Here is a 64,721-nt window from a genome sequence, read left to right on the forward strand (position 1 = left end):
ACTACACACTTGGTAGTACTCATAGACAATGTCCACAAATGGAAGTGTGTGTGTGTGTGTGTGTGTTTTTGTGCGTGCATGCTTGCAAACGTCTGTGTCTCTGTCTGTGTAGGTAAGGTATGTGGATCTAGGAATTCCTTAACAGATTGTTTCTCTCCCATGAGCACACCCACTCTACTCTGCACCTGCCCAGCTTTACCACTGGTGGTTTCCTGCTATTGTATTCTCATCCACAGAGGATGACAGCAGCTACTCTATATTTCCTACTCAGTACTCAGTTGTATCCTGTCCCTGGGTTTCCAATGGACCAGATGTTATTATTTGTAATGGAAATAAACCTCCGAAGCGGTTTGATTCTTGGACCAGTTTCCCGGAACCAGTTTGGCTTAGTCCTAGACTAAAAGCATGCTGCTTCTGTGTCCAGGAACCAGACCCCTTGTGTGCTACGGGTGTAACTGACAGAGTTGTTATGATCAATCTGACATAGTTGTTGTTATCTATCTGACAGAGTTGTTGTTATCTATCTGACATAGTTGTTATATATCTGATATAGTTGTTGTTATCTAGCTGACATAGCAACAACTATCTATCTGACATAATTTTTATGATCTATCTGACAGAGTTGTTGTTATCTATCTGACATAGTTGTTGTTATCTATCTGATGACAGAGTTGTTGTTATCTGACAGAGTTGTTGTTATCTATCTGACAGGGTTGTTGTTATCTAGCTGACAGAGTTGTTATCTGGCTGACAGAGTTGTTGTTATCTATCTGATGACAGAGTTGTTGTTATCTATCTGTTGTTATCTGACAGAGTTGTTGTTATCTGACAGAGTTGTTGTAATCTAGCTGACAGAGTTGTTGTTATCTGACAGAGTTGTTGTTATCTGACAGAGTTGTTGTTATCTGACAGTTGTTGTTATCTATCTGACATAGTTGTTGTTATCTATCTGACAGAGTTGTTGTTATCTATCTGATGACAGAGTTGTTGTTATCTATCTGATGACAGAGTTGTTGTTATCTATCTGATGACATAGTTGTTGTTATCTGACAGAGTTGTTATCTAGCTGACAGAGTTGTTGTTATCTAGCTGACAGAGTTGTTGTTATCTATCTGATGACATAGTTGTTGTTATCTGACAGAGTTGTTATCTAGCTGACAGAGTTGTTGTTATCTAGCTGACAGAGTTGTTGTTATCTGACAGAGTTGTTGTTATCTATCTGACGACAGAGTTGTTGTTATCTGACAGAGTTGTTATCTAGCTGACAGAGTTGTTGTTATCTAGCTGACAGAGTTGTTGTTATCTAGCTGACAGAGTTGTTGTTATCTAGCTGACATAGTTGTCGTTATCTAGCTGACATAGTTGTTGTTATCTAGCTGACATAGTTGTTGTTATCTAGCTGACATAGTTGTTATCTAGCTGACATAGTTGTTGTTATCTAGCTGACAGAGTTGTTGTTATCTGGCTGACAGAGTTGTTATCTGACAGAGTTGTTATCTATCTGACAGAGTTGTTGTTATCTGACAGAGTTGTTGTTATCTGACAGAGTTGTTGTTATCTAGCTGATATAGTTGTTATCTAGCTGACATAGTTGTTATCTAGCTGACATAGTTGTTATTATCTATCTGACAGAGTTGTTGTTATCCTCTCATAGAAGTGATGTCATCACTCCCCCCAGGCTAGCTTGTGTGTAAGCTCTGAGACTCTCAGGCCTAGGAAGGACTTGCTCAACCACATTCCTCACATACAACCCTGAGCTGAGTGGTCAGCCCCTCCCCAACCTCCCAAGCCACATCATGAGTCGCCGGGCGGAAAACAGCCAGCGCCTCAGACACAACAGAGGACATGTGTATCAGAAAACAGAACAATTAACTGACCCACTTATATCAAGACTTTATAGAGCATTCATATAGTCTTCATAAGCACTACATTGTTGATTCACAAATAGTTTATAAGACATACCACAGTTTACAAGACATACTTTACTACAGTGATTTATAAGACATACTTTACTACCATAAAAACACAACACAGTGGAGAAGATGTGTAGATTAAGTAGACTTTATTGAATGAGAGATTGAAGCTGCCTGGTCAACAGTATTTGAGGTAAAGGCTGTGGTTAAACTGCGTCTCTGTAGTTAAATAATAAATAGTTGATTAGGCATTAGTTTGTAACGGACGGTAAGTGTTATTGCAAAAAGCCCCAGTTATGGTATAAGTTATTATAACAAGGTAGCCTAAAGGAGAAATACAACTTAAGTGTTTGTGTGTTTATTTATTTTACCTTTATTTAACTAGGCAAGTCAGTTAAGAACAAATTCTTATTTTCAATGACGGCCTAGGAACAGTGGGTTAACTGCCTGTTCAGGGGCAGAAGGACAGATTTGTACCTTGTCAGCTCGGGGATTTGAACTTGCAACCTTTCGGTTACTAGTCCAACACTCTAACCACTAGGCTACCCTGCCGCCTCTATGCTCTAACCACTAGGCTACCCTGCCGCCTCTACGCTCTAACCACTAGGCTACCCTGCCCCCGTTTAGTGTTCACCAACATGGACTTTCCAAGATACTGTGTGTGTGTGTGTGTGTGTGTGTGTGTGTGTGTGTGTGTGTGTGTGTGTGTGTGTGTGTGTGTGTGTATACTGTATGTGTGTGTGTGTGTGTGTGTGTGTGTGTGTGTGTGTGTGTGTGTGTGTGTGTGTGTGTGTGTGTGTGTGTGTGTGTGTGTGTGTGTGTGTGTGTGTGTGTGTGTGTGTGTGTGTGTGTGTGTGTGTGTGTGTGTGATTACCAGATCTCTTAGAGTAACAGTCAGTTGGTGATGATCATAAATAGACAAAGCCATTGTTGCCTGTCGCCTATGACTTCAACTCAGTGAAACAACGTCTCATTGACAGACAGGGAGCTGTGCTGTGAAACAACGTCTCATTGACACACAGGAACACGATGACGTAGAACAAGCATAGAAAGAAAATAACATAGAAAAGCACAGAAGCTATGAACAATAACTACACTGAAAGAAGTGGGGAAAAAACAACACTAAACATGAACAATTGTAACGAATCCTTCTACAAGTTTTGCAGGCGTAAGAAAGAGCTGTGGTAAGTTGACAGCCAGTATGTTTGCATGAAGGTCAGTAAATGTGTGTGTCTGTGTGTGTGTGTGTGTGTGTGTGAGTGCTAATGAGTGGAGATAAAGTTGTGTGTTTAGTGGTTTACACAACAATGATAAGAAAACTAAACACACCTTGGTTATCTTATCTTAAACACACACAGACAGACCCACAAGTGTTTTCAGTTACACTTGCATAATCATTTACTGCATTGTAATCACAACATGATTTAACACAGAGACAGGGAGAGTTGATAAACTATGTATAAAACTATTATAAACCAAATACAGTCTTCGAAGGATAGATGGCACATAATCACAACCCAGTCCATTTACGTCATTTAGCAGACGCTCTTATCCAGAGCGACTTACAGGAGCGATTAGGGTTAAGTGCCTTGCTCAAGGGCACATCAACAGATCTCTTTTCACCTAGTAGGCTCGAGGATTTGAACCACCGACCTCTTGCTCTTAACCGCTAGGCTACCTGCCGTCCCTAAAGTTCCAGTTTCTCTCCCTGGCTCTGTTAGTAGTACCCTCTAGTCCAAACTTACTGGGTATAACCCACATTGTATCATCGCATTAAACACAATGATTAAGAAACACTGTGTCCTCTATCCACAAAGTCAAGGCCAATAGGTGCTTTACAATGGCTCTGGAAAACACAATGGTACGGGGGATCCACACCATTCACACAACAGAATCCAAACGTTGTCTCAACGGCGGCCTTCGACCGTGACTGGGCAGTGGTGGTGGTGCAGGCAGTGGCAGAAACTCCAGAGTGACATCATCATTCAGCGACTTCACAGAGAGAGCGTTGCACTGTGTAGAGGTGGCAGTGACAGAAACTCCGGAATGACATCGTCATGCAGTGTGTGTTGTTAGTGAGAGAGGAGAATAGAATGGAGAAGACAGGGAGATGGAGAAACTATTCACTCTGACACACAAAAGAGCAGACAGGAATAAGCACCATACTTCGTCTCACACACACACCATTACACACATCCACCAATACACACACACACAGTGCTATTTGTCCTGTGCATCCAGAGGTCTTTGTCACAGCTCTGAACATTACTCTTTTTCTTAGGTCATGGTGATTGATGTGTATCTGAAGCCTGATCAGACCGTCCCACGTCCTGTGCCATGGTCAGTCCAGTGGTTGTACTGCCTGTCACTCAGAGGTAGCCATTCCCTCTGCTGGTCACTGACCTCTCCATGGGGTTCTCTGCTTGCCCATTGTGCTCTGAGAACCTCTCTCCTCCCCAGTGTGGGGTGATGGGGGGGTAGAGGATGATCCCCAGTGTGGGGTGATGGGGGGGTAGAGGATGATTCCCAGTGTCTTTCCCAGTGTCTGTATGTGTCCTCTCCAGGCATCAAACTATGAGAGAGTCTCTGCTAAGAAGAGTGCTCTGTTAAAAGAAAACAGCAAGAGAGCTTCACGTTAGTCACGTGTGTGCAGAGTGATGGAAGCTGTGCTTTGTGCTCATTTGGCCCAGAGGAGCAGCAAGCCCAGCTCTGTCAGTTAGTTGGGAGAGGAAGCAGCAAGCCCAGCTCTGTCAGTTAGTTGGGAGAGGAAGCAGCAAGCCCAGCTCTGTCAGTTAGTTGGGAGAGGAAGCAGCAAGCCCAGCTCTGTCAGTTAGTTGGGAGAGGAAGCAGCAAGCCCAGCTCTGTCAGTTAGTTGGGAGAGGAAGCAGCAAGCCCAGCTCTGTCAGTTAGTTGGGAGAGGAAGCAGCAAGCCCAGCTCTGTCAGTTAGTTGGGAGAGGAAGCAGCAAGCCCAGCTCTGTCAGTTAGTTGGGAGAGGAAGCAGCAAGCCCAGCTCTGTCAGTTAGTTGGGAGAGGAAGCAGCAAGCAGGCAGAATAAGAAGGATAAGTGGGGTCAGGTTCTGGGGTCACATTGGGGGCACAAAGGTTACAAAGAGATTTCCTGGCTCTGCCATTTCAACTGAGGTAAAAAAAAACTGTTAGAAAGCTGAACTCAACGCTGGCATTAGCCAAGTAGTAGTAGTAGTAGTAGTAGTAGTAGTAGTAGTAGTGGTAGTAGTAGTAGTAGTAGTAGTGGTAGTAGTAGTAGTAGTTGTAGTAGTAGTAGTTGTAGTAGTAGTAGTGGTAGTCAATATGTTAAGTTGAACAAATGTGATATCTAATCACCTGTGCCTTTTAATTGTAACTGATTACAGACAAATAGAGTTAGATCCATAAAAGTCCATATAAACACAGTTGTAAACCATTAGATTAGAAAAACAAACCCAGGGAATAAGAACCCCCCCCCCCAAAAAAAAATAGCAGAATGGAACGATATAAAAGGTAAGCAAAGAGGTTCAGGTTCAGATCTTGACAATAGTTTTCCAGCTTTTCTTATTATGGTCTGATTCTGCTTATCTCTCTGGCTAAGAGGCACAGGTGCAATGACTTCTAAAACAGATTCCTTTCTCACCTGAGTCACAGTATATCTGTTAAGGTGAGCCTCCATACCTGAGAAAGATGGGCATAAGCTTATCTCTTGTCTTACCTTAAAGGGATACTTGGGGATTTTGGCAACAAAGCCCTTTATCTACTTCCCCAGTCAGATTAACTCATGGATACCAATTTTATGTCTCTGCATTCAGTAGTTTTGCAAACCAATGCTAACTAGCGTTGCTAGCAGTTACCATAGACGTCCAGTCATTGTGCTAACGCTACTTAGCATCTTCCTTCAAACTGCACGCAGAGACATAAAAACGGTATCCACAGGTTAATCTTACTCTGGGGAAGTAGATAAAGGGATTAATTGACAAAATCCTGAAGTATCCCTTTAAGCAGTCTTAGCTACAGTACTGTATGAGCATAGGGATATCTTTGCCCTAAATCAGTAGTCTCAACTATAGTACAGTATCTCTTCAGTGTATTTCTACTGTGGATGAAGTGAACCCATACTGGGTGTACCCTAAATGTAGCTCACCACTTTCCGGGGCTTATCCCGCTCCTCTCCGCTCTCCTGCTGTAGGGTATCGGCGTGGCTATGGGTGGAGCCTCCGTTGGAGGGGCGGGAAGAATGGGTGGAGGGGCGAGGGGAGGGGGAGGGGCGCTCAGCGGCTCTGAACCGCTCTAACGCAGTCTGGCAGTACGGGGGTAGAGAGTCTTCTCCCCGTGAGTCTAATACCAACTCCACCTCCCTGTTGCTAGGACAACGGCTATGGTGACGCTCGCCGCCACTGCCGCTGCTCTTCTTAGAACCCTTAGAACCCTTAGAGGGTGTGTCTGAGGGCGTGTCCTCTTCGCCACGCCCCCCTCCCCTGCCCCTATCACCTCCACTGTCACTGGCCCCACCCCGTCTGGTCTTGCGCTCCAAAAGAGTGCTCAGGAGTTCGTCATCGTAGTCCCGCCCCCGGGGGCTCTGGCGAGGAGGGGGAGGAGGGGCGGGGGGTTTAGGGGGGCGCTGCTCCAGCTCGTTGTCCCACGTGCCCCGTCTCTTCTTGGGCGAGGGTGGCGGACTGCGTTGTCGGTTTCCCTGACGATCTCCATGGCAATCCTCTTGGCGATCTCGTTCTCGCCAAGTCTCTACGCGGTCATCGCGATCTCTGTTGTCACGGTAACCACGTTTCGTCGTCTTGTCCCGGTAAGAAGGCGGACAGTATTCCCGATCTCGATCCCTATCCCGGTCACCTTCTCGTTCCCGCAGCTCCAGTCTCTCGTACTCCTGGTCGTTGTCTCTGATGTCCCTGACAGTGAGCTCCTCCCTGGGGCCTCTCTGTCTGTAGCACTGGGAAAACTCCTCCAGCTCATCCAGAGAGCCTGACTTCCCACCCAGGAGGAAGGCCTTACGCTGCAGGTGCTCCGAACGAGGGTTCCACCTGGACATAACATCTCATTAGGAACTTAGAACATGCAGAACACACACACATACACACACACAACCCCTATGAAGACACACACACACAACCCCCACTCCCCTCCACACACAGTCAGTCTAAAGGTGTTTCTGGCGACCTGCTGTTATTATCATGATGATGGTCCTCCTCAATGCTGCGGTTGCGGCGGTGCTGGTAGCGTGTGGAGCGACGGGGCTGAGAGGAGGACGAGGGATGATGGAGGTCAGGGATGTCTTCAAGGTCACGGTCGTGGTCAGGGATGGCTGGCAGGGCCTTCTTCTGTATCTGGCGGTAAGACTGACGGAAACCCCCTGCATCCACCTCATGGAGAGAACTGAGCTCTGAGATACTGCAAGCTGAGGAAGAGGAGAGGGAAGGGGGAGGAGGAGGAGGAGGGAGGAGGAGGGAGGAGGAGGAGGAGGAGAGAGAGGAGGAGGAGGAGGGAGGAGGAGGAGGAGGAGAGAGGAGGAGGAGGAGGAGAGAGGAGGAGGAGGAGGAGGGAGGAGGAGGAGGAGAGAGGAGGAGGAGGAGGGAGGAGGAGAGAGGAGGAGGAGGAGGAGAGAGGAGGAGGAGGAGGAGAGAGGAGGAGGAGGAGGAGGGAGGAGGAGGAGGAGGAGAGAGGAGGGGTGGAGACATGAGTACGTTTCTATATTTATGATACTATGAATCACAGTGTTAGTATCACAGTGACTAGGCCTAAGATAAGATGCCAGGTGAATGAAGAATCCAGGGGACATGCACAGAACATAGAGAGAGAGGAAGTCCTAGATGAAAAACCTCTGAAACAAACAGACACATTACAATAGGTCTTCTTTTACAGACTGTCTTTGACACACAAGGCCAACACATCCAATCGGAGAAAGAAAACAATCTACCAGCAGTTGATGAGGATTGGAGGAATTCGAGGAATGAATCATTAGATGAGGATCAACAAGGTGGTGATGTACAGATAGTGTGAGACTGGCTCACAAAACGAGGAAGAATCAAGTGTGTTGTCTTTATGAAGTAGGAATAATCAGGTGTGTTGTTTTTATGAAGTAGGAATAATCAGGTGTGTTGTTTTTATGAAGTAGGAATAATCAGGTGTGTTGTCTTTATGAAGTAGGAAGAATCAGGTGTGTTGTCTTTATGAAGTAGGAAGAATCAGGTGTGTTGTCTTTATGAAGTAGGAAGAATCAGGTGTGTTGTCTTTATGAAGTAGGAAGAATCAGGTGTGTTGTCTTTATGAAGTAGGAAGAATCAGGTGTGTTGTCTTTATGAAGTAGGAAGAATCAGGTGTGTTGTCTTTATGAAGTAGGAAGAATCAGGTGTGTTGTCTTTATGAAGTAGGAAGAATCAGGTGTGTTGTCTTTATGAAGTAGGAAGAATCAGGTGTGTTGTCTTTATGAAGTAGGAAGAATCAGGTGTGTTGTCTTTATGAAGTAGGAAGAATCAGGTGTGTTGTCTTTATGAAGTAGGAAGAATCAGGTGTGTTGTCTTTATGAAGTAGGAAGAATCAGGTGTGTTGTCTTTATGATTTCAAATCAAACACATTTTTATTGGTCACATATTTAGCAGATGTTATTGCAGGTGTATCGAAATGCTTGTGCAGTTGCAGGAGAAAAGAGAAGAGGAGCACTGTTGAAGCTAGGATTTCAGAGAGTAGTGTCTAGGCAGAGGTTATTTCAGAATGGATTTCAGAGAGTAGTGTGTAGGCAGAGGTTATTTCAGAATGGATTTCAGAGAGTAGTGTCTAGGCAGAGGTTATTTCAGAATGGATTTCAGAGAGTAGTGTCTAGGCAGAGGTTATTTCAGAATGGATTTCAGAGAGTAGTGTCTAGGCAGAGGTTATTTCAGAATGGATTTCAGAGAGTAGTGTCTAGGCAGAGGTTATTTCAGAATGGATTTCAGAGAGTAGTGTCTAGGCAGAGGTTATTTCAGAATGGATTTCAGAGAGTAGTGTGTAGGCAGAGGTTATTTCAGAATGGATTTCAGAGAGTAGTGTCTAGGCAGAGGTTATTTCAGAATGGATTTCAGAGAGTAGTGTGTAGGCAGAGGTTATTTCAGAATGGATTTCAGAGAGTAGTGTGTAGGCAGAGGTTATTTCAGAATGGATTTCAGAGAGTAGTGTCTAGGCAGAGGTTATTTCAGAGAGTAGTGTCTAGGCAGAGGTTATTTCAGAATGGATTTCAGAGAGTAGTGTCTAGGCAGAGGTTATTTCAGAATGGATTTCAGAGAGTAGTGTGTAGGCAGAGGTTATTTCAGAATGGATTTCAGAGAGTAGTGTGTAGGCAGAGGTTATTTCAGAATCGATTTCAGAGAGTAGTGTGTAGGCAGAGGTTATTTCAGAATGGATTTCAGAGAGTAGTGTGTAGGCAGAGGTTATTTCAGAATGGATTTCAGAGAGTAGTGTCTAGGCAGAGGTTATTTCAGAATGGATTTCAGAGAGTAGTGTCTAGGCAGAGGTTATTTCAGAATGGATTTCAGAGAGTAGTGTCTAGGCAGAGGTTATTTCAGAATGGATTTCAGAGAGTAGTGTCTAGGCAGAGGTTATTTCAGAATGGATTTCAGAGAGTAGTGTGTAGGCAGAGGTTATTTCAGAATGGATTTCAGAGAGTAGTGTCTAGGCAGAGGTTATTTCAGAATGGATTTCAGAGAGTAGTGTGTAGGCAGAGGTTATTTCAGAATGGATTTCAGAGAGTAGTGTGTAGGCAGAGGTTATTTCAGAATGGATTTCAGAGAGTAGTGTCTAGGCAGAGGTTATTTCAGAATGGATTTCAGAGAGTAGTGTGTAGGCAGAGGTTATTTCAGAATGGATTTCAGAGAGTAGTGTGTAGGCAGAGGTTATTTCAGAATGGATTTCAGAGAGTAGTGTGTAGGCAGAGGTTATTTCAGAATGGATTTCATGCAGATTATAGCTAGAGTATAAAAAGCATGTTGACTCTGTCCTACACAGGGGTTGTCTGTCTGTAGGGCTTACAGCCATTAGTCAGGTTGATTTCAGAGTGGATTTGATTTCACAGAGGATGTCAGAGTGTAGTAGATTATAAGTCCTGCTGAGTCGACACAGGGTAGGGTAACTATCTGTCTGTCTGTAGGGCTTACAGTCATGACACATGCAGAAGTGGATTTCAGACAGAGTAGAGTATAGGGTGTATAGAGTCTACTGTCTGTCTGTCTGTCGGGCTTACAGTCGTGGCTCTGGGCCTTGGCCGGGTGGAAAAGAGCCAGCTGTTTCTCTACGTGCTGCAACACCTTCAGAGAGTCCTGATCCAGAGAGGACTGATCCAGAGTAGACTGCAGCCGGTACACAGGCCGCACTGAGACGTATATGAGACAACAAACACTTGTCAGGCAGGAGAGGAGAAACAGGTCTCACTACGACAAACTGTTGGGACTCTGTATGAGCTTTCCACACGTTCAACAAGGTGAAGAAATGTCTGTTCAACTATATCAGTATGTTTCTTATATTGCTGCTTTAAATGAAGTTTAAAATGAAAAGGTAGTTTGTTAGATAACGTTTATAACATCAGAACATCAATAGACACCAGACCCAGTACCCACCTCCAGCTGCACTGTGCTCTGACACAGAGGGGGGAGCGGACATCATCGTGGTGTCCACCAGGGAGGGGGGAGCGATGGGGACCATGGCCGGGACCCCAGGTACGTAGTAGGGTGGATAGACAGCGATCTGGGGGGACGAAGCCCTGCTCCTCAACCCCTTTCCTGCTTCGTACACTACATGGAGAGAGGACAGAGAGATAGAAGACAGAAAGGACTGAAGGAGGAACATTCATCACTTCAGGTATTCCAGACTCCACAGGTAACACTTCAGGTATTCCAGACTCCACAGGTAATACTTCAGGTATTCCAGACTCCACAGGTAATACTTCAGGTATTCCAGACTCCACAGGTAATACTTCAGGTATTCCAGACTCCACAGGTAATACTTCAGGTATTCCAGACTCCACAGGTAATACTTCAGGTATTCCAGACTCCACAGGTAATACTTCAGGTATTCCAGACTCCACAGGTAATACTTCAGGTATTCCAGACTCCACAGGTAATACTTCAGGTATTCCAGACTCCACAGGTAATATTTCAGGTATTCCAGACTCCACAGGTAATACTTCAGGTATTCCAGACTCCACAGGTAATACTTCAGGTATTCCAGACTCCACAGGTAATACTTCAGGTATTCCAAACTCCACAGGTAATACTTCAGGTATTCCAGACTCCACAGGTAATACTTCAGGTATTCCAGACTCCACAGGTAATACTTCAGGTATTCCAGACTCCACAGGTAATAATTCAGGTATTCCAGACTCCACAGGTAATACTTCAGGTATTCCAGACTCCACAGGTAATACTTCAGGTATTCCAGACTCCACAGGTAATACTTCAGGTATTCCAGACTCCACAGGTAATACTTCAGGTATTCCAGACTCTACAGGTAATACTTCAGGTATTCCAGACTCCACAGGTAATACTTCAGGTATTCCAGACTCCACAGGTAATACTTCAGGTATTCCAGACTCCACAGGTAATACTTCAGGTATTCCAGACTCCACAGGTAATACTTCAGGTATTCCAGACTCCACAGGTAATACTTCAGGTATTCCAGACTCCACAGGTAATACTTCAGGTATTCCAGACTCCACAGGTAATACTTCAGGTATTCCAGACTCCACAGGTAATACTTCAGGTATTCCAGACTCCACAGGTAATACTTCAGGTATTCCAGACTCCACAGGTAATACTTCAGGTATTCCAGACTCCACAGGTAATACTTCAGGTATTCCAGACTCCACAGGTAATACTTCAGGTATTCCAGACTCCACAGGTAATACTTCAGGTATTCCAGACTCCACAGGTAATACTTCAGGTATTCCAGACTACACAGGTAATACTTCAGGTATTCCAGACTCCACCGGTAATACTTCAGGTATTCCAGACTCCACAGGTAATACTTCAGGTATTCCAGACTCCACAGGTAATACTTCAGGTATTCCAGACTCCACAGGTAATACTTCAGGTATTCCAGACTCCACAGGTAATACTTCAGGTATTCCAGACTCCACAGGTAATACTTCAGGTATTCCAGACTCCACAGGTAATACTTCAGGTATTCCAGACTCCACAGGTAATACTTCAGGTATTCCAGACTACACAGGTAATACTTCAGGTATTCCAGACTACACAGGTGCTCTGGGAATTCTACAGTAGTAGAAATGATATCCACTAAAAAGGTGGTAGTGGATTGGTAGAATGAGTGACATACAGTATGATATGCTACAATAACTGTAGTATGCTACAATATTAGTTTACTACAACAGTTGATCTAACGTGGTATGATCTCCAGTGGAAGCAGCAGGTCTTACAGTGTCGTGGGCAGCAGCAGGTCTCAGGGCAGCACCAACAGGACACATAACAGCAGCAGGACTTACAGTGTCGTGGGCAGCAGCAGGTCTCAGGGCAGCACCAACAGGACACATAACAGCAGCAGGAGTGAGGACAGCACTGGCACCAACACACACCAAACAGCAAGATGAACAGGATAATACCCAGGGCTACCGAGCCCACAAAGGCCCATTCTGGAAGAGAGAGAGAGAGAGATGAAAGTTACATTTCTATGTGAAAACATTCTAGAGTAGGAAGTGGTATTTGTTTTTGCTTGGAAGAGTATTCCCTCGCACTCTCCACACACACACACACAAACATCCTCTCAACTTTTCAGGAAGTCTGGTCAGGGGACTAGGCTACAGGCAGGAAAGGGAAAGAGTGTTTCCTGTTACAGTATGTCATGCAGAGAGTACATTGCTGATACTGATCTAATCGACTACCATCATTATGACAGAATGATGACTACACACAGAGACATATATTTGTATTCTATATACTACACACAGAGACATATATTTGTATTCTATATACTACACACAGAGACATATATTTGTATTCTATATACTACACACAGAGACATATATTTGTATTCTATATACTACACACAGAGACATATATTTGTATTCTAAATGCTACAAACAGAGACATATTTGTATTATCTCTAATACACACAGAGACAAACAATGCATTCGGAATGTATTCAAACCCCTTCCATTTTCCCACATTTTGTTTTTACATTACAGCCTTATTCTAAAATCGATTAAATCATTTTGTTCTTCATCAATCTACACACAATACCCCATTATGACAAAGCGAAAACAGTTTCAGACATTTTAGCAAATGTATTCAAATTAAAAAGCAGAAATACCTTATTTACATAAGTATTCAGACCCTTTTCTATGAGACTCAAAATTGAGCTCAGGTGCATCCTGTTTCCATTGATCATCCTTTAGATATCTCTACATGTCACACCCTGATCTATTTTACCTGTCTTGTGCTTGTCTCCACCCCCCCTCCAGGGGTTGCCCATTTCCCTCATTATCCCCTGTGTATTTATACCTTTGGTCTCTGTTTGTTTGTTGCCAGTTCATCTTGTCTCGTCAAGCCTGCCAGCGTTTTCCCATACTCCTGTTTTTCGCTATAGTCCCTGTTTTATAGTTTCCCCGGTTTTGACCGTTCTGCCTGCCCTGACCCTGAGCCTGCCTGCCGTTCTGTACCTTTGAGACTCTGTTCTGGATTACTGACCTCTGCCTGACCCAGACCCTGATCCTGCCTGCCGTTCTGTACCTTTCAGACTGTACTCTGGATTACTGACCTCTGCCTGACCCTTGACCTGTCGTTTGCCTGCCCCCGGTGTTGTAATACACTTTTGTTATTTCGAACCGTCTTCATCTGGGTCTTATCCTGAGGTCTGATACTACAACTTGATTGGAGTCCACCGCTGGTAAATTCAATTGATTGGACATGATTTGGATAGGCACACAACTGTCTATATAAGGTCCCATAGTTGACAGTGCATGTCAGAGCAAAAACCAAGCCATGATGTCGAAGGAATTGTCCGTAGAGCTCCGAAACAAGATTGTGTCGAGCCACAGATCTGGGGAAGTGTACTAAAAATGTCTGCAGTATTGAAGGTCCCCAAGAACAGAGGCCTCCATCATTCTTAAATGGAAGAAGTTTGGAACCACCAAGACTCTTCCTAGAGCTGGCTGCCCGGCCAAACTGAGCAAACGGGGGAACCACCAAGACTCTTCCTAGAGCTGGCTGCCCGGCCAAACTGAGCAAACGGGGGAGGAGTGCCTTGGTCAGGGAGGTGACCAAGAACCTGATGGTCACTCTGACAGAGCCCCAGAGTTCCTCTGTGGAGATGGGAGAACCTTCCAGAAGGATAATCATCAATCAGGCCTTTATGAAGAAGGACAATCACCAATCAGGCCTTTATGGTTGAGTGGCCAGACAGAAGCCACTCCTCACAAAAAGGCACATGACAGCCCGCTTGGAGTTTGCCAAAAGGCGCCTAAAGTGCTCTCAGACCATGAGAAACAAGATTCTCTGGTTTGATGAAACCAAGATCGAAATCTTTGGCGTGAATGCCAAGCGTCACATACGGAGGAAACCTGGCACCATCCCTATGGTGAAGCATGGTGGTGGCAGCATCATGCTGTGGGGATGTTCATCAGCGGCCGGGACTGGGAGACTAGTCAGGATCGAGGGAAATATGAACAGAGCAAAGTACAGAGAGGTCCTTGATGAAAACCTTCTCCAGAGTGCTCAGGAGTTGAACCCGATCGAACATCTCTGGAGAGACCTGAAAATAGCTTTTCAGCGACGCTCCCCATCCAACCTGACAGAACTTGAGAGGATCTGCAGAGAAGAATGGGAGAAACTCCCCAAATACAGGTGTGCCAAGCTTTCAGCATCATAACCAAGAAGACTCGAGGCTGTAATCACTGCCATAAAGGGTCTGAATACTTGTGATATTTCAGATTTTTTTAAATAAATTTGTCAAAATATTCTACAAACCTGTTTTTGCTTTGTCATTATGGGGTTTTGTGTGTAGATTGATGAGGGAAAAACTATTTAATCAATTTTAGGCCGTAACGTAACAAAATGTGGAAAAAGTCAAGAGTTCTGAATACTTTCCAAATGCCCTGTATATTAATATTTTACCTACTACAAACACAAACACTACAGTACGATGTGGGAGCTGCTAAACACAAACACTACAGTACGATGTGGGAGCTGCTAAACACAAACACTACAGTACGATGTGGGAGCTGCTAAACACAAACACTACAGTACGATGTGGGAGCTGCTAAACACAAACACTAACACTACAGTACGATGTGGGAGCTGCTAAACACAAACACTACAGTACGATGTGGGAGCTGCTAAACACAAACACTACAGTACGATGTGGGAGCTGCTGTTGAGAAGAACACGTACTAATGCAACATCAACATTTGAAATGAGAGTGAATGAGTCCTCACTGAATAAGCCATTTCCATCTCACCCAAATCTGTCAACAACCTCCAAGATGAGGAAACATCTGAATTTGGGGAATGTGACAGAAGACAATATCAACTCCCTTCTCTCTGACTCCCATAATGTCCAGTTCAACCATCCTGTAAACATCATTACTCCATAATGTCCTGTAAACGTCATTACTCCATAATGTCCAGTTCAACCATCCTGTAAACATCATTACTCCATAATGTCCAGTTCAACCATCCTGTAAACATCATTACTCCATAATGTCCTGTAAACATCATTACTCCATAATGTCCAGTTCAACCATCCTGTAAACATCATTACTCCATAATGTCCTGTAAACATCATTACTCCATAATGTCCTGTAAACATCATTACTCCATAATGTCCAGTTCAACCATCCTGTAAACATCATTACTCCATAATGTCCTGTAAACATCATTACTCCATAATGTCCTGTAAACATCATTACTCCATAATGTCCTGTAAACATCATTACTCCATAATGTCCTGTAAACATCATTACTCCATAATGTCCAGTTCAACCATCCTGTAAACATCATTACTCCGTAATGTCCAGTTCAACCATCCTGTAAACTCTCTCACTATCATTATGTTTCTCACAATAACAATCCCTAATGATGGACTTCCTTTGGGCTGGGTCAGACACCACAAGTCTCTCTCTCTTTCTTCCTATCTCTCTGGTCTCGCTCTCTCTGGTTTGTCTCTTTCTGTCTCTGATCTGTCTCTCTCTCTCTCATTGGTCAACAGTAAACTGACCGTAATCATTTGTTTGATTTGTAATTAGATAACTGATTGGATTACTAAAGAACAACATGAGGCTGATTGGATTACTAAAGAACAACATGAGGCTGATTGGATTACTAAAGAACAACATGAGGCTGATTGGATTACTAAAGAACAACATGAGGCTGATTGGATTACTAAAGAACAACATGAGGCTGATTGGATTACTAAAGAACAACATGAGGCTGATTGGATTACTAAAGAACAACATGAGGCTGATTGGATTACTAAAGAACAACATGAGGCTGATTGGATTACTAAAGAACAACATGAGGCTGATTGGATTACTAAAGAACAACATGAGGCTGATTGGATTACTAAAGAACAACATGAGGCTGATTGGGCAGTGAAGAAGCAATAGTTTTGTGTTAATGAGTGAAAAGAAGAGACAGACAGACACAGGTGAGGAGGACATGCCCCTACCTACCTGGCATAATCTTCACATCAAAGTCAGGCAGGAGATCATCTGACACACCTGTACCTGTCTTACCTGGAGAGAGGAGAAGAGCAGAGGTGAAGGACAGGATAGGACAGAGCAGGGCAAGACAGGACAGAGGGCAGGAGAGGTCAGAGCAGGGCAAGACAGGACAGAGGGCAGGAGAGGTCAGAGCAGGGCAAGACAGGACAGAGGGCAGGAGAGGACAGAGCAGGGCAAGACAGGACAGAGGGCAGGAGAGGTCAGAGCAGGGCAAGACAGGACAGAGGGCAGGAGAGGTCAGAGCAGGGCAAGACAGGACAGAGGGCAGGAGAGGACAGAGCAGGGCAAGACAGGACAGAGGGCAGGAGAGGTCAGAGCAGGGCAAGACAGGACAGAGGGCAGGAGAGGTCAGAGCAGGGCAAGACAGGACAGAGGGCAGGAGAGGTCAGAGCAGGGCAAGACAGGACAGAGGGCAGGAGAGGTCAGAGCAGGGCAAGGCAGGACAGAGGGCAGGAGAGGTCAGAGCAGGGCAAGACAGGACAGAGGGCAGGAGAGGTCAGAGCAGGGCAACGCAGGACAGAGGGCAGAGAGGTCAGAGCAGGGCAAGACAGGACAGAGGGCAGGAGAGGTCAGAGCAGGGCAAGACAGGACAGAGGACAGGAGAGGTCAGAGCAGGGCAAGGCAGGACAGAGGGCAGGAGAGGTCAGAGCAGGGCAAGACAGGACAGAAGGCAGGAGAGGTCAGAGCAGGGCAAGGCAGGACAGAGGGCAGGAGAGGTCAGAGCAGGGCAAGACAGGACAGAGGGCAGGCGAGGTCAGAGCAGGGCAAGACAGGACAGAGGGCAGGAGAGGTCAGAGCAGGGCAAGACAGGACAGAGCAGGGCAAGACAGGACAGAGGGCAGGAGAGGTCAGGGCAGGGCAAGGCAGGACAGAGCAGGGCAAGACAGGACAGAGGGCAGGAGAGGTCAGAGCAGGGCAAGGCAGGACAGAGGGCAGGAGAGGTCAGAGCAGGGCAAGACAGGACAGAGGGCAGGAGAGGTCAGAGCAGGGCAAGGCAGGACAGAGGGCAGGAGAGGACAGAGCAGGGCAAGGCAGGACAGAGGGCAGGAGAGGTCAGAGCAGGGCAAGACAGAACAGAGGGCAGGAGAGGTCAGAGCAGGGCAAGGCAGGACAGAGGGCAGGAGAGGACAGAGCAGGGCAAGACAGGACAGAGGGCAGGAGAGGTCAGAGCAGGGCAAGACAGGACAGAGGGCAGGAGAGGTCAGAGCAGGGCAAGACAGGACAGAGGGCAGGAGAGGTCAGAGCAGGGCAAGACAGGACAGAGGGTAGGAGAGGTCAGAGCAGGGCAAGGCAGGACAGAGGGCAGGAGAGGTCAGAGCAGGGCAAGACAGGACAGAGGGTAGGAGAGGTCAGAGCAGGGCAAGACAGGACAGAGGGTAGGAGAGGTCAGAGGGCAGGAGACAGGGGAGGAGCAGGGTTGGGGTCAATTCCATTTCAATTCAGGATCTAAATTCTTATTCCACTTTTTTTTTAAGTATTGAGGGGAATTGAAAGTTCAGTTTACTTCTTGAATCGACTGAATTAAAAAAAGGAATTGTCAGGGGTCATGGGAAAGGTCAGGGAGAATGTACAGGAGGCAACAGCAGGCAGAGATTTGGACAATCGAAGAGCCAAGAAGGTGGACATGCCAGCAGACAGAGATTTGGACAATAGACGAGTCATGAAGGTGGACATGCCAGCAGACAGAGATTTGAACAATAGACGAGTCATGAAGGTGGACATGCCAGCCTGCAGAAGATGCCACTTTTAGTCTAAATGTGGACGCTTTTATCCAGAGCGACTTACAGTAGAGTTCATACATTTGCATACTTAAAAAAACCAACCCTGGCATTGCAGGCACCATGCTCTACCAACTGAGCCACACAGGATCACAAGTCCTCATAGCTGTGGCCATGAGGACTTGTGAAGAGTACAGTCAGTAACCTCTGCTTTATGGAGACAGTCAAAGATCCTTCACAGTCATCTGGCTTTAACTTTAATGTGCTCGTCATTGATAAGGTTTTTAGTTGAAAAGCAATGCTTTGAGTCACCACACCTGCCCTTGAAATACAGCCTGACTCAAACAGGCTGACTGAACCTGGTGCTGCTTCCCTTTATCTGCAGTGGCTTGAATTGGGGAGCTTCCAGTCAGTCTGTAGACAAATGAGTTGATGATATTACCAGTGGCATCACAGTGATGTCACAAATACACAGGCAGTGAACTCACTGACAGCAGCTCTGTGTTACAATAACAGGTTCTCTCTGTCTCTGACTGTTTCCCTCTCTGGCGATGTGAGTCACTAACATTACTTCATATTTCAACTTCATATACAACTCTGCAAAAAAAAGGTTAGCCACGCTCACACAAATGTGTTATAATGTGGCACAGGCTGGTACGAGAGAGGGGGGGGGGGAGAGAGAGAGAGAAGGATAGAGAGAGAGAGGGAGAGAGAGAGAAGGATAAAGAGAGAGAGAGAGAGGGAGAGAGGGAGAGAGGGAGAGAGAGAGAAGGATAAAGAGAGAGAGAGAGAGAGAGAGAGAGAGAGAGCGAAGGATAGAGAGAGGGAGAGGGAGAGAGAGAGAGAGAGAGAAAAAAAAATGGGGGATGGAGAGTGAGGGTGAGAGGGGAGAGAGGAGAGAGGAATAGAGAGAAATGGGGGATGGAGAGTGAGGGTGAGGGTGAGAGAGGGAAAGAAGAAGAGAGAGACATGGGGGATGGAGAGTGAGGGTGAGGGTGAGAGAGGGAAAGAGGAAGAGAGAGAAATGTGGGATGGAGAGTGAGGGTGAGAAAGGGAGAGAGGGAAAGAGGAAGAGAGAGAAAGGGGGATGGTTGGACCCTGTCTGGGGTTGGACCGTGCCTGGGGTAGGACCCTGCCTAGGTTGGACCCTGTCTGGGGTTGAACCCTGCCTAGGTTGGACCCTGTCTGGGGTTGAACCTTGCCTAGGTTGGACCCTGTCTGGGGTAGGACCCTGCCTAGGTTGGACCCTGTCTGGGGTTGAACCCTGCCTGGGGTTAGACCCTGCCTGGGGTTAGACCCTGCCTGGGGTAGGACCCTGTCTGGGGTTGAACCCTGCCTGGGGTTGAACCCTGCCTGGGGTTGGACCCTGCCTGAGGGAATATAACCCTGTTCGTTTGTTGAAGTGTGCAGACCTATGTTTCTATTACCCCAAAGGAGCACAATGTTTCTCCTGTGGCCTCCAGTGGTTTGAAGCAGGGATCCTGATACCAACCATGGCAATATGCTGCCCATATCTGTCTATTGTTCAGGCTGGTACAGGACAGACTGTCCAGTGTTGAGAAGTAGACTCTCTGTCCTGGCCTCCAGTGGTTTGAAGCAGGGATCCTGATACAGACCCGTGTCAGTACATTGTTCCTGTTCAGGCAAAACAACTTTCTCAGAGTGAGTTGTAAGTATCAGACAGACAGGAAGAGGGTTTAAAGGTGTAGGAGCTCCAAGGCCCTCCTGGACGGCCCGACTCTCTTTGCCCACATCAAGAGCAGCTTAGCTGGAAGTTCCTCCTGGAATTCCTCCCCTCACTGCTGGGTACTGGGCTAACTGGGTACTGGGCTAACTGGGTACTGGGCTAACTGGGTACTGGGCTAACTGGGTACTGGGCTAACTGGGTACTGGGCTAACTGGGTACTGGGCTAACGCACCGTTGCCTGACTGGCTGGCAGTCATTATGAAGCAGAGAGGAGTTTAGAGGTTTTCTGTTTCACTCAGTCTGGACGTTTGTTCTTTCCATGACCTCTGACCCATGTGTTGACTATTAAAGTGGAGAAAACTGTTCCTGCCCCCTTCACAACCAGAGAACCTGACCTTACAAGCCTACAATACAACACACACTAACAAGCCTACAATACAACACACACTAACAAGCCTACAATACAACACACACTAACAAGCCTACAATACAACAAACACTAACAAGCCTACTGACGACATGAAAACCCAGTTGTTGCCGTGGGAATCCCGACACGTTTCTCCTGTGAGAGAAACTACACATCACAGAGGACATGGTCCACTGACAGACCACTGTGGTTTAAAGGGATGGTGTAGTTCTGTGAGAGAAACTACACATCACAGAGGACATGGTCCACTGACAGACCACTGTGGTTTAAAGGGATGGTGTAGTTCTGTGAGAGAAACTACACATCACAGAGGACATGGTCCACTGACAGACCACTGTGGTTTAAAGGGATGGTGTAGTTCTGTGAGAGAAACTACACATCACAGAGGACATGGTCCACTGACAGACCACTGTGGTTTAAATGGATGGTGTAGTTCTGTGAGAGCTACTACACATCACAGAGGACATGGTCCACTGACAGACCACTGTGGTTTAAAGGGATGGTGTAGTTCTGTGAGAGAAACTACACATCACAGAGGACATGGTCCACTGACAGACCACTGTGGTTTAAAGGGATGGTGTAGTTCTGTGAGAGAAACTACACATCACAGAGGACATGGTCCACTGACAGACCACTGTGGTTTAAAGGGATGGTGTAGTTCTGTGAGAGAAACTACACATCACAGAGGACATGGTCCACTGACAGACCACTGTGGTTTAAAGGGATGGTGTAGTTCTGTGAGAGAAACTACACATCACAGAGGACATGGTCCACTGACAGACCACTGTGGTTTAAAGGGATGGTGTAGTTCTGTGAGAGAAACTACACATCACAGAGGACATGGTCCACTGACAGACCACTGTGGTTTAAATGGATGGTGTAGTTCTGTGAGAGAAACTACACATCACAGAGGACATGGTCCACTGACAGACCACTGTGGTTTAAAGGGATGGTGTAGTTCTGTGAGAGCTACTACACATCACAGAGGACATGGTCCACTGACAGACCACTGTGGTTTAAATGGATGGTGTAGTTCTGTGAGAGCTACTACACATCACAGAGGACATGGTCCACTGACAGACCACTGTGGTTTAAAGGGATGGTGTAGTTCTGTGAGAGAAACTACACATCACAGAGGACATGGTCCACTGACAGACCACTGTGGTTTAAAGGGATGGTGTAGTTCTGTGAAACTACACATCACAGAGGACATGGTCCACTGACAGACCACTGTGGTTTAAAGGGATGGTGTAGTTCTGTGAGAGAAACTACACATCACAGAGGACATGGTCCACTGACAGACCACTGTGGTTTAAAGGGATGGTGTAGTTCTGTGAGAGAAACTACACATCACAGAGGACATGGTCCACTGACAGACCACTGTGGTTTAAATGGATGGTGTAGTTCTGTGAGAGAAACTACACATCACAGAGGACATGGTCCACTGACAGACCACTGTGGTTTAAAGGGATGGTGTAGTTCTGTGGACTGTAGTGTGTTATAGAGACTCTGGACTTAGTGCTGAGTGGGTGGTTCTACTGGACTGTAGTGTGTTATAGAGACTCTGGACTTAGTGCTGAGTGGGTGGTTCTACTGGACTGTAGTGTGTTATAGAGACTCTGGACTTAGTGCTGAGTGGGTGGTTCTACTGGGCTGTAGTGTGTTATAGAGACTCTGGACTTAGTGCTGAGTGGGTGGTTCTACTGGACTGCAGTGTGTTATAGAGACTCTGGACTTAGTGCTGAGTGGGTGGTTCTACTGGACTGTAGTGTGTTATAGAGACTCTGGACTTAGTGCTGAGTGGGTGGTTCTACTGGACTGTAGTGTGTTATAGAGACTCTGGACTTAGTGCTGAGTGGGTGGTTCTACTGGACTGTAGTGTGTTATAGAGACTCTGGACTTAGTGCTGAGTGGGTGGTTCTACTGGACTGCAGTGTGTTATAGAGACTCTGGACTTAGTGCTGAGTGGGTGGTTCTACTGGACTGTAGTGTGTTATAGAGACTCTGGACTTAGTGCTGAGTGGGTGGTTCTACTGGACTGTAGTGTGTTATAGAGACTCTGGACTTAGTGCTGAGTGGGTGGTTCTACTGGACTGCAGTGTGTTATAGAGACTCTGGACTTAGTGCTGAGTGGGTGGTTCTACTGGACTGCAGTGTGTTATAGAGACTCTGGACTTAGTGCTGAGTGGGTGGTTCTACTGGACTGTAGTGTGTTATAGAGACTCTGGACTTAGTGCTGAGTGGGTGGTTCTACTGGACTGTAGTGTGTTATAGAGACTCTGGACTTAGTGCTGAGTGGGTGGTTCTACTGGACTGTAGTGTGTTATAGAGACTCTGGACTTAGTGCTGAGTGGGTGGTTCTACTGGACTGCAGTGTGTTATAGAGACTCTGGACTTAGTGCTGAGTGGGTGGTTCTACTGGACTGTAGTGTGTTATAGAGACTCTGGACTTAGTGCTGAGTGGGTGGTTCTACTGGACTGCAGTGTGTTATAGAGACTCTGGACTTAGTGCTGAGTGGGTGGTTCTACTGGACTGTAGTGTGTTATAGAGACTCTGGACTTAGTGCTGAGTGGGTGGTTCTACTGGACTGCAGTGTGTTATAGAGACTCTGGACTTAGTGCTGAGTGGATGGTTCTACTGGACTGTAGTGTGTTATAGAGAGCCAGCCAGCCAAATAAAAGGTCTCTCTCTCTCAAGCAGCATGGACACGCAGAGCGTCACCATGGCAACGCTAGTTACCGCACTCAGGAATGTGAGGCCGCCATTGTTGAGCAACAACACATAAATATACGTAAACACGCATGAATGCACACATGTACACACACACACACACCAACACAGGATTCACTCAAACTGACACTTGCTTTTCATGCTAAGGAAGCAAGTTGTACCTTGCCAGCTAACAGACAGTATATCACACAGGAAAGGCATGAGCATTACAACACACTACACTGAGTGGGCACAGACTGACCTATCCCACTAGCCAACAGGCAGGATGTCAAGAAGACACCTCCCTAACAGTACTCAGTCCTGTACATCTCTACACTAGATGATGGGCTACTATTGTCCCTAACAGTACTCAGTCCTGTACATCTCTACACTAGATGATGGGCTACTATTGTCCACTCAGTACTCAGTCCTGTACATCTCTACAGTACTCAGTCCTGTACATCTCTACACTAGATGATGGGATACTATTGTCCACTCAGTACTCAGTCCTGTACATCTCTATAGTACTCAGTCCTGTACATCTCTACACTAGATGATGGGCTACTATTGTCCACTCAGTACTCAGTCCTGTACATCTCTATAGTACTCAGTCCTGTACATCTCTACACTAGATGATGGGATACTATTGTTCACATGATAGCTGCATTGTTCCCATTGATAGATGTTCCTTAGCTAACGACTAACGGAGCCTGGTTACATAACAGGAGTGACTACTGCCTAGCAACCTGGCCGTAGGTCAGAGGCAGGGTGGTAGATGTCAGACTGGGAGAGATCAACCTGACAGTAGGTCTGAGGCAGGGTGGTAGATGTCAGACTGGGAGAGATCAACCTGACAGTAGGTCATAGGCAGGGTGGTAGATGACTGGGAGAGATCAACCTGACAGTAGGTCAGAGGCAGGGTGGTAGATGACTGGGAGAGATCAACCTGACAGTAGGTCAGAGGCAGGGTGGTAGATGACTGGGAGAGATCAACCTGACAGTAGGTCAGAGGTAGGGTGGTAGATGACTGGGAGAGATCAACCTGACAGTAGGTCAGAGGGAGGGTGGTAGATGACTGGGAGAGATCAACCTGACAGTATGTCAGAGGGAGGGTGGTAGATGACTGGGAGAGATGGAGGGTTAGAGGGAGGAGAGGGTAGGGCTGAGAAGGGGAGTTGAGGACTCACCCAACACCAGAAGCTCCACAGGGGCCTCATTCCTGCCCTCGAGGTCGTCAGAGATGATCACCTTACACAGGTAAACCCCACTGTCTCCCCACTGGAGCTCCCCAATACGCAGGTCAGCCTCTGGAGAGAGGGAGGGGGAGGAAGACAGAAGATATTAAAAGAAAATAAGTATCACATCACTCTGTCAAACAGCACATCTAACACATCACTCTGTCAAACATCACATCTAACACATCACTCTGCCAAACATCCTTCTGTCAAACAGCACTCTGCCAAACATCACTCTGTCAAACATCACTCTGTTAAACATCACTCTGCTAAACATCACTCTGTTAAACATCACATCTAACACATCACTCTGCCAAACATCCTTCTGTCAAACAGCACTCTGCCAAACATCACTCTGTCAAACATCACTCTGCCAAACATCACTCTGTTAAACATCACTCTGTTAAACATCACTCTGCCAAACATCACTCTGTTAAACATCACTCTGTCAAACATCACATCTAACACATCCCTCTGTCAAACATCACTCTGTCAAACCTCACATCTAACACATCACTCTGTCAAACCTCACATCTAACACATCACTCTGTCAAACATCACTCTGTCAAACCTCACATCTAACACATCACTCTGTCAAACATCACTCTGTCAAACATCACATCTAACACATCACTCTGTCAAACATCACTCTGTCAAACCTCACATCTAACACATCACTCTGTCAAACCTCACATCTAACACATCACTCTGTCAAACCTCACATCTAACACATCACTCTGTCAAACATCACTCTGTCAAACCTCACATCTAACACATCACTCTGTCAAACATCACTCTGTCAAACATCACATCTAACACATCACTCTGTCAAACATCACTCTGTTAAACATCACATCTAACACATCACTCTGTTAAACATCACATCTAACACATCACTCTGTTAAACATCACTCTGCCAAACATCACTTTGTTAAACATCACTCTGCCAAACATCACTCTGTTAAACATCACTCTGCCAAACATCACTCTGTTAAACATCACATCTAACACATCACTCTGTCAAACCTCACATCTAACACATCACTCTGTCAAACATCACTCTGTTAAACATCACATCTAACACATCACTCTGTCAAACATCACATCTAACACATCACTCTGTCAAACATCACTCTGTCAAACATCCTTCTGTCAAACATCACTCTGTCAAACATCACTCTGTTAAACATCACATCTAACACATCACTCTGTCAAACCTCACATCTAACACATCACTCTGTCAAACATCACTCTGTTAAACATCACATCTAACACATCACTCTGTCAAACCTCACATCTAACACATCACTCTGTCAAACATCACTCTGTAAAACATCACTCTGTCAAACATCACTCTGTAAAACTACCTTACAACATTCCTTAACTTCCCATGTCACGTCACCTCGGGTTTCAACTGAGAATATAAATATCAAGATCGTCAAGGACAAGGAGGAACGGAGAAACAGGTTTGTTTTGGCTAGTTAGGGGGAGGAGGAGGGAACATTGTGTCTGACACAGTCCACGGAGGAGTTGTGATAAACAGTAAAAGAGGCGAGGACTCTGTGGAGGGAGACTTTCAGCAGACCAGTCAGTCCATTGTGAGGCGGACATGTAAACAGGCCTATTTAAGGGACAGGAAGAGACAAGGATAATGAACAGCCTTTCCTGTTGGGGGTCGGGCTGGAGGTGGGACTGTGGGTTAGGAGACTGCAAGTCTCAAATCCTATGGACAACCAGAGAAGAGTTTTAGTGGATATCTATTAACATGTCACTGCATTGAACCCATTTGGTGCAGTTTATAATACTGCACTACACTTTATTATGGACAACAGGTGCAGTACATATCATTGCATTCTGTACCAGAAAGAAGTCTGGGCCTCTTTGAAGTCTCGTAGATCGACGCACTGCACTCTTTTTGTTTATAAGTCCCTTCTGCATAAACCTCCGCTGTACCTTACCTCCATGTTAACTTACAGACGTATGAGATACCAGACCCGGTCTCAGGGAGGATCACTCTGCAGATCACTCTGGAGATCACTCTGGAGATGACTCTGGAGATGACTCTGGAGACCACTCTGCAGATCACTCTGGATATCACTCTGGAGATCACTCTGGAGATCACCCTGGAGATCACTCTGCAGATCACTCTGGATATCACTCTGCAGATCACTCTGGAGATCACTCTGGAGATCACTCTGGAGATCACTCTGGAGATCACTCTGCAGATCACTCTGGAGATCATTCTGCAGATCACTCTGGAGATCACTCTGGATATCACTCACATGTGTATAGTGTATAGATCACTCTGGAGATCACTCTGGAGATCACTCTGCAGATCACTCTGGAGATCACTCTGCAGATCACTCTGGATATCACTCTGCAGATTAACTCTGGATATCACTCTGCAGATCAATCTGGAGACCACTCTGGATATCACTCACATGTGTATAGTGTATATTGATGCGTGTAGTGTATATTGATGTGTATATTGATGTGTATAGTGTATATTGATGTGTATAGTGTATATTGATGTGTATATTGATGTGTATAGTGTATAATGATGTGTATAGTATATATTGATGTGTATAGTGTATATTGATGTATACATTAATGTGTATAGTGTATATTGATGTGTATATTGATGTGTATATTGATGTGTATAGTGTATATTGATGTGTATATTGATGTGTATAGTGTATATTGATGTGTATATTGATGTGTATAGTGTATATTGATGTGTATATTGATGTGTATAGTGTATAATGATGTGTATAGTATATATTGATGTGTATAGTGTATATTGATGTATACATTAATGTGTGTAGTGTATATTGATGTGTATATTGACGTATGTAGTGTATATTGATGTGTATAGTGTATATTGATGTGTAGTGTATATTGATGTGTATATTGATGTGTATAGTGTATATTGATGTGTATAGTATATATTGATGTGTATATTGATGTATGTAGTGTATATTGATGTGTGTAGTGTATATTGATGTGTAGTGTATAATGATGTGTATAGTGTATATTGATGTATACATTAATGTGTGTAGTGTATATTGATGTGTATATTGATGTGTATATTGACATATGTAGTGTATATTGATGTGTATATTGATGTGTATATTGATGTGTATATTGACATATGTAGTGTATATTGATGTGTATAGTGTATATTGATGTGTATATTGATGTGTATAGTGTATATTGATGTGTATATTGATGTGCATATTGACATATGTACTGTATATTGATGTGTATAGTGTATATTGATGTGTAGTGTATATTGATGTGTATATTGATGTGTATAGTGTATATTGATGTGTAGTGTATATTGATGTGTATATTGATGTATGTAGTGTATATTGATGTGTGTAGTGTATATTGATGTGTAGTGTATAATGATGTGTATAGTGTATATTGATGTATACATTAATGTGTGTAGTGTATATTGATGTGTATATTGATGTGTATATTGACATATGTAGTGTATATTGATGTGTATAGTGTATATTGATGTGTAGTGTATATTGATGTGTATATTGATGTGTATAGTGTATATTGATGTGTACATTAATGTGTGTAGTGTATATTGATGTGTATATTGACGTATGTAGTGTATATTGATGTGTATAGTGTATATTGATGTGTATATTGATGTGTATAGTGTATATTGATGTGTATAGTGTATATTGATGTGTATATTGATGTTTATAGTGTATATTGATGTGTATAGTGTATATTGATGTGTATATTGATGTTTATAGTGTATATTGATGTGTATAGTATATATTGATGTGTATATTGATGTATGTAGTGTATATTGATGTGTGTAGTGTATATTGATGTGTAGTGTATAATGATGTGTATAGTGTATATTGATGTATACATTAATGTGTGTAGTGTATATTGATGTGTATATTGATGTGTATATTGACATATGTAGTGTATATTGATGTGTATATTGATGTGTATATTGATGTGTATATTGACATATGTAGTGTATATTGATGTGTATAGTGTATATTGATGTGTAGTGTATATTGATGTGTATATTGATGTGTATAGTGTATATTGATGTGTAGTGTATATTGATGTGTATATTGATGTATGTAGTGTATATTGATGTGTGTAGTGTATATTGATGTGTAGTGTATAATGATGTGTATAGTGTATATTGATGTATACATTAATGTGTGTAGTGTATATTGATGTGTATAGTGTATATTGATGTGTATAGTGTATATTGATGTGTACATTGATGTGCGTAGTGTATATGTATGTGTATAGTGTATATTGATGTGTATATTGATGTGTAAAGTGTATATTGATGTGTGTAGTGTATATTGATGTGTATAGTGTATATTGATGTATACATTAATGTGTGTAGTGTATATTGATGTGTATATTGATGTGTATATTGACATATGTAGTGTATATTGATGTGTATAGTGTATATTGATGTGTATATTGACATATGTAGTGTATATTGATGTGTATAGTGTATATTGATGTGTATATTGACATATGTAGTGTATATTGATGTGTATAGTGTATATTGATGTGTATATTGATACGTATAGTGTATATTGATGTGTATAGTGTATATTGATGTGTGTACTGTATATTGATGTGTAGTGTATAATGACGTGTATAGTGTATATTGATGTATACATTAATGTGTGTAGTGTATATTGATGTGTATATTGACGTGTATAGTGTATATTGATGTGAACATGATGTGTATAGTGTATATTGATGTGTAGTGTATATTGATGTGTAGTGTATAATGATGTGTATAGTGTATATTGATGTATACATTAATGTGTGTAGTGTATATTGATGTGTATATTGATGTGTATATTGATGTGTATATTGACATATGTAGTGTATATTGATGTGTAGTGTATAATGATGTGTATAGTGTATATTGATGTGTACATTAATGTGTGTAGTGTATATTGATGTGTATATTGACGTATGTAGTGTATATTGATGTGTATAGTGTATATTGATGTGTATAGTGTATATTGATGTGTATAGTGTATATTGAAGTGTACATTGATGTGCGTAGTGTATATGTATGTGTATAGTGTATATTGATGTGTATATTGATGTGTATAGTGTATATTGATGAGTGTAGTGTATATTGATGTGTATATTGATGTGTACATTGATGTGTATAGTGTATATTGATGTGTATATTGATGTGTATAGTGTATATTGATGAGTGTAGTGTATATTGATGTGTATATTGATGTGAACATTGATGTGCGTAGTGTATATGTATGTGTATAGTGTATATTGATGTGTATATTGATGTGTATAGTATATATTGATGTGTATATTGATGTGTATATTGATGTGTATAGTGCATATTGATGTGTATAGTGTATATTGATGTGTATAGTGTATATTGATGTGTACATCCCCCCCATCCCCTCCTCCATCCCCTCCTCCATCCTTACTCCACAGATTCTTGGAACAGGTTAGGAAGTTCAATGTGTTTGTGCCCACTCCAGGGTTCACCAGAGGAGCCAAACCATTAAGGCTGACTTCACAGTGAACAGACAGAGAGAGAGAGAGAGCTCCTTTTGAAGTGCCCCACATCAGAGAGACAGATGGAGAGAGAGAACAGAGAGAGCTCCTTTTAAAGAGCCTCACATCAGAGAGAGACAGAGAGGGAAAGATGGAGAGAGAGAGAGAACAGAGAGAGAGAGAGAGAGCAGAGAGAGAGAGAGAGGAGAGAGGAGAGAGGGAACAGAGAGAGAGAGAGAGAGAGAGAGAACAAGGTGTGAGGGAGAGGACAACGTTAAAGCACAGCAATGTGGGAAAAAAATCCTCTTTTGTCCATCTGGTCACAGGAGAAGAGAGGGTTGATTCGTATCCCTGATTTACAGCTCAATAAATCTGGAGTCCACTTGCAGGTCCATTCCTTTCCCTCTTCCCCCCCCCCCTCTCTCTGTCTCCCTCTCCGCCCCTCTCTCTACAGCTCTCTCTCTCTGTCTCCCTCTCTGCCTCTCTCTCTCTCTCTGCAGCACTCTCTCTCTGTCTCTCTGTCTCCCTCTCCGCCTCTCTCTCTCTCTCTCTCTCTCTCATTCTCTCTCTCTCTGCTGCTCTCTCCCTCTCTCACTCTGCAGCTCTCTCTCTCCACCCCTCTCTCTCTCTCTCTGCAGCTCTCTCTCTCTCTCTCTCTCTCTCTCTGCAGCTCTCTCTCTCTCTCTCTCTCTCGCTCTCTCTTATTCTCTCTCTCTCTCTCTCTGCTGCTCTCTCTCTCTGCAGCTCCCTCTCCGCCTCTCTCTCTCTCTCTGTCTCCCTCTCTGCCTCTCTCTCTCTCCATCTTTCCCTCTCTCTCTCTCTCCTCTCCCTCTTACTCTATCCATCTCTATCTTTCTCTCTCTCTCTCTTTCCCTGTCTGCTCACCGATGCCTGAGTCTAAAGCGGCTATCAGAGTCCAAAACGTGTATGTGTACACACAGCAGTGTTCTAGAATGTCAGACCGTTGACTTTCATACTTTGAATTCTTAGCTTGGCTCAAGCAAGTTCTCCAACTGTCAACACATTAAAACGCATAGAGGAGCCGCGTTGGCTGGGGATTGTGGGGAGGTGCGTGTTCGGGCTGAGCGTCCCCCACGTAGCTATGTCACAATGGGACGGCCAGACTATCACGTCTCTTCCTATTCATCACCCTGCCTGTCCTCCACAACACCCTCTTAGTGTTTCTTCAGAGGACCTCACAACACGCATGTGGGTGGGTGCATGTCAACGTGTGTGTTATGGAATTGAGAAGAGAGGCAGCCTTGTGACCTGCCTGTGACCTCAACCACCTGTGACCTTTAGCTACATCTGCTGGACCTGACCAGCCTCCCTGGACATCTAGTCCTCCTGATGTAATAACATCATCAACAACACTAGTGACATGTCTTTTATCTAGAGGACCTGACCAGCCTCCCTGAACATCTAGTCCTCCTGATGTAATAGCATCATCAACAACACTAGTGACATGTCTTTTATCTAGAGGACCTGACCAGCCTCCCTGGACAACTAGTCCTCCTGATGTAATAGCATCATCAACAACACTAGTGACATGTCTTTTATCTAGAGGACCTGGCCAGCCTCCCTGGACATCTAGTCCTCCTGATGTAATAACATCATCAACAACACTAGTGACATGTCTTTTATCTAGAGGACCTGACCAGCCTCCCTGGACAACTAGTCCTCCTGATGTAATAGCATCATCAACAACACTAGTGACATGTCTTTTATCTAGAGGACCTGGCCAGCCTCCCTGGACATCTAGTCCTCCTGATGTAATAACATCATCAACAACACTAGTGACATGTCTTTTATCTAGAGGACCTGACCAGCCTCCCTGGACAACTAGTCCTCCTGATGTAATAGCACCATCAACAAACACTAGTGACATGTCTTTTATCTAGAGGACCTGGCCAGCCTCCCTGAACATCTAGTCCTCCTGATGTAATAGCATCATCAACAACACTAGTGACATGTCTTTTATCTAGAGGACCTGACCAGCCTCCCTGAACATCTAGTCCTTCTGATGTAATAGCATCATCAACAACACTAGTGACATGTATTTTATCTAGAGGACCTGGCCAGCCTCCCTGAACATCTAGTCCTCCTGATGTAATAGCATCATCAACAACACTAGTGACATGTATTTTATCTAGAGGACCTGACCAGCCTCCCTGAACATCTAGTCCCTCTGATGTAATAGCATCATCAACAACACTAGTGACATGTCTTTTATCTAGAGGACCTGGCCAGCCTCCCTGAACATCTAGTCCCTCTGATGTACTAACATCATCAACAACAGTAGTATTGAGTGCCATGTCTTACTGTTGATGATAGTAATATCTCTGCCCTTGTAGTGCTCGGCCAGGGTGATGGAGGATCCGGTGACGGAGGCCACCACGCGGACGGTGCGGCTAGAATCGGAGCAGTCTAGATGGGACGAGGAGCCCCTTACCCCCAGGCCCTCCGGGAAGCTGAAGGCGTCGCGGGTGCGGTCGCGGCAGTAAGACTTGTACCACCATTGGACCACAGGCGTCTGGGTGGACATGCTGGAGTATTGGCACGGCAGGACCACCGACTGGAACAGCGTGGCATACTTCCTGTCTTCACGAGAGGAGACCTGGATGGCTGAGCTTGATGGGAGATCTGGTGGAGAGACAGAGACAGAGACAGAGACAGAGACAGAGACAGAGACAGAGACAGAGACAGAGACAGAGACAGAGACAGAGACAGAGACAGAGACAGAGACAGAGACAGACAGAGAGGAGTCACTAATTGCCATTTCAAGGAGATGACATCTTAGCACAAACAGATCTGGGACCTGACTCACTGGCAGTGTTACTGTGAACAGACATATAGAGAGAAATCCCCAGATCAGCAGCGTGGCCCTGTCCGCCCTCCTACATTCACCACGAGACCAGCACTTCAGACCAACCGGTAATTACATCACCTAGTGAATGTTCACCTCCAGCCTCACAAAGCTCCTGAAACACAGTTAAATACAACCTTACTGTTACCATCAACGTGAACTAGAGCTAGAGTAGGCTAGTCTGACTGTAACGTCTGTCGTCGGAAGCCATGGACCAAAACGCAGCGTGGGAAGTGTTCATGATACTTTATTACTCAAAAACACTCAAACACAAAATAACACAGTTCTGTCAGGTGCAGAAAACACTAAACAGAAAATAACTACCCACCAAACACAGGTGGGGAAAAAGGCTGCCTAAGTATGATTCCCAATCAGAGACAACGATAGACAGCTGCCTCTGATTGGGAACCACATTCGGTCAAAAACAAAGAAATAGAAAACATAGAAATAATGAAACTAGAATGCTCACCCTAGTCACACCCTGGCCTAAATAAAATAGAGAATAAAAGCCTCTCTAATACCAGGGCGTGACAGTACCCCCAAAGGTGCGGACTCCGGCCGCAAAACCTGCCTCTAAAGGGGAGGGTCCGGGTGGGCATCCCTTACGGCGGTGGCTCCGGTGCGGGATGTAGATCCCCATCCGCCCGCAGATCCCTCCGCTTTGGTGGCGGCCCTGGTGCATGGACCTTCACTGGAGGAACCGGGCCGCAGATCCTCGTCGGAGGAACCAGACCACCGATAATCGCCAGAGGCTCCGGACTGGGAACCATCGCTGCAGGCTCCGGACTGGGGACCGTCGCTGCAGGCTCCGGACTGAAGACCGTCGCTGCAGGCTCCGGACTGGGGACCGTCGTTGGAGGCTCCGGACTGGGGACCGTCGCTGGAGGCTCCAGACTGGGGACCGTCGCTGGAGGTCCGGACTGCGGATCAACGCTGGAGGCTTTGTGCCATGGATCATCACTGTAGGCTTCGTGCCATGGATCATCACTGGAGGCTTCGTGCCATGGATCATCACTGGAGGCTTCGTGCCATGGATCATCACTGGAGACTTTGTACGTGGAGCCGGAACAGGTCTCACCGGACTGAGGAGACGTATCCAGCATCCTGGCTGGATACCCACTTTAGCTCAGTGAGTGTGGAGAGCTGGCACAGGACGCACTGGGCTATGAAGGCGCACTGGAGGCATAGTGCGTAGAGCCAGCGCAGGACACACTGGACCGTGGAGACGCATCGGAGGTCTGGAGCGCAGAGCCTCTCTATGGCCAGGGCGTGACACTGACTGCGTGTAGTGGAGGTGAGTTGGACTCATGCTCTCATGATGAGGTAGCCCTGCGTGCGACGTCATTATCAGTATCGCCCTCAGGACGTTTCCCACCTGTGACATGAGGTTCTGAGGCTGGAACTGGGCTAGTCAGAAGAAGAGCCTTCATTTCTCCTAGACCTAGACTGTGTTAACTATGTCTGCTTGGATAAGGGACTTGATGGGACCGCTGAAATCTACTTGTCTCCTTGTTTGGGAAAGAGGAGCAGAGGTGGTTTCATCCTCAACAGGTATCTGTACGGTTAGTGTCAGGCCCAGGTTGGGGCCGAGGCTACTGAAAGGTTTTCATGAACCTCAGAAAGAGAAATCAGAGTTTCTCAGGGTCTGTTCCAATTTAATTGCTGTCTGTACAATTGAACACGGCCTGTGTCCCAAATGGCACCCTATTTAGTGCCCTACTTTTGACCAGGGCCCATATGTCTCAAAAGTAGTGCACTATGTAGGGAATAGGGTACCATTTGGGACGAACAAACAGCATTTCTGCAGTAGAGCAGACTGTAATTTTAATAGGCAATCGGACTCCACAAAATGAACAGAATTATATGTTGCTGGTGTGGTAATCTTTCATTTTAAATACCAGTTACCTGGGTTTACCAGTGTGGTGATGGAGTAAATCCCCCCACACTTAACACAAGTGGTCACTATGACCACAGTCTCAAAGACTAAAAACATAAAAACAGCTGATTCACTCTGTCTGTATCTGATTGTTAGAATTATTATGAATAAATTAATAAACAATATCCCCATTTCAAATAGAACTGTAACTAAGTAAACTATTATATCTGATGAGCAATATGAGTTCATAAGAAGGGATTGTGTGACACGGAGTAATTAAAGTTAATGAACACCATTCCAACTAGGAAGAAAGAAATGGTTTGTGGATTAAGTAAACAGATAAGGTAGTTAACCTATGGTTGAACCGACGAAACTGAGCTCTGGGGTGTTTTAAATAAGGCAGTGAGTGCATTCCTAGGTTTTCTGTTAATTAGAACTGTCAGCTAAGTGGTGATTGATAATGGTGAGGAGTCAAAAGTTAATTCAGTTGTGTTGTGTGTCCTGTGTATGTGCTGGGGGGGTCAGAATGAACTCAGTTGTGTGTCCTGTGTATGTGCTGGGGGGGTCAGAATGAACTCAGTTGTGTTGTGTGTCCTGTGTATGTGCTGGGGGGGTCAGAATGAACTCAGTTGTGTTGTGTGTCCTGTGTATGTGCTAGTGGGTCAGAATGAACTCAGTTGTGTTGTGTGTCCTGTGTATGTGCTGGGGGGTCAGAATGAACTCAGTTGTGTTGTGTGTCCTGTGTATGTGCTGGGGGGTCAGAATGAACTCAGCTGTGTTGTGTGTCCTGTGTATGTGCTGGGGGGGTCAGAATGAACTCAGTTGTGTTGTGTGTCCTGTGTATGTGCTGGGGGGGTCAGAATGAACTCAGTTGTGTTGTGTGTCCTGTGTATGTGCTGGGGGGTCAGAATGAACTCAGTTGTGTTGTGTGTCCTGTGTATGTGCTAGTGGGTCAGAATGAACTCAGTTGTGTTGTGTGTCCTGTGTATGTGCTAGAGGGTCAGAATGAACTCAGAATGAACTTTTAAAGTTCCCTTTGACCCGGTCTGGAGGAGGAGATTAATTTTAGGAGCAATGAAATGACGTCATGTTATTGTATATAAACTGTTGCTCGTGGTAACGTAGCAGCGCGCTCCGAGAATCAATTCTGTTACCTATTATTGAAATGGCTGGTCTACGTCTATTTTATGCAAACAAGAATCTTACAAATTCTCATAAAATAGATTAAGGGTTTTCAATTAATGAAAACACATTGGCATAATTAAATTACAGTAACAATGATTCACTGAGTTTATTTGATATGATTCTGAACAGAATGTAGCAGAGGTGGTTCAGTGGTTCATGATGAGGAACCTGATTCACTCTGTCTGTATCTGACTCACTGAGTTCAGCTGATATGATTCTGAACAGAATGTGGCAGAGGTGGTTCAGTGGTTCATGATGAGGAACCTGATTCACTCTGTCTGTATCTGACTCACTGAGTTCAGCTGATATGATTCTGAACAGAATGTGGCAGAGGTGGTTCAGTGGTTCATGATGAGGAACCTGATTCACTCTGTCTGTATCTGACTCACTGAGTTCAGCTGATATGATTCTGAACAGAATGTGGCAGAGGTGGTTCAGTGGTTCATGATGAGGAACCTGATTCACTCTGTCTGTATCTGACTCACTGAGTTCAGCTGATATGATTCTGAACAGAATGTAGCAGAGGTGGTTCAGTGGTTCAGGATGAGGAACCTGAAGACTAGCATTAGCTCTCAGAGTTCATGTCTAGGATCAAGCTCAGGGGACAAACAGTGCTGTGGTGAGTAGACTAGTTCAAACCCAGTTGGTTAATAAGCTCTGAACCCGACAGATCTCATGAGCAGGAGCTTGACAACACAGCTGGACAGTCCAGTCAATCAGCAGGTGGTGAACTGAAAACACACACGCCTAAAAACATCTGTGTCTGCTAAATGTGTGTGTGTGTGTATGTGTGTGTGTGTGTGTGTGTATGTGTGTGTGTGTGTGTGTGTGTGTGTGTGTGTGTGTGTGTGTGTGTGTGTGTGTGTGTGTGTGTGTGTGTGTGTGTGTGTGTGTGTGTTTCTCTGAATAGGCGGTGGGAGGTGAGGTCAGTGAACAATTGTGGTCTGAAATGGAACTGTGAGCAGAGGGGGAGAGATGGGGGATGGGGGATAGCTTCATTTAATCATGTCCTGTGTGTGTGTTTGTGTGTGTGTATGGGTGTGTGGGAGCGAGCGTTAATTCGTGTTTGTGTGCGAGCGTTAATTTGTTTGTGTGTGTGTGTGTGTGTGTGTGTGTGTGTGTGTGTGTGTGTGTGTGTGTGTGTGTGTGTGTGTGTGTGTGTGTGTGTGTGTGTGTGTGTGTGTGTGTGCGTGCGTGCGTGTGTTAGACAGTAGAGTTGTCACATTCTCCCAAACCACTTCATGAAACAGGGAACTTCTGGATGAGCCAGCAATAAAACAGTAACAGCTTCCATAACATTACTAGAACATTCCCATAACATTACTAGAACATTCCCATAACATTACTAGAACATTCCCATAACATTACTAGAACATTCCCATAACATTACTAGAACATTCCCATAACATTACTAGAACATTCCCATAACATTACTAGAACATTCCCATAACATTACTAGAACATTCCCATAACATTACTAGAACATTCCCATAACATTACTAGAACATTCCCATAACATTACTAGAACATTCCCATAACATTACTAGAACATTCCCATAACATTACTAGAACATTCCCATAACATTACTAGAACATTCCCGTAACATTACTAGAACATTCCCATAACATTACTAGAACATTCCCATAACATTACTAGAACATTCCCATAACATTACTAGAACATTCCCATAACATTACTAGAACATTCCCGTAACATTACTAGAACATTCCCATAACATTACTAGAACATTCCCATAACATTACTAGAACATTCCCATAACATTACTAGAACATTCCCATAACATTACTAGAACATTACTAGAACATTACTAGAACATTCCCGTAACATTACTAGAACATTCCCATAACATTACTAGAACATTCCAAAAACATTACTAGAACATTCCCGTAACATTACTAGAACATTCCCATAACATTACTAGAACATTCCCATAACATTACTAGAACATTCCCATAACATTACTAGAACATTCCCATAACATTACTAGAACATTCCCATAACATTACTAGAACATTCCCATAACATTACTAGAACATTCCCATAACATTACTAGAACATTCCCATAACATTACTAGAACATTCCCGTAACATTACTAGAACATTCCCATAACATTACTAGAACATTCCCGTAACATTACTAGAACATTCCCATAACATTACTAGAACATTCCCATAACATTACTAGAACATTCCCATAACATTACTAGAACATTCCCATAACATTACTAGAACATTCCCATAACATTACTAGAACATTCCAAAAACATTACTAGAACATTCCCATAACATTACTAGAACATTACTAGAACATTACTAGAACATTACTAGAACATTCTCGTAACATTACTAGAACATTCCCATAACATTACTAGAACATTCTCGTAACATTACTCGAACATTCCCATAACATTACTAGAACAGTCCCATAACATTACTAGAACATTCCCATAACATTACTAGAACATTCCCATAACATTACTAGAACAGTCCCATAACATTACTAGAACATTCCCATAACATTACTAGAACATTACTAGAACATTCCCATAACATTGCCATAACATTCCCAGCAGCAGAAAGGGAAACAACAGGAAAGTCAGTAGGGTCTTTCAGAGGATTGAGAGCTACTGGGAACACAGGCTTTATTAGTTTCCAGGGAAACCACCTCAGGAGGGGAGCAGGGACAGGGGTGGTTTATTTTATTAGTTCATCTTCAGAAGAGCCCTACGGAGTCTACAGAAGAGCCCTATAGAGTCTACAGAAGAGCCCTACCGAGTCTACAGGAGGGGTCTACGGGAGGGTTTAGAGGGGAGAGGAGCTGAGCTGTTTCAGACACACACAGAGCGAGAGAGAGATTAAACAACAGAGAGAGAGAGATGGTAGAGAGGGAAACAGTGTAGAGAGAGGAGGGAGAAAGAGAAGAGGAAGAGAGAGAGAGAGAGAGAGAGAGAGAGAGAGGCACAGGGGAAATCAGTTGGTGTGTAGTAGGCTACATTCCTCACACCGCAGGCCACAGCACTTCAGGAGAGCAGGGAAAGAAAGGATGAGGGAAAGGGAGGAGAGGAGAGGCAGGGAGCAAAAGTCCACTTCAGACCAGTTCCTTACGCTGTTTGTAGTTTGAAAGTTGCACATGCTGCTAGTCTAAGGACCTGTGGTGACCCTCAAACACCTGCTGCTAGTCTAACGACCTGTGGTGACCCTCAAACACCTGCTGCTAGTCTAAGGACCTGTGGTGTCCCTCACAAACACCTGCTGCTAGTCTAAGGACCTGTGGTGTCCCTCAAACATCTGCTGCTAGTCTAAGGACCTATGGTGACCCTCAAACACCTGCTGCTACTCTAAGGACCTGTGGTGTCCCTCACAAACACCTACTGCTAGTCTAAGAACCTATGGTGACCCTCAAACACCTGCTGCTAGTCTAAGGACCTGTGGTGTCCCTCACAAACACCTGCTGCTAGTCTAAGGACCTGCGGTGTCCCTCAAACACCTGCTGCCAGTCTAAGGACCTGTGGTGTCACTCACAAACACCTGCTGCTAGTCTAAGGACCTGTGGTGACCCTCAAACACCTGCTGCTAGTCTAAGGACCTGTGGTGTCCCTCACAAACACCAGCTGCTAGTCTAATGACCTGCGGTGTCCCTCAAACACCTGCTGCTAGTCTAAGGACCTGTGGTGACCCTCAAACACCTGCTGCTAGTCTAAGGACCTGTGGTGACCCTCAAACACCTGCTGCTAGTCTAAGGACCTGTGGTGTCCCTCAAACACCTGCTGCTAGTCTAAGGACATGTGTTGTCCCTCAAACACCTGCTGCTAGTCTAAGGACCTGTGGTGACCCTCAAACACCTGCTGCTAGTCTAAGGACCTGTGGTGTCCCTCAAACAGCTCCTGCTACCTAAGAGGACATTTTAAACACAGAGCTGGAGAAATCTACAAATCGACACTTCTCTATATAACTACATAATCAAAAAGGAGTATTGTAGCCTACATTAGACAACATGAACTCAGGGATAGAATCTATAATCTATAGGTTTATCATTTCTAAAAAACTAAATGATTACAAAATATTATTCCCTATCTGTAATACACCATTTTTTCAAACTTACCTGTAATTATTTGATTAATTCATGAATGGATATTACAACTCCAATGTACGCTATTGTACACTGATTGAAGTCAGCCTTTCCTAATCCGTGACCTATAAACTTCCCTTCACATCATTCACACTTGGCTGAGGACCATGGAACCAACAGAAGCCCGTCTACAGCCGCCAGACCAGTGCTACCTTCATTGCGCTGCACCAAGCAAGTCACACAACAAAGCTCATGCTTCTATCCCTCGTGATGTTGAAATCAAACGGCAGGATAGTCTACATTCCAAATCCGTTACTTTGTATCGTTTACGGGCTACACAAGTCTTGTACTGTAGGCCTACGTGACTGTAACTCGAAAGTAAATTACGTTTTTTTTCTTTGAAGGCTACAATGTATCGTTCTTTCCTGAAATGTTTTCCGTTGGTAAATCTTGAAAAAAAGTTCCCATGCAAAAAAGACGGAAAAAACATCAACCAAATTTTTTTTTTCTGTTAGAAATCAGAACGAGGGCAGGTTCGAGACGAGAACACAAACATCTTAAAAGTAAAAGAAGTGAGGAGAAAACTCAACATAATAAAGTTGTTTATTAACCTGTTACACTGCTAGGTTGGCTAGTTAGTCAGTAAAAGTTATATACATCTTCATCACCTACCTGTCAGGAATAGTACAGGAATCCACCATCTCAGCAACAAACACATCTTCCATATCAAAGCATTTGCGTTTAGAGAAGTCCTGTGTACATGTTCTCCTCGCCTTTTCCGCCTCATTCCTCAAACCGCTATTCGGAGCGCCTCGCTCTACCCGAGTATAACGGGATTGTAACGCTCCTAGCTCTGACCGAGTATAACGGGACTGTACAGGTCCTGGCTCTTCCCGAGTATAACGGGACTGTACCGTTTGAGAAATGGGTGGTGCATGCGCGGTTTGGTCCTCTTGAGGACAAGGGGGGGGGGGGGGGGGGGGCGTTCATTTAAAAGTGACTCAAGCATCTTTACATGTTGTGGCCAATGGGACTGTGTTTATATGGGTCATTCTTGAATTGCGGTGGTAAATTCTGATCCTTGACTTTGGCATCATGTAAAAGCATTTTAAAATGAGAACAACATGACAAGTAATACATTTGTCTTTTGTTTTTACAGTTATTTAATAAGAAAACATATATAAGTCATTTCTACTACAAACATATTTTCGTATGCATTGTAGAAACTACTGGGGGATAGCAGGTTGGCTTGTCCTACTGGTGATGTGTAGCGGTGTAGTGACATGTTTTGGGCAATTGAGAGATATCTATCATTTTGAATGCTAGACATTGAAACAAAATGATGTAATAAAACAAACGATATTATTACTAGTATAATGTGTGTCCCTCAATTTTATGTCATTGGTGTTTGCGCCTTGAAAATCACTGATTATAAAGATATACAAGGACCTTGAGCTCTGGTGGAAAACTGTTATCAGGGGGAGGAGTCTGTTATCGGGGGAGGGGTCTATATTATCTGGGGAGGAGTCTATATTAATGAAAAGATGAGCTAACACATCATTTTATTATGTCATAGATTTGAGGATTCCATTGATCATGTGTTGTGTCTGAATCCAGTGTTACTTGGTGTTGGTCAATTTGAATGACGCTAAGTAACATTATGAGCTTAATCATATCACTAATATCACTAATCATTTCACTAATCATATCACTTCAGTAAATCATTTTTTAAAGGATTGATTACTATAGATGTCAGAATTTGTGGCCTCCATTTCAGAAAATCATAATTTACCTAAAATGTCTGTTGTTTACGTCATTGGTGTTGCTGCTCCTACAGGTGGAACAATGTCGTCATACTGGTCAGAACTATGAAAAGACATTAAGCTCCATTAGTTGATTTAGAATAGATGGACCCAAATACATTTAAATAAAAACACAGATACATGTTTCCAGAATACCTAGTATCTTAGTGTGGTGGATATAAAATGGTGTTTTATTAGAAATCAATTGAATATTATGTTTTCATTTAACAATGCCTCTTAGACGATGGGAGAAAGACAGCGAAAGGAGAATAAAGGGAGCCCACTGGACACAAACTGGTTGAATCAACGTTGTTTAAATGTAATCCAGTCACCAGAGTAGTTCTTCATAGGCTAGGGACTGAACAAGCCCTTAGCCTGATTGTAGGCTCAGTAGGCTGAATACCAAAACCTGTTCAAGATAGCATGCAAAGAACACAGGAGATCTTTTTATGCTGCAGTAGTTTATGTGTCGGGGGGCTGGGGTCAGTTTGTTATATCTGGAGTACTTCTCCTGTCCTATTCGGTGTCCTGTGTGAATCTAAGTGTGCGTTCTCTAATTCTCTCCTTCTCTCTTTCTTTCTCTCTCTCGGAGGACCTGAGCCCTAGGACCATGCCCCAGGACTACCTGACTTGATGACTCCTTGCTGTCCCCAGTCCACCTGGCCATGCTGCTGCTCCAGTTTCAACTTCCACCTGACTGTTCTGCCTTATTATTATTAGACCATGCTGGTCATTTATGAACATTTGAACATCTTGGCCATGTTCTGTTATAATCTCCACCCGGCACAGCCAGAAGAGGACTGGCCACCCCACATAGCCTGGTTCCTCTCTAGGTTTCTTCCTAGGTATTGGCCTTTCTAGGGAGTTTTTCCTAGCCACCGTGCTTCTACACCTGCATTGCTTGCTGTTTGGGGTTTTAGGCTGGGTTTCTGTACAGCACTTTGAGATATCAGCTGATGTACGAAGGGCTATATAAATAAATTTGATTGGATTTGATTTGATTTTTGGTGAGATCTTCACAATTGCTGTAATAATCTGTGCAGAATCTCAAACAGCATTGATCACTTGCATTATATGCTTGTGATGTAATCTCAACTGTAATCCAGGTCTTTCAGTTGTGTTATTAGATGAAGCACAGTGATCAAATTAAACTGTATAAAAATACAAATAACATTGTCTTCCCATTTTAACTGTGTTGAGCTTTTAGATGGTTGAAACCACAGTGATAACTATACCAACAACCAGACATTGTCTTCCCATTTTAACTGTGTTGTGCTTTTAGAATGGTTGAAACCACAGTGATAACTATACCAACAACCAGACATCGTCTTCCCATTTTAACTGTGTTGAGCTTTTTAAATGGTTGAAACCACAGTGATAACTATACCAACAACCAGACATTGTCTTCCCATTTTAACTGTGTTGTGCTTTTAGAATGGTTGAAACCACAGTGATAACTATACCAACAACCAGACATTGTTTTTTTCCATGGAAATGTTGTGCTTTTAGATGGTTGAACACATCGTGATAAACACATTGGGAATTCAACAATGAGTCATTCCTTCCACCACATTTATAAATGAATCAACGGTACCACAGCTGGCTAATCGAAACTAGGCAATAGTGAACAGTCCCACAACAAAGACAAATTAGTCAAGGGTCATTGCTGCCCTCTGTCGTTTGTTTACGTTCTGTACATTCATGTTTCCAGTAAGTCCCTGTAAACCCAATGAAAACATTTGTACACAGATTAGAAACATGATACATTATTTTTATTTACAGTTTATACATTGTACCATCACATCTAACCAAAACATCAACCATTTGATGTTTTAACTAGTTAAATTGTCCCTGTACATTTCAAAAAGCATAAAAACAAAACAAAAGGTTAGACATTTTTGTCGAAGATTAAAAGGCATGAATATCTTCCCTCCCTTAGATAAAAACTCCTCACTCAGACAGACCCATTTAATAGGTCTGAACCCAATGAAGCCCCTTCTAGTGAAGTGAGTCTGTTGTCTGGCCTCAGGCTATAATGAGGAAGGGAAACGACTAGGCACATGCCACAGAGGGAAACTGGTTTCTCTCTGTTCTTAAAATGGGTCTCCAGGTTCTCTTTCAAAAAGGCCTGATTGACTCCCTCACTCCAAAAACAAGTCATGGTTTGAATATGTTAATGAAGACTCACCTGAGACACCTGCCACTCCACTGCATCAACAAGCATCACGACGCTAAATACATGGACAAAACACAGTACGTCTAAGTCATGAAAACAACTATTAAAAAGGTTAACAACTTTATTTATTACAGGGTATTATCAATCTACAGTTGATATTAAATGTAACTCCAACATTTGATATTAGAGGGTATTAGCAATCTACAGTTGATTAAAACAAACAAACCGTCACCAAAAAGCTTGTGGTTCTCAAACAGCCAAGACCTGAGACTGACGTGAGAAGCTCTTCTGTCACACCAACAGTAGACAATAAGGCAGGAGGAAAAATGCATTATCCAATAAGCTGCACTGAGAATTCATACACAGTCTTATTCAGGCAATGGCAGCTTGTAACAGAAAGCACATTTAAATTCAGATTCAAGAATAAAAAAATTAAAAAATACTAATTGAAAATACTAGATGGCACTTTTGAAATCTTTGAATCAGCATTCCAATTCGCTTCCTGACTACTGAACTGAATTGAGGCCGCACCTTCCTTCAATCATAGGCTGTACTCCACATTGAAGGCCTTTACACAGATAACAGTGATACTCCACATTGAAGGCCTTTACACAGATAACAGTGATACTCCACATTGAAGGCCTTTACATAGATAACAGTGATACTCCACATTGAAGGCCTTTACATAGATAACAGTGATACTCCACATTGAAGGCCTTTACACAGATAACAGTGATACTCCACATTGAAGGCCTTTACACAGATAACAGTGATACTCCACATTGAAGGCCTTTACACAGATAACAGTGATACTCCACATTGAAGGCCTTTACACAGATAACAGTGATACTCCACATTGAAGGCCTTTACATAGATAACAGTGACACTCCACATTGAAGGCCTTTACACAGATAACAGTGATACTCCACATTGAAGGCCTTTACACAGATAACAGTGATACTCCACATTGAAGGCCTTTACATAGATAACAGTGACACTCCACATTGAAGGCCTTTACATAGATAACAGTGATACTCCACATTGAAGGCATTTACATAGATAACAGTGACACTCCACATTGAAGGCCTTTACATAGATAACAGTGATACGCTCCACCTCTAGTCGGCATGGTCTCTAGCAGGGTTCCCCAACTGACAGACCCTTTTATTTGGCCCCTCCAGCTTTTCTCAACACAAAAATTATTATTATATATATATATATATTTTGGGGGTTTTTGGGTATATGTATATATATATATATATATTTTGTAGAATTGCTATTGTTGAACATATAAGACTGTACAAACACCAGGAAATCAGCTCCAAGTGATTTTCATTTAGTTCCAGTATTCCCACACATAAGAGCGATACATATGCGACGGTTTACAAATGTAAGCAAGGTTCTAGATGATTATAGATTTGCCAAATATTACATCCGTTTCCGTTTCTTGCAGTCAATTTGCCATCTACAAAATGATTTATAATTATGTTCCGGTCCCCTGAACTTCTGCTGAAGGAAAAACACCATCCGGCGGCTGAATCTATTTGATGATCCCTGATCTACAGGCTTTTCCTGTGTTGTGTTACAGTCGTCCTGTTATTGATGTGACCGAGTTCAGCCTGGTAGCCTAGCCCAGCCTAGCCCTTTGTGAAGCCTGACCTACAGCAGCTACTATGTTTATAATATGAATTATATTTTCAACCATTCCAAACACAAGTTGCGGTAAACATTAAGTGGTTCTAATCTATTCTATTTTTAGAAGGCTGTTGGTAAAATTATGATTAAATGACTGAACAAATTATTTCAAATGGAACTGTAACTAAGTAAACTTATACTCTGTTTTATTATATCTGATTAACAATATGAATTCATAAGATGGGAAAACACATTGGCATAATTCAATTACAGTAACAAAGGCTTAGCAGGTTTATTGGCCGGTACACTGGGAGGTCTGTCACGATCATCGTAGGGCTCATCATAACGATCACTGTACCGTCCGCCGTCACTGCGTTCATCGTAAACACGATCACGGTCGTACCGGTCACGGCGGTCAGAGTAGCGGTCGTCCTGGTCCCTGCGGTCATCGTGGCGCTCGCGGCGGTCACCGTAGTCGCTGCGGCGGTCATCGTAGTCGCTGCGGCGGTCATCGTAGTCGCTGCGGCGGTCATCGTAGTCCTTCTCGCTGCGTTCCTTGTACTGGTCGCGACGGTCCACGATCTTGGGTGGGCGGTCACCGTAGTCACTGCGGCGGTCATCATAGTCGCTGCGGCGGTCATCATAGTCCTTCTCGCTGCGTTCCTTGTACTGGTCGCGATGGTCCACGATCTTAGGTGGGTGGTCTTCATCGTCGCCTTCCTTGCTGCGCGTCTGTCGAACCTCGCCGTTCACCACGGGTTTGTCGTCGTGGAACTCCTCCCCCTCTGGAACCCTGAGGACATATCAGTGGACAGGAGACTCAGCACACTGTCTGTTCTCACCATCTCAGCTCTCATGGTGTGAGTGACAGACCATACATACCCCATAGCGTAATCCTCTGCTTTGTCCTTCTTCTTTCTGCAGCAGCAGCAGTAGATGAGGATGATGAGCAGCACCAGAACACCAACCACAACGCCGCCAATGATACCCGCTGTTGAACCCAGGGCCATAGACGCTACAGGAGAGAGAGGTGGTGAAGAGGTGAGGTGATATGAGGAGGAGAGGTGGTGAAGAGAGGAAAAGAGGTGAGGTGAGGAAGATGGATGAGAAGTGGAAGAGGAGAGGTGAGATGAGGAGGAGAGGAAAAGAGGTGAGGAGAGGTGAGAAGAGGAGAGGTGAGAAGAAGAGGTGAGAAGAAGAGGAGAGAAGGAGAGGAGAGGTGAGAAGGAGAGGAGAGGTGAGAAGGAGAGGAGAGAAGGAGAGGAGAGGTGAGAAGGAGAGGAGAGGTGAGAAGGAGAGGAGAGGTGAGAAGGAGAGGAGAGGTGAGAAGGAGAGAGGTGAGAAGGAGAGAGGTGAGAAGGAGAGAGGTGAGAAGGAGAGAGGTGAGAAGGAGAGAGGTGAGAAGGAGAGAGGTGAGAAGGAGAGAGGTGAGAAGGAGAGAGGTGAGAAGGAGAGAGGTGAGAAGGAGAGAGGTGAGAAGGAGAGAGGTGAGAAGGAGAGGTGAGAAGAGGAGAGGTGAGAAGAGGAGAGGTGAGAAGAGGAGAGGTGAGGTGAGAAGAGGAGAGGTGAGGTGAGAAGAGGAGAGGTGAGAAGAGGAGAGGTGAGAAGAGGAGAGGTGAGAAGAGGAGAGGTGAGAAGAGGAGAGGTGAGAAGAGGAGAGGTGAGAAGAGGAGAGGTGAGAAGAGGAGAGGTGAGAAGGAGAGGTGAGAAGGAGAGGTGAGAAGGAGAGGTGAGAAGAGGAGATGTGAGAAGGAGATGTGAGAAGGAGAGGTGAGAAGAGGAGAGGTGAGAAGAGGAGAGGTGAGAAGAGGAGAGGTGAGAAGAGGAGAGGTGAGAAGAGGAGAGGTGAGAAGAGGAGAGGTGAGAAGAGGAGAGGTGAGAAGAGGAGAGGTGAGAAGAGGAGAGGTGAGAAGAGGAGAGGTGAGAAGAGGAGAGGTGAGAAGAGGAGAGGTGAGGTGAGAAGAAGAGAGGTGAGAAGAGGAGAGGTGAGAAGAAGAGAGGTGAGAAGAAGAGAGGAGAGTCGAAGCGGAGAGGAGAGTCGAAGCGGAGGAGGTGGCGAGAAGTGAAGAGGCGAGGTGAAGAGGAGAGAGGAGAGGAGAGGAGGAGCATGAGAGGAGAGGAGGAGCATGAGAGGAGAGGAGGAGCATGAGAGGAGAGGAGGAGCATGAGAGGAGAGGAGCAGCATGAGAGGAGAGGAGCAGCATGAGAGGAGAGGAGCAGCATGAGAGGAGAGGAGCAGCATGAGAGGAGAGGAGGAGCATGAGAGGAGAGGAGGAGCATGAGAGGAGAGGAGGAGCATGAGAGGAGAGGAGGAGCATGAGAGGAGAGGAGGAGCATGAGAGGAGAGGTGAAGCATGAGAGGAGAGGTGAAGCATGAGAGGAGAGGTTGAGCATGAGAGCAGAGGTGGAGCATGAGAGCAGAGGAGGAGCATGAGAGCAGAGGAGGAGCATGAGAGCAGAGGAGGAGCATGAGAGCAGAGGAGGAGCATGAGAGGAGAGGTGAAGCATGAGAGGAGAGGTGAAGCATGAGAGGAGAGGAGGAGCATGAGAGGAGAGGTGGAGTATGAGAGGAGAGGTGGAGCATGAGAGGAGAGGAGGAGCATGAGAGGAGAGGTGGAGCATGAGAGGAGAGGTGGAGCATGAGAGGAGGAGCAGGAGCATGAGAGGAGGAGCATGAGAGGTGGAGCATGAGAGGAGAGGAGGAGCATGAGAGGAGAGGAGGAGCATGAGAGGATGAGCATGAGATGAGGAGAGAAATGTCTATTGATAAAATGTGTCTGTGTGTATCCTGTTACAGCACCATCCTCATGTGATGGTTACATTGCCTCAGATCTGAACATTTGTGTTAGCTCCCGTGTTAGCTCCCGAGATAATGCCTAAGCTTTAGCTCAGCAGGCTAACACAGTCTCGTATTGTGCACTCACGTGGCATGACGGACAGCGTCAGGTTGCATTTGGCACTGCGGATCTTATTAGTGGAGGTACAGACGTAGTATCCTGAGGATTCCATGGTGAGGTTGAAGAGAGACAGGACACCATCCTCTGGAAGAGACAGAGACAACCTGTTAGGTCAGGAGTCAAGGTCATAGTCAAGGTCATAGTCAAGGTCATATCAACTGAAGATTAACAAGCACACACAGACACTACATACTGTCTGTTGTCCTGGGTGCAGGTGCTCGGGGCATGTTTCTGACGTCGTAGCCCTGCCACTTGTAGGTAGGAAGAGGAGAGCCCTCTTCAGACTGACAGGTGAGACTGATATCCTGGAAGTACTCTGCCTTCCCATCGATCTTACAGACAGGCACAGAGGGAGCCACTGTGGACACACAATGTTAAGTTAAACAGTAATCATCAACACTTTACGGATTTCTACGGTTTATTATGGAATATTCTACGGGAGTCATTGTTTTTTTTTTTACCCAGGACCACCAGACTGGTGGTGTCAGCCAGCTGACCCTCGTCATCCTTGGGGATGGCGACCCGACACTCGAATAGCCGGTTGTCCTGGAGACCGATGGAGGAGAGCTTCAGGTTGGCTACTCCTTTAGCTAGGTCCTGCTCCAGGGAAGCTCTTCCTTCATACCTGTCACTGATGTCCAGGTCACCAGTAGAGTAGGAGGTAAGGACGGACACCTGGAAACACCAATGTCAACAACAACATGTAAACACCAAAGCTAACCTCCCCTGTTATTGGTAATGGTGAGAGTTTAGGCTGTCTTGGGGGTCTTTGATCCTCTAACTTTCTCACTCATCATTATTCACCATTCATGCCGGATTATCCGTAACCATGGAAGCATCCACGTTAATGTAGATTTGTTCAGAAACATTTTCTATTCTTATTTTACAATAAAAGTGACTCCAAAATGACACGATATATTATTTACCATTAGTTTCGATTGGGCACAAAATAATCTGAAAAACTAACTGCAAATGCATCCAACAAACTAGATGTAGTCATTATGTCCGTACGGAATATGGGACCCAAAAACTCCTATATTTATATCAATATTTAATCAATATTATATTTAATCAATATTATATTTAATCAATATTATATTTAATCAATATTTAATATTTAATTTTGACCCTTAACTTCCTGGGGGGGGAAATGAATTACTTGTTAAGTCAAATCACATTCTCTGCACAACTGTAGTATAAAAATGTCCCAATCATTGCTCATCTTTATCAAGGGGATCAATAGTTTAAACCCACTGAATGTAAAAGAGCTGATCAGAGTGATTTCGGGTTGGTTTATTACCTCTGGCTCTCCGGGTTTGTCTGCTTCAGCCAACCAGGATATGACGACCAGCTTGTTGATTGAGTTCTTGGGTTTGAAGCTGCATGGTATAGTGATGTTGTCTCCCCTGGCGAACTCATAGGTCCGCTGAGGGATGGACACCTGTAAAGCTACAGTCATGGACACGACTGGGACAGAGAGAGACAGACAGGAAGAAACAGGAAGACACTGACGTATAGAGCTGTATGAGGTGAACACTGTTAAAATAAAGTGCTTTGTAACACTAAAACTAAATGGAAAATGAGCTGCCACCAACTCGAAGGAGAGGAAACCTTAAAGTACCACAAGAGCAGAATTATTATTTTCAACTGAAAGACGATTCCCATGATGTTGCACAATAATTCAAGAAGTCATTGTTTTATTCAAAGTATGATATATTTGGGCTTGAAGTGGGAAATCCGAAGTGGGGACATTGGATACTTTCCGTGTCGGCGCTGTGTTTCCCCAATAGGACATAACATGCTAATACTTTCCAGTCTACATTTATTTTCAGGGTTTTATTTCAATGTAACCACCCAACAGCATGACGTTGTATATTAATCAGAAACATCTGCAAAGTTCTTCCTCCGTAGCATACACCTGGCCACCTGAGCCATGCAGCTTTCCTCCGTAGCATACACCTGGCCACCTGAGCCATGCAGCTTTCCTCCGTAGCATACACCTGGCCACCTGAGCCATGCAGCTTTCCTCCGTAGCATACACCTGGCCACCTGAGCCATGCAGCTTTCCTCCGTAGCATACACCTGGCCACCTGAGCCATGCAGCTTTCCTCCGTAGCATACACCTGGCCACCTGAGCCATGCAGCTTTCCTCCGTAACATACACCTGGCCACCTGAGCCAAGCAACTTTCCTCCGTAACATACACCTGGCCACCTGAGCCAAGCAACTTTCCTCCGTAGCATACACCTGGCCACCTGAGCCAAGCAACTTTTCTCCGTAGCATACACCTGGCCACCTGAGCCAAGCAGTTTTTCTCCGTAACATACACCTGGCCACCTGAGCCAAGCAGTTTTTCTCCGTAACATACACCTGGCCACCTGAGCCATGCAGCTTTTCTCCGTAACACACACCTGGCCACCTGAACCAAGGAGCAAATTAAAACAGGGAGGAACTAAAGTTTTTGCACCTCCACTTTTCACTTTTTCCAGAAGATGATCAGTATTAAAATAGTATATATTATAAATGCTATAATTGCATGAATGGTTTTGACCACTAAAGTGTTGTTTCACGACGACACGCTTCACTGCTCTGATTGGTGCAGCTAGAAACCACAAGCGTCTATCCTATATTATAAACTGGATGGTTCCAGCCCTGAATGCTGAAACATGTCATTTTACTTCTCTAATTACGTTGGTACTGTAACCAGTTTATAATAGCAATAAGGCACCTCGGGGGTATGTGGTGTTTGGCCAATATACCACGGCTAAGGGCTGTGTCCATGCACGAAACAACGTGGAGTTGGGGATATAACACACCTCCTCGTACCTTATTGCTACATTGAACATGCACCAGCAAAGATATTTAAAGAAACAGGTTTATCCATTCTGTCGTTACATGTCATTTGAGACGTGCATCATGAAGTCATTGTAGCCAATCACTTCCCTTCCCCTGTGAGAACCATAAGCATGGGCCGACTTGGCTTTGCTGTACTGCGGCCGAAGCCTGCCGACACAAGGTTGCACCATGTTCATTACAATGTAGAAAAACTCATGTCTCTTATGTAAGATGCCAACACTTTGGAGAGAACAATAGATGACGAAGTCAAAGATAGTGGTTTCAATCTGGGGTGAAGTTTTCCCTAAATGCTTCTGACAAATGCAGCTCCAGAAGCAGGCTAGCCAGCGGTTCGTAAAATAATACAACAACGACATAACATTAGCTAGCTAGATAAGGTTAGCATGCTAGCTACACTGACAGCTCTCAGTTCCCCATTTGTTTCACCACAACCTTCTTTCCCCCCCCCAATAGCCAATAGTCAGTCAAGAGGTGGAATTTAAACAAGCATTTCCACTCTAGGACAGGAATTACGTCGAATAGCATTGCCTTCTGGTGGGCGCATTTAAACTTTGCTAGAGTATTAAAACACATGAGACAGTACACATTACATCTATAATGGTGAAGTTGGTGAGTCATTGCACTCAGAATTGCAGCCAGGGTATGTGGATTAATGGAATTCTGGAATCTAGGTTTAGCAGTTATCTTAGATAAGGGTGTGCTGGAGTACAGAGGACAGCCTCACACTGCAGCAATATAAACCCACACAGGTAATGTCATAGAGAGACTTATTATGTAGTCCTCCGTTATGACAGGGCTTTAGAAACTAAAGGACGGGTTACACCCACTGACAGTAAGTAAGTAAGGGAGTGAGAAGCCTTGCACCTTGGCTTGTGCAAGACAGAACTGTTTCCACAAGTGCAACCCTTGGACACTTGCCTATCGCAGGGCCTTACCCCCAATCACCTCAATGCTCCCATTACAGTCTTTGGGACGACACAGCCAGATATCAAACTCCCAATTTTCCAATCTCAGGGCGGACATTCTAACCACACCGACGTACACTATTATATAAATATTATAGCAAGATTTACATGACTGGAAAAATAAAAAGCATTAGTTTTCACATGGAGGCTTATAGGCCCCTGTTGTCCTCCAGTGGGAATGCAAAGTGTTTAGGGTTGGGCACCTCTCCTCTCCTGCCTGTGTCATCCAGCACTCTCTAACTATCAGCCCTCTCATCAGAATTACAGCTTCATCCATGTTTCTCACATGTCAATTTTCTAAGTGTTTAAGGTTAAGTTTAGGCATTAACTCTGAATTTAAGGTTAGGGTTAAGTTCAGGAATTAACACCAAATGGTTAGGGTTAGCTGTTAGGGTTAGCTACTAGGGTTAGCTACTAGGGTTAGCTACTAGGGTGTGGGTTAGCTACTAGGGTTAGGGTTAGCTACTAGGGTTAGCTACTAGCGTGTGGGTTAGCTACTAGGGTGCGGGTTAGCTACTAGGGTGCGGGTTAGCTACTAGGGTTAGGGTTAGCTACTAGGGTTAGCTACTAGGGTTAGGGTTAGCTACTAGGGTTAGCTACTAGGGTGTGGGTTAGCTACTAGGGTGCGGGTTAGCTACTAGGGTGCGGGTTAGCTACTAGGGTGCGGGTTAGCTACTAGGGTGCGGGTTAGCTACTAGGGTGTGGGTTAGCTACTAGGGTGCGGGTTAGCTACTAGGGTGTGGGTTAGCTACTAGGGTGTGGGTTAGCTACTAGGGTGTGGGTTAGCTACTAGGGTGCGGGTTAGCTACTAGGGTGCAGGTTAGCTACTAGGGTGCAGGTTAGCTACTAGGGTGCAGGTTAGCTACTAGGTTTAGCTCCTAGGGTTAGCTCCTAGGGTTAGCTCCTAGGGTTAGGGTTAGCTCCTAGGGTTAGCTACTAGGGTTAGGGTTAGCTGTTAGGGTTAGCTGTTAGGGTTAGCTGTTAGGGTTAGCTGTTAGGGTTAGCTGTTAGGGTTAGCTACTAGGGTTAGGGTTAGCTACTAGGGTTAGCTCCTAGGGTTAGGGTTAGCTACTAGGGTTAGCTCCTAGGGTTAGCTACTAGGGTTAGGGTTAGCTACTAGGGTTAAGGTTAGCTACTAGGGTTAGCTACTAGGGTTAGCTACTAGGGTTAGGGTTAGCTACTAGGGTTAGCTACTAGGGTTAGGGTTAGCTACTAGGGTTAGCTACTAGGGTTAGGGTTAGCTACTAGGGTTAGGGTTAGCTACTAGGGTTAGCTACTAGGGTTAGCTACTAGGGTTAGGGTACTAGGGTTAGGGTTAGCTACTAGGGTTAGGGTTAGCTACTAGGGTTAGCTACTAGGGTTAGGGTTAGCTACTAGGGTTAGGGTTAGCTACTAGGGTTAGGGTTAGCTACTAGGGTTAGGGTTAGCTACTAGGGTTAGGGTTAGCTACTAGGGTTAGGGTTAGCTACTAGGGTTAGGGTTAGCTACTAGGGTTATCTACTAGGGTTAGAGTTAGCTACTAGGGTTAGCTCCTAGGGTTAGGGTTAGCTACTAGGGTTAGCTACTAGGGTTAGGGTTAGCTCCTAGGGTTAGGGTTAGCTACTAGGGTTAGGGTTAGGGTTAGCTACTAGGGTTAGGGTTAGCTACTAGGGTTAGGGTTAGCTACTAGGGTTAGGGTTAGCTACTAGGGTTAGGGTTAGCTACTAGGGTTAGGGTTAGCTACTAGGGTTAGGGTTAGCTACTAGGGTTAGGGTTAGCTACTAGGGTTAGCTACTAGGGTTAGGGTTAGGGTTAGCTACTAGGGTTAGGGTTAGCTACTAGGGTTAGGGTTAGCTACTAGGGTTAGCTACTAGGGTTAGGGTTAGCTACTAGGGTTAGGGTTAGCTACTAGGGTTAGGGTTAGCTACTAGGGTTAGGGTTAGCTACTAGGGTTAGGGTTAGCTACTAGGGTTAGGGTTAGGGTTAGCTACTAGGGTTAGGGTTAGCTACTAGGGTTAGGGTTAGCTACTAGGGTTAGGGTTAGGGTTAGCTACTAGGGTTAGGGTACTAAGTTAACATTTGGAATTGTTTTAATATGGTCATACCATGGATCATTTAGCTATTCGATGTAGAATTTTAGGACCCCTAAAATAAAATAAAAATACATATATTTGATAAAATATTGAATTTGGCCTTTATTACTATAGCCCATAGAAACGCATTGAATAGTATTCAGAAATGGCAAAAAAGACAGTCAAAAAATAAATCATAAAGGAATAAGGTTGAAGTGTCTCCTCCTATACCTAGGAGATAAGAAAGCAATATTTCTATATTGTAGATTTTTTGTGTGAATATATTTGTTGGAGCAAAACTACCTCCATTGGTTTGTATGGGTTATCTTGAGACTAGTCCAGGCGGTCTAAGGCACTGCATCCCACTACAGGCGATGCGTCACTACAGACCCGAGTTCGATCCCGGGCTGTATCACAACCAGCTGTGTTGGGGAGTCCCATAGGGCTGCTCACAATTGGTCCAGCGTTGTCCAGGTTTGGGGAGGGTTTGGTCAGGGTAGGCCATCATTGTAAATAATAATTTGTTCTTAACGGACTTGCCTAGTTAAATGAAAGGTCAAATAAATAGTCCAAAACAGAATACCATCGTGTTCGTGAGAGTCTCCCCCTTTTCATAGCGGTCGTTCATTGCAAGAAAACTGATATCTCTAGTTTAAATGGATGGATTTAGATGGGGATTGTTTTATTATGTTACTTAGATTGACGCACAGGTACATCAACAGACTCAAGGTCTTTTAAATGATGTTGCTCTCTGTTTCTTCTCTCTGGACGCCAGGCAGTAAATACTAAATGTATTGCATTCTTTTACTTTCTGCTTTCTGATATACGTAAGTGCATCCTATGCTACCAATTTGTACAAAACAAGATGAGCTGAACACGTGAGGCGACGCCACACCGATACCATATACATGTCTAAAAAAAAAACACATGGGTGTGGCTCTTGTTGTATAGCACAGAGACATTTATGAAATTATATAAGATCAGTAAACTCACCGAGACAAAGTAAAACGCCAGCAAACGTCCCTTTCTGCGAGGCCATCATCGATCAGTAACAGTTACGACCTCTCCGGTCACCTGCGTTGTTTTTTGTAGGCTAGGGACCGCGGACAAGACCTTGGCCAGGTAGAAGGCTCACTAGGCTGAGTACCAAAACTTGTGCTAAGTGCTTTCCTGGCTGCGAACAGGACTTCAAAATGAGTGACGTTGTCACCAGCCAATCAGAACGTTGATATTCTGGCAGGTAGCATTATCTGCCCGCCCTCTTATCTTGTCGGTACATGCCCTGTTATTTTGTTTCTCTCACAAGACTAACCTTTTGCAACTTTAACTCTACACTTTGTCAAGAGAAACTTGTATGCACTTGCAGTGACTAACTCTGACCAACAGCAATAAGAAACAAATGCATTTCTGAATGCAAATAGATGATCTTCTCTTCTGTAGTTTGAATGTGCAGAATTGAGAGAGGACAGTAGAGACAGATGGTATTTTCACCAGTGGTGCCAGAATCCCTGAGAGAGAAACACCTTCACTATGATTATATATATATTTATTTACTTATTCAAGCTTAAAGGTGAGGGAGGAGCATGTGTGTGGGAAAGACTGGTCAGGTTTCAGTCAGGAACAGGAAGGGTGTATGTGTCAGAATTTGGGAAGCGTTACATCTAGTCAGACTGGTTTGAAAAGGGGTGTGTCATCTCCACAGCACAGAGTCCCTCACATACAGGTAACCTCCTCCCCCCCTGCCAAACTGACACAGACACACCTACACACCCTTCTTTTCTTGTTCCCCCTCTCTCTCTCTCTGTTATTGTTCTTGTCCCATTATGGCAAGGTGTCCCCTTTATAGTGACCAGAGCAATAGACCCTCAAAGTAATGCACTATGAAAGGAATAGAGGGCCATTTTCCATGCATCGGTTTCTAGTAGTGAGGTAGAGGTGTTCTGGCCTGATCACACGGAGGGTTTCTAGTAGTGAGGTAGAGGTGTCTGGCCTGATCGCACGGAGGGTTTCTAGTAGTGAGGTAGAGGTGTCTGGCCTGATCACACGGAGGGTTTCTAGTAGTGAGGTAGAGGTGTTCTGGCCTGATCACACGGAGGGTTTCTAGTAGTGAGGTAGAGGTGTCTGGCCTGATCATACGGAGGGTTTCTAGTAGTGAGGTAGAGGTGTCCTGGCCTGATCACACGGAGGGTTTCTAGTAGTGAGGTAGAGGTGTCTGGCCTGATCACACGGAGGGTTTCTAGTAGTGAGGTAGAGGTGTTCTGGCCTGATCACACGGAGGGTTTCTAGTAGTGAGGTAGAGGTGTCCTGGCCTGATCACACGGAGGGTTTCTAGTAGTGAGGTAGAGGTGTTCTGGCCTGATCACACGGAGGGTTTCTAGTAGTGAGGTAGAGGTGTTCTGGCCTGAATCAGAAGGAGCTCATCCTCTATCACCTGGATACAAGCTGTGTGTGTGTGCGTGTGTGTGTGTGTGTGTGTGTGTGTGTGTGTGTGTGTGTGTGTGTGTGTGTGTGTGTGTGTGTGTGTGTGTGTGTGTGTGTGTGTGTGTGTGTGTGTGTGAGAGAGAGAGAGAGAGAGAGAGAGAGACAGTAAGAGAGAGCGGGAGAGAGACAGTAAGAGAGAGAGAGAGAGAGAGAGAGAGAGAGAGAGAGAGAGAGAGAGAGAGAGAGACAGAGAGACAGAGAGAGTAAGAGAGAGAGAGAGAGAGAGAGACAGAGAGAGAGAGACAGAGAGAGAGAGACAGAGAGAGAGAGACAGAGAGAGAGAGACAGTAAGAGAGAGAGGGAGATAGAGAGAAAGAGATGTGGATGTGGCTGGACCTTATCCTATATAGCAGCACCCTCAGTGCATCTATACGTAGGTTATAAACTAGAGCTGAATCTGTCTTACCCTGTTTACTGTTGTCTCTGCAGTTTGTCAATGTTTTCATCTGGAGATGGACATTCTAGATGTGACTTGATATCGACCATGCTCTAATGACAACATGAGACTGAAAGGCTTAAATCCACCGCAGAGCAATTTCAGAGTTGATTGAGATTATACCTGCGTCCCAAATTACATCCTATTTCCTACATAGTGTACTACTTTTGACTAGAGCCCTAGTGAATAGGGTGCCATTGGGGACATGACCTATGTGATTGTGATAGCAGACCATTGTTTCCCTCTCCAATGGTGGTGAGTCATCAGAGATCAGGGAACAGCTGTGTGTGTGGTGTGTGTGTGTGTGTGTATCCTCCTAAAGCCATCGTCAGTCAAGATTAACACAACTCATCTCACCTCCTCATACTTCTTTATATCTCCTCCTGCCTCCTCACACCTCATACCTCTTCCTGTTTCCTCACACATCATACCTCTTCTTGTTTCCTCACACCTCATACCTCTTCCTGTGTCCTCACACCTCATACCTCTTCCTGTTTCCTCACACATCATACCTCTTCCTGTTTCCTCACACCTCATACCTCTTCCTGTTTCCTCACACCTCATACCTCTTCCTGTTTCCTCACACCTCATACCTCTTCCTGTTTCCTCACACCTCCTCATACCTCTCCATACCTCCTCCTCATGCTTCTTCATACCTCCTGCCTCACACCTCCTCCTGTTTCCTCACACCGCATCACATCTACTCCTGCCACCTCACTTCCTCCTGCCTCTCCTCACACGTTTGACCATGGGGCAGCCCTGCCACCTCACATCCTCCTGCCTCTCCTCACACGTCTCACCATGGGGCAGCCCTGCCACCTCACATCCTCCTGCCTCTCCTCACACGTCTCACCATGGGGCAGCCCTGCCACCTCACTTCCTCCTGCCTCTCCTCACACGTCTCACCATGGGGCAGCCTCCGTCTTTTGGCTCCTAACTCCAGGAAACCAGAGTAATTACTCATGTTTGTCCTTCAGTCACAATTCTAGAAATTGTAACCATTGATGTCTTGGCTTGATAATGAAGTCCTCTGCATTCAGCCAGTCAGTCACTCAGCCAGACAGTCAGTCACCCAGCCCGCCAGTCAGTCAGTCACACAGCCAGCCAGTCAGTCACTCAGCCAGACAGTCAGCATCCCAGCCTGCCAGTCATTCAGTCAAACAGCCAGCCAGTCAGTCAGTCACTCAGCCAGACAGTCAGCCACCCAGCCCGCCAGTCAGTCAGTCAGTCACACAGCCAGTCAGTCAGTCACACAGCCAGCCAGTCAGTTAATCAGTCAGCTAGCTTGCCACCATTGAATAGAAACTCCTTTGTCAATGTGAAATAATAGCCAAGGTAAAACACTGTGGGGGGGGAAATACAAATAAATGACAACACAGTTCTCTTGTCTTCATTGATTAGCTTCCTTCAGTGCTGAGCGTTTGTGTAGGAACGTTCTTCCTGAATCGACAACACAGTTGACATTTAATCAACATGTGGCAGCTATTTGGAAAGGCTGGCTAGAAGATGGGTGGGGATAATTGGGGTAAAATTGAATTGTGACTTACATTTTTAAATAATGAATAGTCCATTTATTAAAGTTTATTTCTCTAATTTGAAATGCCAGTTTTCAAGATGCCATTTGTTACAGACAATTTTCAAACTCCTAGCATTAGTTCTAGTGCTTAGAGGAAGGAGCCTTCCAGAATGTAGGATGGCTGACATTTGGACGACATTTTAGATTCCTCAATGAAGAACACAGTCAATGAATGAAAGAATAATAGCTTTCCAAGTGTTCATCTGTCTCTCTGTCTATTGCATATGTCACTGGTTGAATAATGACTAAATAAGGAATAGTCAATTTATCAAAGTTGATTTAAATAATGAATAGTCAATTTATTAAAAATGATTTAAATAATGAATAGTCAATTTATTAAAAATGATTTAAATAATGAATAGTCAATTTATTAAAGTTGATTTAAATAATGAATAGTCCATTTATTAAAGTTGATTTCTCTAATTTGAAATGCCAGTTTTCAAGATGCCATTTGTTACAGACAATAAGCAACATTTTTGGATAGTCTCAGTCTGGTAAAATGTAATCTTTAAAAGTGCTCTCTTCCCTTTCTGACAGACAATAAGCAACATTTTTGGATAGTCTCAGTCTGGTAAAATGTAATCTTTAAAAGTGCTCTCTTCCCTTTCTGACAGACAATAAGCAACATTTTTGGATAGTCTCAGTCTGGTAAAATGTCATCTTTAAAAGTGCTCTCTTCCCTTTCTGACAGACAATGAGCAACATGTTTGTACCGCTCTCCCTGTCTCAGTTGGAAACGCAGGTTTTGAGAATGGGTGACATTTTGTTCTCCCCAGTCCCCAGCATAAACTGTATCTAACCATCAATCTTGACCACTAAACTAAATCCAACCAAAGTTTATGATGACCAATCTCTATATTTATCCCAGGAGAATGAATGCAAGGACTAATACTCAGCGAGCTTTACAGCAGTTTTACAGCAGTATTTGGTAAAAGACCAAGCACATATTATGGCAAGAACAGCTCAAATAAGCAAAGAGAAATGACAGTCCATCATTACTTTATTAAGACATGAAGGTCAGTCAATACAGAACATTTCAAGTGCTGTCGCATAAACCATCAAGTACTATGATGAAACTGGCTCTCATGAGGACCGCCACAGGAAAGGAAGACCCAGAGTTACCTCTGCTGCAGAGGATAAGTGAATTAGAGTTTCCAGCCTCAGAAATTGCAGCCCAAATAAACATTTCACAGAGTTCAAGTAACAGACACATCTCAGCATCAACTGTTCAGAGGAGAATCAGTCCTTCATGGTTGAATTGCTGCAAAGAAACCACTACTAAAGGACACCAAAAAAAAGAAGAGACTTGCTTGGGCCAAGAAACACGAGCAATAAACATTAGACAGGTGGAAATCTGTCCTTTGGTCTGGAGTCCAAATTTGAGATTTTTAGTTCCAACTGGAAGACGGTGTGGGTGAATGGATGATCTCCGCATGTGTATCTCCCACCGTGAAGCATGGAGGAGGAGGTGTTATAGTGTGGGGGTGCTTTGCTAGTGACACTGTCTTTGATTTATTTAGAATTCAAGGCACACTTAACCAGCATGGCTACCACAGCATTCTGCAGCGATACACCATCCCATCTGGTTTGGTTATAGTGGGACTATCGTTTGTTTTTTAACAGGACAATGACCCAACACACCTCAAGGGCTATTTGACCAGAAGGTGAAAGATGGAATGCTGCGTCAGATGACCTGGCCTCCACAATCTCCCGACATCAACCAAATTCAGATGGTTTGGGATGAGTTGGACCGCAAGCTGAAGGAAAAGCAGCCAACAAGTGCGCTGAGTATGTGGGAAGTCCTTCAAGACTTTTGAAAACGCATTCCAGGTGAAGCTGGTTAAGAGAGTGTCAAGAGTGAGCATCAAGGCAAAGGGTGGCTAATTGACCAATCTCAAATATAAAATATATTTTGATTTGTTTAACACTTTGTTGGGTTACTACATGATTCCATATGTGTTAATTCATAGTTTTGATGTCTTCACTATTATTCTACAATTTAATTTTTATTTTACCTTTATTTAACTAGGCAAGTCCGTTAAGAACAAATTCTTATTTTCAATGACAGCCTAGGAACAGTGGGTAAACTGACTTGTTCAGGGGCAGAACGACAGATTTTTTACCTCGTCTGCTTGAGGATTCGATCTTGCAACCTTTCGGCTTCAAGCTCTTATATCTAAGTGAGAACACCAATGTCCCTGGGGATAGGATGATGAGCTCAATTATACACAATCAATATACAATCAATTATACACAACAATGTACATAATCTAACCACTAGGCTACCTGCCGAAAACAATACAAGTAAAGAAGAACCCTTGAATGAGTAGGTTTTTCTAAATCTTTTGACCGGTAGTGTATATGTTTACCCATTTAATCAAAATAAGGATTGTGGTTTTACCTTCTAATGGAGGGCAGTGGAAAGGCTTAAAGAAGAGATGGAGAGAGAAAGACATGGTCTCCTTGAAGGCCCCACATGCTGTGGTTTTACCTTCTAATGGAGGGCAGTGGAAAGGCTTAAAGAAGAGATGGAGAGAGAAAGACATGGTCTCCTTGAAGGCCCCACATGCTGTGGTTTTACCTTCTAATGGAGGGCAGTGGAAAGGCTTAAAGAAGAGATGGAGAGAGAAAGACATGGTCTCCTTGAAGGCCCCACATGCTGTGGTTTTACCTTCTAATGGAGGGCAGTGGAAAGGCTTAAAGAAGAGATGGAGAGAGAAAGACATGGTCTCCTTGAAGGCCCCACAAGCTGTGGTTTTACCTTCTAATGGAGGGCAGTTAAAAGGCTTAAAGAAGAGATGGAGAGAGAAAGACATGGTCTCCTTGAAGGCCCCACATGCTGTGGTTTTACCTTCCTAATGGAGGGCAGTGGAAAGGCTTAAAGAAGAGATGGAGAGAGAAAGACATGGTCTCCTTGAAGGCCCCACACTGCTGTGGTTTTCAGTTCTTCCATTCTGAGAACATGTGATGTCACACTTGAGACGTTCACTGTGTCAGCTGGAGGTATGGTAAGATGTCCTGATGGTTGATACTTTATTTATCTCTCTCTCTCTCTCTCTCTCTCTCACTCCCTCCCGCTCTCTCTCTCTCCTGTCTCCCTCCCGTTCTCGTCTCTCCCCCTCTCTCCCTCCCGCCCGTCTCTCTCCCCCTGTCTCCCCCTCCCTCCCGCTCTCTCTCTCCCCCTCCTCTCCCTCCCGCTCTCTCTCTCCCGCTCTCTCTCTCCCTCACAAAACATTAATCCCCAACATCATCACATCCACAGGGTAAACATATTTTTTCCTAGGACCATAAATGCCCTCTCTAGTAAAATATATTGTTTGTCAATGAGTATAACCTGTATGAAAACAAGGTTCAATAAAATAATGGTTGGGTATTATCACCTCTCCATAAAACCCCAGGCATTTTTCACTTTTCTCAGGCTTTTGCTGCCAGCTCACAACTGATATGAAATCAGTGTCACCAGTGGTCAATAGCTCTTATATCTAAGTGAGAACACCAATGTCCCTGGGGATAGGATGATGAGCTCAATTGTACACAATCAATTATACACAATCATATACAATCAATTATACACAATCAATATACAATCAATATAAAAATCCATCATACACACATATGATATGTTGTCTATATAAGCTCAATAATAGGCATTCAAGTAGTGCCACGGCCTTGGTACAAAATCAACTGCATTTTATGGATTCCTCACATCCTCAGGAAACCAAAACTACTAACTACACTACAATATGTATTGCATTTGTGTTTTGTATCATTGTAAATAAATGCTAAAATTAAATGAATAAAAAGACTGTCCCCGGAAAAAAAGTTTTTTTCGTTCTTGAGAGACACTGCTGACAGAGAGCGCAGACCCACAGCGCGCGAAAGAGGACAGAAAAGCGCATTTTGCGCACGCGCATTTAAAGAACAGTAGAGGTCGCGTGGTCCAGTCAATACAACCCCACCTCAATCAGTGTTGGGATTGGGGACTATAGGTAGACCGCGTACGTCGTCTAAGAAAGAACACATTCTAATCGGATAATATAAATTTAGCATATTACGTCAGAGTAAAACTCTCCAAAGTGGAAATGCATTTTTCTACCCACCAGTTGGAGACTATCAGTAAGGCAAAATTAAGCGAATTTTATTGAAACTTTTATAAACAAGACATGGGATGTTGAGAGAATGTCCTTCGAAGAACCTTTTCATATTACACAAGAATTTGATTTGTACCAGAATGTGTCCAAATGGGCGCACCACGGTAATCACACAGGGGCACACTTCGGAACCATCTATGTTCTACATCAGCATCGCCATCACTGCCATTTATGGAGTCATCATAGTCGTGGGACTAATCGGTAACATAACCCTCATCAAGACATTGTCTTCCTCTAAATCCATGCGGAATGTCCCCAACCTCTTCATGTCGAGTCTCGCGTTCGGGGACTTGGTCCTCCTGGTTACTTGCGCGCCGGTGGATGCCAGTCGGTACCTCGCGGAGGAGTGGCTCTTCGGTAGAGTTGGATGTAAACTCATACCATTCATCCAACTCACCTCCGTCGGAGTGTCTGTTTTTACCCTGACTGCGTTGTCTGCTGATAGGTAAATAGCCTTCACTTTATGTTTTAGTCTACTACACTCATATTGCAACATGGACGTTTAGTTATCCAACTTATCCATAGGCTACACATACCATTGCCAACTGATCTGGTATTTAATGTAGAGTTGTATAGTTAAATGGTTGTAGACTTGTAGTTACTTTTAGCTCAACATATTGTCGTTTAGGTAAAATGATGAAAACGGGATAGCTTGCCATCCTTATCGAATATTCTCTCCGAACGCATCTCTGGCGGGCGAGAGGTTCTTCGGCTAAACTCTATCGAGCTGGAAATAATATGAATTTAAACAACGGTATGGGTACAACCTGTCCAGAACATGCTGCTACTGAGACAATGCAGATACAATCTGATTTACTCTGTTGCGTTATTACGCGTTCGGTTCAGTGGGATCATACTTTGATGTGAGATATGAGATGTGCTAGAGTCACAGAAATGAGATCTGACATATGAGTAGAAATGTATAAGCGTGCGACTTCGTGTGTGTGCGTGTGTGTGTTGTGACAGTGAATGAGTAAATGAGTGACGGTGCTTGCATGCATGGGCCTGTGTGTTGTCGGGGGGGTCATAGGCTATATCCTTCCCACACAACTTCCCACAACCAACCTTTCATTGGGATGATATAGTTTGCATCCCAAATGGCACCCTTTCCCTATGTATCCACGGGGCTCTGGTCAAAAGTAGTGCACTAGGGAATAGGGTTTCATTTGGGGTTCCATTGGAACGCTGCCATAAAGTGTGCATCCCTGTGGAGTGGGAGGAGAAGACATCCATCATATAGACTGACCATCACCATGGCAGCCATATAATGATACCCTCTCCAACTAGCCTATACTATGTTCTGTGTCTTTGCTCTAAAGTCTATCATTTAGCCTACGATCCCATTAGCAGATAATAATCCATTCATAAATGACAGATACCCCCCCTCTCCTCACCAGCTTCCCAACGTCTCCTCACCAGCTTCCCAACGTTTCCTCACCAGCTTCCCAACGTTTCCTCACCAGCTTCCCAACGTTTCCTCACCAGCTTCCCAACCTTTCCTCACCAGCTTCCCAACGTTTCCTCACCAGCTTCCCAACGTTTCCTCCGTTTAAATCCTAACCATATACTTTCAAAACCGAGGTTAAAATACTATGAGATCATTTCAATCAACTTTATCTGTGCTTGATTGAGCTTGCCTCAATGGAACCTGGCTCTCCTGGCATGCAGGAGTAAACACTACAT

General features: G+C 44.4%; 2 protein-coding genes across 5 annotated transcripts; both read right to left on the reverse strand.

The window, feature by feature from the left end:
• Positions 1 to 2,045: 2,045 nt before the first annotated feature.
• On the reverse strand, positions 2,046 to 40,861 carry LOC109878068 (immunoglobulin-like domain-containing receptor 2). 4 transcript variants are annotated; one of them, XM_031818394.1, is made up of 11 exons: positions 40,626 to 40,861; positions 32,258 to 32,578; positions 24,344 to 24,463; positions 16,564 to 16,626; positions 12,383 to 12,529; positions 10,500 to 10,673; positions 10,127 to 10,255; positions 7,075 to 7,312; positions 6,047 to 6,938; positions 5,543 to 5,580; positions 3,084 to 4,516 (listed from the first exon to the last, which is right to left on the reverse strand). In XM_031818394.1, the coding sequence occupies exons 1-10, from the start codon at positions 40,738 to 40,740 to the stop codon at positions 5,548 to 5,550; spliced, it is 2,232 nt and encodes a 743-aa protein (XP_031674254.1). In that variant the 5' UTR covers positions 40,741 to 40,861; the 3' UTR covers positions 3,084 to 4,516; positions 5,543 to 5,547. The 4 variants fall into 4 exon arrangements, with proteins under 4 accessions (XP_031674252.1, XP_031674255.1, XP_031674256.1 ...); XM_031818392.1 differs by lacking the exon at positions 5,543 to 5,580 and having other exon boundaries at positions 2,046 to 4,516; XM_031818395.1 differs by lacking the exons at positions 5,543 to 5,580; positions 16,564 to 16,626 and having other exon boundaries at positions 2,046 to 4,516.
• Positions 40,862 to 43,696: 2,835 nt separating this feature from the next.
• LOC109878064 (cell surface A33 antigen) lies at positions 43,697 to 55,924 on the reverse strand. The gene is made up of 7 exons (XM_020470283.2): positions 55,388 to 55,924; positions 49,824 to 49,990; positions 48,985 to 49,198; positions 48,717 to 48,881; positions 48,491 to 48,607; positions 46,449 to 46,581; positions 43,697 to 46,359 (listed from the first exon to the last, which is right to left on the reverse strand). The coding sequence occupies exons 1-7, from the start codon at positions 55,434 to 55,436 to the stop codon at positions 45,834 to 45,836; spliced, it is 1,371 nt and encodes a 456-aa protein (XP_020325872.2). The 5' UTR covers positions 55,437 to 55,924; the 3' UTR covers positions 43,697 to 45,833.
• Between the last annotated feature and the right edge of the window lie 8,797 nt (positions 55,925 to 64,721).

The sequence above is a fragment of the Oncorhynchus kisutch genome, unplaced genomic scaffold (genome assembly GCF_002021735.2).
Source record: "Oncorhynchus kisutch isolate 150728-3 unplaced genomic scaffold, Okis_V2 scaffold1361, whole genome shotgun sequence".
Classification (NCBI taxonomy): domain Eukaryota; kingdom Metazoa; phylum Chordata; class Actinopteri; order Salmoniformes; family Salmonidae; genus Oncorhynchus; species Oncorhynchus kisutch.

Excerpts from the sequence above, each read along its gene's own strand:
- LOC109878068 (XM_031818392.1), bottom strand. The coding sequence starts at position 40,740 with ATGAGGCGGAAAAGGCGAGGAGAACATGTACACAGGACTTCTCTAAAC. Across the intron at positions 16,627-24,343 it reads TGTGGAGCTTCTGGTGTTGG|GTAAGACAGGTACAGGTGTG; the intron begins GTGAGTCCTCAA and ends TCCTCTCTCCAG. Across the intron at positions 4,517-6,046 it reads GGGATAAGCCCCGGAAAGTG|AGCACTCTTCTTAGCAGAGA; the intron begins GTGAGCTACATT and ends TTCTTTTAACAG.
- LOC109878064 (XM_020470283.2), bottom strand. The coding sequence starts at position 55,436 with ATGATGGCCTCGCAGAAAGGGACGTTTGCTGGCGTTTTACTTTGTCTC. Across the intron at positions 49,199-49,823 it reads ACAAACCCGGAGAGCCAGAG|GTGTCCGTCCTTACCTCCTA; the intron begins GTAATAAACCAA and ends TGGTGTTTCCAG. Across the intron at positions 48,882-48,984 it reads CACCAGTCTGGTGGTCCTGG|TGGCTCCCTCTGTGCCTGTC; the intron begins GTAAAAAAAAAA and ends GTGTGTCCACAG.